The 52,137-nt window shown below is 42.5% G+C and overlaps 1 protein-coding gene across 1 annotated transcript; it reads right to left on the reverse strand.

The window, feature by feature from the left end:
* Positions 1-9,779: 9,779 nt before the first annotated feature.
* On the reverse strand, positions 9,780-21,740 carry dynlt3 (dynein light chain Tctex-type 3). The gene is made up of 5 exons (XM_072585106.1): positions 21,611-21,740; positions 16,153-16,194; positions 15,192-15,315; positions 13,158-13,235; positions 9,780-12,552 (listed from the first exon to the last, which is right to left on the reverse strand). The coding sequence occupies exons 1-5, from the start codon at positions 21,635-21,637 to the stop codon at positions 12,476-12,478; spliced, it is 348 nt and encodes a 115-aa protein (XP_072441207.1). The 5' UTR covers positions 21,638-21,740; the 3' UTR covers positions 9,780-12,475.
* Between the last annotated feature and the right edge of the window lie 30,397 nt (positions 21,741-52,137).

Genomic DNA, 52,137 nt, shown 5'->3' on the forward strand with positions numbered 1-52,137 from the left:
TGGTGAGAGAATTCCAATTCCCTTATCTTCCCTTTTTCCTTCTGTGAAGGTAACCATACACACTCACACTGGAGTCATGACATCAGTGACTTAAATGTTGAATGGCAGAGACTTGGTGTTGAGGGGGTTCTGAATGGAAGGTGGTTCAATGTCAAAGAGCTACAGTGATAATAAAAAAAAGTATTTTATGATGTGCATGCCCTGCTGTACTCGTGAAATGCTCAGTCCACAGCCACTGTGTTCTTGAGTCATGCAAGTCCTTGGTGAAAAGTTGTCAAATCTGTATGTTCTTCAGGTAGTGAAGAATGGTCATTGTAGCTCCTTTTATGTTTTCAGTGTAAATGTCTCCGTGGGAATTGGAATTGAAGTGACAAACTTTGATTGCAAGTTATATTTGATGAAGATGCTCAATCTCTTGAGTCTCAGTCTTCTGAAATGGCAATGTTACAATGCTAAATGACATGCATAGGGCCATGAAGCATTGAGTAGACAACTTTCAAGTGACCCTTTTGAGGCATCACTAAAACTTGGTGCTACTCTGCCTGGTCTATAATATCTCTGGGGTGGGTGGAGGTGATAAGCAAATTGACGCTCCTGGGCTAAAGAGAATGCAGTGCAGTCCAGATAAACATGTACCAAGAACGTGATACCCAAAAGCAGAACATCCTGCCAATTTGGCCTTTAGCCCACACAAGGCACAGAATGAACTGAGAAGAACTTCAACACACAAGGAACCTCACCCTAATCCCAAGATGAAGTTCCTCATGCTTTCGGACTGCCTCAACGATTAGGCTGAAAAATCAAGATTCCACCCTTTGTTTTGGTTAGTTGTATGAAAAGCCTTCTAAATCGGAGACATTCCAGACACTCAAACATGAATCTATCTTTTCCTTGATCACTTAATATTATATATCCATTTGTTGTGCATTTTCACTATTTTTTGTTTTACTTGAAAGTAATATGCAAAATATGCTCACCTGCATCGCTGCGGTACACTTCAACAGGGTATCAAATATCAGCAGTTGGTAAGCAGCCAAATCAGAATATGGGGAGAAATTGCAAACCACAGGAGTATCAGTGTGAAAGAGCATATTGAAAAAAATGAAAACTTCCTTTCCCAGAATGTATTGTTTTTTTTCAAAAGAATTCATTTAGCCATTTGCCATTATTTAGTAGCATTAAATTGGAATTCATCACCCATGAACTTAATGAAATCTCTCCCTGGATTTAATTATCTCAAATTATTAGTGTGTGCCTTTGAATGACTCTCAAGCTGCAATTTTGAACAAAGCTTTGTTAGTTTGGGTGTAATCATTCTGTAAACATTATCAGCTTTAAAGACACGCTCCACAATTAGCCAAAGAAACAATTAATTATGTTATCAAGCTGCAATGAATTTAATCTGAAATAGTTTGTACTGTTAGGAAGTTGTGATATATTTGCAAAACACCTATAAATACTATATGTCAAGTTTAATGTAGCTAAAAAAAGTATATAGTCTACTCCCACTAAACAAATGGTTTCTTTATTTCAATTAATACATACCCCAAAAAGAAACCATAAAATGTACAACAATGCAAATATGCTAATCAAAATTGGGGGCAAACTTCCAGCTTCATCACAAGGACACTACAATGCCAGTGAATTGCCCTAAAATAAAATCTCTATGAATTCAGTGGTGAAGAAGGCAATTCACTGTTTCATTATTTTTGTCAAAAGTCCTTAAAAGAAATAGATATAATTAAGAATGAATGGGAAGAAATTAGCTTTTAAAGCATGATATACATTTACTTGGGATATCTGTTTGGCATGGACAGGTTGGACCGAAGGGTCTATTTCCATGCTGTACATCTCTAGGACTCTATGACTCTATAAGTGCAGATATTTTGAAGAGTTTGTATGACCAGAAGTTACAAGGTGAGAAGCAGCTGTGGAAAGAATTTGAAAAACAAAGATGAGAATTTTAAAAATCTAATTATTTCTTAACAGAGAACCAATATTGTTCAATAGGATAATGGGTGAATGGGGCTTGACTGCCTTAAGATTTGGAAAGTGAAGATGGGAGGCCAGTCAAAAATGTGCTGGAATAATAGGACAGCATGGTGGCTCAGTGGTTAGCACTGCTGTCTCACAGCGACAGGGACCTGCGTTTGATTCCAACCTCGGGCGACTGTCTGTGTGGAGTTTGCACATTCTCCCCAAGTCTGCGTAGGTTTCCTCCCACAATCTAAAAGTGTGCAGATTAGGTGAATTGGCTATGCTAAATTGCCGAGGAGAAAGTGAGGACTGCAGATGCTGGAGATCAGAGCTGAAAATGTGTTGCTGGAAAAGCGCAGCAGGTCAGGCAGCATCCAAGGAACAGGAGAATCGATGTTTCAGGCATAAGCCCTTCTTCAGGAAAGGGCTTATGCCCGAAACGTCGATTCTCCTGTTCCTTGGATGCTGCCTGACCTGCTGCGCTTTTCCAGCAACATATTTTCAGCTCATGCTAAATTGCCCACAGTGTTCGGGGATGTGTAGGTTAGGTGCATTAATCAGGAGTAAATGTAGGATAATAGGGTAATGTGGGTAAATCTTCAGAGGGTCAGTGTGGACTTGTTGGTCCTAATCGCCTGTTTCCACACTGTAGGGAGTCTATGATAATCAAGTTCAAAGTTAACAAAGCATGGATGAGGTTTTTAGCAATAAATGAGCTAGCGTCGGGCTGGAGGAAAACAATTTTATGAAAATGAAAACAAGCAGATGTTGTAATGGTGTAGATGTGTGATTGTGAGCTTACTTTGGGTTCAGTATGACAACAATGTTGCCAAATGGTATTATTGCTGAACTCACAACCCAGATAATGAATCAGATTCAAAATCCACCACAGTAGATGGTGAAATTAAAGATCTAACGGTGACCAAGAAACTATTTTTGCTGTAAAAACCCATCTGTTCATTAGTGTCCTTTAGGGAGGCAAATCTGTAATCCTTATCTGGTCTGGTATACAAGTGACTCCAAGACCACAGGAATATAGTTGACTCATAACTGTCCTGTGAAACAGCCTAGCTGGCTACTCAATTATATCAAACTGCTAAATATTCTCAAAGAAATTAAGCAGAGGACCACCTGGCACTGACCCAGGCCCTTGAAACTATAACAGTAAACTCAGCCCTATCCAGCTTACATTGAGGACATTATCCAGCTAAAGGAGATAATTTCAAACAGATCTAGCCATTCAAGACTAGGCATCAAGAAGGAAATAGGATCAAGGTAGCTGCATATTTGAGTTCAGATAAATCATGTTGCATCAGGCAGATAAGAAGGAAGCAATAGATGAGTATTTGATTTTCTAGAAAAAGGTAGCACATGAAAGGTTATTACACAAGGTGAGAGCTTGTTATGTTGGGGGTGATATACTAACATAGATAAGAAATTGGACAACTAACAGGAAAGAGAGAAGGATATTCCAAACTGGAATCATTGAGATGCCATAGGGATAAGTGCTGTGGTCTCTACTGCCTACAATCATATTAATGACTAAAATAAATTATCCAGTATATTCAAGTCAAACACAAGCTCTAAGGAGGATACAAAACATTTGCAAAGGTATACCAATCAGTTAAACAAAGGGGCAAAATGTTGACAGATAGAATATGATATGGGAAAATGTGATGTCCATTTTGATTGGGGGGGGGAAGAAGGAGAACAGAAAAGCATATTATTATTAAAATAAAGAAAGACTGCAGAATTCTATGGTAGGAAAGGATGTTGATGTTTCATACATGAATCACAAAGGTGAGCATGTAGGAGGAAGCAAGTTCATTGGGAAGGCAAATGTAATTTAGGTTTCATTACAATTATACAGGGTAACATTAAGACCACAGCAAGAGAACTCTATACAGTTCTGGTCTCGTTATATAAAGAGGCAGTTCAGAGAAATTGCACTCAATCAATTTGGGATGAAAGGGTTGAGCGAGTTATGCATGCCGACACTGGGGGGGAAGATCATATCAAAATATTTCTGAGGGGACTTGACAGTCAAGCTGAGAGAAAGCTTTCTTTATGATTACAGAAGATGGATCTGTTCATATCAACTCCCTAAAGTGAACTTTAACATGTTTCTTGAAGTATCCTTTGCCAGTTAATCCATGCTTAATTTGCACTTATTTTGACATAAATCTAAATCAAAGTCACACCAATGAAATCTTGCTAGCAATTTATCTTTGAGGGTTATTTGTAAATCTTGGTTCCGATTCCCTAAAGGAGATTATAACAATGTTATTAATGATGCAGGCTCCAATTCTAAAAGTTATCACTGCAAAACTGCCCCCTGGTGGGACTACCTTTTTTTTTGTTCCTAATGTTTTCTCAAAACTTGCATATGGAGTAATGTATATGCTGTGTATACAGTTATTAAATAGTCTCTTTTAACATTTGAAACACAAACAACCTTACAATGTACTGGAAGAGAAACATTAAATCATTAACAATATTATGATCAATCCAAATTCAAACTTTGAAAATAGCTTATTAACAAGAGGGGCACAATTTCTCTCAGATAGTATCTCATGAAGCTCAGGAAACTTAAATGGACATCACAGTGAACACCAGTACCTGTAGGACCCAAGCACACACATTCAAGGTTACCAAAACATAAGGAATCTGCTAATGAAGACTTCTCAACAGTTCTGCACACCAGGTGGATGGTTCAAAGTCTCATGTATCACTCACAACAGAATAAATTTTATAACATTTCTGCATGTCCCTATTTCAGCACAGGGCACTTTCAGACTACAACTTACATTTAGAAACATTGCCCTCATATCTGTTATTTCAAAGCACTCAATTGCAAACAATCACTTCTTTACATCCAAGGTAAGTTTCAGGTTGGCCTTCATTGACTGGTTACAATTTGAGACAGACATTATTATTTTGTGATATTAAGCAGCTGTCATTCAGTGGGACTGGAGGTATGTACGTTAGTATTGTGCATTGTTATCTGAATACTAGGTACCCAACAATCCACCCTCAAAAAAAGTGCAAGTCACATTATAGCATTTTCTAGCTGTTTCTTGTATTCTTTGATGGTAATGTACAAAGACATAGAGCTATACAGTATAGAAATAGACCCTTCAGTCCACCTTGTCTATGCTGACCTGAGATCCGAAATTAATCTGATCATATTTGCCAGCATTGGCCTATATCCCTCTAAACATTTCCTATTCATATACCCATCAAGGTGCCTTTTAAATGTTGTAATTCTACCAGCCTCCATCACTTCCTCTTGCAGCTCATTCGATACATGCACCACCCCCTCTGTGTGCAAGTTGCCTCTTAGATCCTTTTTAAATCTTTTCCCTCCCACCTTAAACCTATGCCCTCTAGTTTGGACTCCCCCTACCCTTAGACCTTGGCCAGTCACCTTATCCATTCCCCTCATGATTTTATAAACCTCGAGAGGGTCACCCCTCAGCCTCTGACACTCCAGGAAACATAGCCCCAGCATATTCATCCTGTCCCTGTAGCACAAAACCTGCAATCCCAACATTCTTTTAAATCTCTTCTGAACCCTTTCATGTTTAACAATATCTTTCCTATAGCAAGGAGAGCAGAATTGAATGCAGTATTCCAAAAGTGGCCTGATCGATGTCCTATTCAGTTGCAACACGACATCCTAAGTCCTGTACTCAATGCATTGACCAATGCCGCCATCATTACGCTGTCTACCTGTGACTCAACCCTCAAGAAACTGGACCCCAGGGTCTCTTTGTTTAGCAACATTCCCTAGGACTCTACCATTTAAGTCCTGCCCTGATTTGTCTTTCCAAAATACAACACCTCCTAATTATCTAAATTAAACTCCATCTTCCACTCCTCAACCCATCCGCCCATCTATTCAAGGTCCCATTGTACTGAGGCCAACTTCTTCACTAACTACTACACCACCAATTTTGGTGTCATCTGCAAACTAACTAACCATTCCTCCTATATTCACATCCAAATCATTTATATGAATGGTAAAAAGCAGTGGACCCAGCACCAATCCTTGCAGCACATCACTGCGCACAGGCCTCCAGTCTAAATCCAACCCTCCACTACCACCCTCTGTCTCCTACCTTCAAGCCAATTTGAATCCAAATGGCTAGCTGTCTCTGTATTCCATGTGATCTAACCTTGCTAACCAGTCTACCATGTAGAACCTTGTCGAAAACCTTGCTGAAGTCCATATAGACAATATCTACCACTCTGCCTTCATCAATGTTCGTTGTTACTTCTTCACAAAACTTAGTCAAGTTACTGAGACACAATTTCCCACACACAAAACCATGTTGACTATCTCCAATTATCCTTGTTTTTCAAAATACATGTAAATCCTGACACTCAGAACCCCTTCCAACAACTTTCCCACCACTGACATCAGACTCACCAGTCTTTAACTCCCTTGCTTTTCCTTATCACCCTTTCTCAAATAACAGATATTAAGTGACATTAGCCACCCTTCAGTCTTCTGGCACCTCACCCGCGGCTATCAATGATACAAATATCTCTGAAAGGGACCCAGCAATCACTTCCCTAGGTTTCCACAGTTCTAGGGTACACCTGATTAGGTTTTAAGGTATTTATCCACTTTATATGTCTTAATGAACCACCTCCTCTGTAGTACCTTGAAAAATGTCTGTATCACTACTTATTTCTCCAAGTCATCTGGTTTCCATCTCTTTCTCCACAGTAAATACTGACGCAAAATACTAATTTAGTATCTCACCCCGCTCCTGTGGTTTCATAAATAGATGGCCTTGTTGATCTTCAAGGAGGCTCTGTTCTCTCCCTAGTTACTCTGATACTTTTAATGTATTTGTAGAATCTCTTTAGATTCTCTTTAACCTTATTTGCCAAAGCTATTTCATGTCCCCCTTTTGCCCTCCTGCTTTCCCTTGAGTAGACTCCCAAAGTCCATATACTTGTTGAGGGATACACTCGATCTCACCTGTCTATACTTGACATATGCCTTCTTTTTCTTGACCAGAGCCTCAATGTCTCTAGTCATCCAGCATTCCCTACACTTACTATCCTTGTCCTTCAGACTAACAGCAATATACTGTCTCTGGACTGTCGTTATCTGATTTTTGAAGGCCTCCCACTTTCCAACTGTTCCTTTACCTCATTCCAATCAACTTTGAAAAGTTCTTGCCTAATACCACCAAAATTGGGCTTAGTCCAAGTTCAAACTTTAACTTGCAGATCAAGCCTATTCTTTTCCATAACTATTTTAAAACTAATTGAATTATGATCACTGGCCCCAAAGTGCTTCCCCACTGTTACCTCAGTCACTTGCCCGATTTCCTAAAAGGAAAAGTTTTGTTCCTTTTCTAGTAGGTACATCCACATACTTAATAAGAAAATTTCCTTGTATACACTTAATATTTTCCTCCCCATCCAAGTCCTTAACACTATGGCAGCCCCAGTCTATGTTTGGAAAGTTCAAACCCCCTACCATTTAAAACTTCTCATTCTTAAAGACATCAGATTTCCTTACAATTTTGCTTCTCAATTTCCCATTGACTATTGGGGTGGTGGTGGGAGGCCTATAAATCCCAATAAGGTGACCATCCCCTCCTTATTTCTCAGTTCCACCCAAATAACATTACTGGGCGCACTAACAGGAATATGCTTCCTAAGTGCAGCTGTATCCCTCACCAGAAATGCCACTCCCTCTCCTCCGTTTCTATCCTTCCTATAGCATCTATAACCTGGAACATTAAACTGCCTTTTCCTGACCCACATTTCTGTAATAACTATATCCCAATCCCATGCTCCCAACATCCCTTGAGTTCATCTGCCTTACCTGTCAGGCTCTTGCATTGAAATAAGTGCAGTTTAATTTATGAGTCTTACATCGTCCTCTACCTTACTCTTGCCTTCCTTGTCTAGTTGACTTGCTCCTCTTCTCAACTGTATCATCATCAATACAGAACAATGTTTTGGGAAAAAACATCAACATTTATTAAAAATAGTTAACCTAGCCAACACTGTCCACCTTTTTTGGGAAAAAAGAATGTCTACGTTAGAAACATAGGAGTAGTATGCCATTCAACATTTCTATCTGCCTCTGGCATTGAGAATTCTAAAGATTCATTACCCTAATGAAACAATTAGTCATCTCATTGCTAAATGGATTGCCTTTATTCGCTGTCCCTTGATTCCAAATATCCAAGGCAAGGGAAAACTGCAACTACATCTAGCCCCTTACAAATTTTTAGCATTTCAATAAGATCACCTTCATGCATCTAAACTCTTCAGCATACAGGTCCAGTTTCTTCAATCTCTCCTCTAAGGACATTCCTCAACTTTTACAACACTGCCTCAATGGAAAATATATTCCCCCTTAGTTCAGAGGACAAAGATTCCTCACACTCACCCTATGCACTGTCTCACTCTATATGGTAGTGACACATATTTACTCCTGTAATCATTAAGTAGGAAAATCAGACAAAGCTTATTGTAGTTTTGAACAAATATTCCAATCATTGAGAGGTCAAAATTATTTTTGAAGTTGCAAGTTAAACTGGGCTGCTCATAAATAAGTTTCCATTCAGATTTGTGGGCATAATATTACAAGAATACAAATCCTCCTTGAGCACATAAGAGGCCCTTTGGGCCATCAAGTCTCTATCACCATTCAAATGTCTTCACAAGCAGGCAATATTAAGGAAAGCTCAAATACAAGTTTGCTGTCAAAACAGCAAAAAATGACATCTAGACCCAATTCTTTTGCCATTTCACATTTTTTGCCATTGGTGGCACAATTAGTTAGCACACAAATGGACAGAATCCAGAAGTGGAAAGATGCTGAATTAACTTCTGTACTTTCATTTAACCAAAATCCATTTCTGCTCTCACAAAGTATCAGACATCCATTGATGACACCTGTTAGGTGAAGAAGTGAAATATTGGAGGTACAGTTGTCGAACTGCTCTTGCATGTTTAACTTAGCTAAGATGTACTATTAGCGAGGAACTGCAGACTGTTAGCCACGTTCCAGAGGTGCATATTCCTAAAAGAAGTTTAACAGAAGCAAAACCAGGAAGAGTATAATAGCAACAAGAAATGCTTCTTTGTTATCAATCTAAATCAGAGTAAGGTGTTGCCACCTAATCATTTAACTGTTCAGAATAAGGCTAACATTTTAACATCCAATTAAAGGGCTTGCTTTAGTAAAGGTTATTTTTGTTTAGGAATACAACAAATCCTGTCGCCAAAGTTTCCTGCTTAAGAAATGAGTTATAGGACAATTATGGTCTTTTATATAAATAACAGAAACAACTTCTAGCAAGGGGTACCATGAAACTTAGGTTTCAAAGAATACCATGAAACCTGAAAGCAAATCATAACTTTTAACCTATTCCTAACATCTACTCCTCAGCATCATTATCATTCACTACCTGTATGAGGCAGCATGACGATCCTCAGCAGCCTTATATAAAATTCATTTGAATGGAACAAGAAAGAGCCTAAGTGTCCATTTTTTAGTTCTCAGAAATATTTCAATATGTTCATAGCATCTTATAATCTATGGTACGTTCCTAAGATCCCTGAAAAGTTTTTTTGTTTGAAATAGGGTGCAGGAATTCTTTGCTGCCTGAAGGAAACAAGTGGTGCATTTAAAGTAAACAACATGCCAAAAAAAATCATTGAGACATTGAAGTCTGTACCATTTCATGTAGTTAGAAGAGAAATATATGATGTTCAATTATCTGCACAAAATAAAATAAATAACAACACATGGACACAAATCCTAAGTTTATACAGAACATTGTAGTTTAATCAGAAAACATGTAAAGAAGGAAAAGGAAAATAGTCAACTGATGTCAGTGATTGGAGGTAACCATTTAATAAAATTATCTGGATAATCAAGGAAACATTATTCTTTACTGATCTGCATTGAGAAGTAATTTTCCAGGCCTTCTCAACAACTTAATATACCTGAAATTGAAATAGACTTTACATTTCAGTGCTTCACCGGTGTACTATAGGCCTTGATACTCATTTTGTTATTGCCTGAGTTCCAGGCACTACCACAAGTTTCTACCAGTAATTGAGAGTAAAAGGTTCTAAAGGTTTCTGGTGGGATAAAAGAATACTTAAGTAAAAACACAGGTCGGCTAAGAAAGACTAATGGAATCAAGGACATTAAAAACTGCAAAGTAAACAAGTATAATTTTATTATTTCCACAACAGATCACTTCACTTATCCTGTAAGAATCAAAATTATCGTTCTTTCAGAATTCATATGTCTGCCGTGCTAATAGTGGACACAAATGTTTTAAGTTTTAGCCTTTAGCCTGTAACAGTGGTTGAGTTCTAAATAAAAATAACCAAACGGCATAAAGCCCAGTCAACTACGACACAATTGGTATAACTCAGTTGAGTCAGTTGCTTGAGAGTTCGAGGATCATTTCAAAGACTGCCCATAAAATTCTGAGTAGACATTTCCACATTGAGGGACTGCTGCACTGTTTGAGGTGCAGTCTTTTGAATGAGAAATTAAAGCAAGGCACCATCTTCCCTTTAAAGTGGTAGTAAACGATCCCATGCTACTATTTCTGGTGTTATGTGCAATTTTTATTCTCAATCAACATTACCAAAAAAACATTAGCTGGTCACTATTAAAAGTGTTGGTTCTGAGACCCTGTTGTGAGCAAGTTGCTGCTGCATTTCCTACATTACAACAATGTAACACTTCAGAAAGTACTTCATTAACAGTATAAGGATTTGGCAATTCCAGAAACCATGAAAGGTGATATTTAAATGCAAGTTTTTCCTTTCTATTCGACCACCATGAAAATTACTATTTATGTTTTTGTAGTTATCAGCATTTGATCAGTTTAATTAAAATAAACAAATTCAAGATCCAATCATTAGCCACATTTTGTTTTCAACACAATTCTTCGCTTAAAATTGTTTACATGTAAATCAAAATACAATAACTTTTGGATTAATTTTTTCACCACTGAAATATCTTCCTATGTACACATAGTCTTTCACACAATTCAAATGTTTACAAAATTAGTCACAGCAAAATATTTTCATTTGGAATATAAAATATTACTTCTCCCCCCACCCAGATTTAATCTGATTGACTTGATTGTAGTTATGTTCCTGTTTACAGTAAACATACATTTATTCAATGCCACTATTATTACTGAATAAAGGAAAAACCCCATCAGTCTTTTTCAAACAGCAAAAGAATTTCTGCACCCAAAAGAGAACTATAGCTCAAATGCAATAGTTTCCTCTAAAAAGACTTCATACTTTTACATCAGAGGATAATTTCATTTACAACTTTAATGCAGGAAATTACTGAACATAAAAACAATGTTTTAATGTCTATATTGTATTTCACATTGCTTAAGTGAAAATGACAACTTTACTTGATAATTTGTGACGTATATGTAGTGCTAAGCATTTTCAATTCATAACAGAACTGTAAAAAGTGTTTAAACTGAAAATGGTTTTTAAAAATGCAATATCCTGCTTCAGTGGAGGGTGCGCAGGTCTCTCAAAATCCAAGTTAGTCAGTTACTAATTAAGAAAGAAGCTACAACATCAAAGATGCAACTATCACATCATGAAGCAGTTATAATGGTCCAATTCATTTATGGGGATAATTCAATTGACATTTAAATATGATTCAGACTCTGCATTTAACCCCAAAAGCACATCTTTCGATAGCTAATCAACTCTAGCTACCATGTTTCATATTGTCAACATACTCCATATTCAGAACTTTGATCTACTACACTGCAAACATTGTTAAGCAAACATATATTAATCATTAATTTTTAAATTTACATTATACACAAGATAATCTCTCAAACTTCAAAAAGAAATGGATTATTTTATCCAATCAAGTTCTTTTTCTAGAATCTCTTTCAAATCAAAAATACATGATTTGAAAATTAAAAATTGAATAAAATAAGGAAATGTGAATTTTGCATTACTAATTTCACTGTAGTTTTTATATGATCTAGGAACCAGCTTGTTTGATTCAGTCAACTGCACACTGCAGCAAAGGGTCGACAGTTCGCTGATTAAATAGCATGTACGACAAGTTATTTGAACTAACCTACATCAGTTGTCTACTACAACACAATAATGTAACAATTAAATCCAATCTCCAAAATGGCAAAGACTGGTGAAAATTAGCTGTTATTTCTGCTGATAAAATATCTGTAGTGGACACTTAGTCCACAGCTTGGATATAGAGTGGTGAAATAGTTTAGTGGATGTTTAAATTGGTCAGGAATAAACAAGATGTAGCCTTCTAAGGAATGGATTTTTGCTTTGTAACTCTTGATCAAATGTACACTATTATGCCTCACCCACAAACAATGCATGCTAACCCTAACTCACAAATAAATGGTCTCTCTTATGTACATATTTTAAGAGTTGGTGTTTAGAGATAGCAATGCACACAAGCACATCTTGCACATCACAGCATAATGCTAACGGCAAAAACACTGATGACACAATACATGGTCCTGTTTTCCCATCTCACGGTACAGCTTCCTGCAAAAGCAAAACACGTATTAATCTATATAACTTTATGCAGGGTTCTAAAATATCACAGCTTATGATACCATAAACTTTATAAGCCAATTACACCACTTTATACTTTGAGTTCATGAATGGAAAAGATACATGGTAAACTCTTGCTTTCAAAATACAGTAGACAATTCAGTTGGATGAGGGTGAAAGGGCTGTATATTTTTAAAGCGATGATCTGCTAGGGACACATGCCAAAGGTCGATCCTTGACTTATTGTGTCTAATCAATTACAACTTACGAATGACAATTGTTTTCTCATTTTAGCAACATATTCAACTCTCAAGAAACAGAAAAACTGAATTTCACACTGAAGCAAAATGTCACCAGATTGAAACTGATGAACGTCAGAACAATCAGTGGCCTGAATTAACTATCTTCTACTTTCATGCATAATGTTATAATGTGGTATTCAAACCAACGCATCAGACATGTTCTATCATTTAATGGAATCATTAGACTTTGCTATGAAACATATTACTTTCAATTAAGGCACCAATTTTTAAATAGATACTCTACTTTTAAATGCGTTTGTAAAAAATTCTAAATATTAAAGAGGAAAGACTTACCATCAGTGTTGCTATCCCAGTAACATGAACTTGCTGTGTGGAGACCAGCTCCACTTTTCTGCATTATCGCACAAGTCACTAGAATTATCAATATATAATTCAGTGAGAATGCTTTTTCAGAGTAACAAACATATAAATTAGAGAATGCTGCTTTTATCTAAACGCTAGGTTTCTGTCCTAATTTGGAACGTTGGCACCCTGACAAGCTGTGTATTTATTGCCGTCCTTGGTGGCCTTGTAAATTTTTTTGTGCATTTTATTCCTGAACAACTGGCACTGATTTGATATAACCGAGTGGTTTGTTAGATCACAAGAGTCAATCATCTTGGCAAAAGAGCTATTATAAAATATGGAGGTCACAGTATAGATGTCCTTCCTGATTGATTTTTCAGTAATATCCTATAATTTCACAGTCACTTTTACCAATTTTTTTCTGCAGTTCTGTTGATCAGAATTCAAAATTCTCAAACTACCACAGTGGGATTGCAAAAAGCAGCCTCTGGATTACTATTTAGAAACATAATTACAAAACCTATTTCTTTCAAAGCAACTCAAAAATGGGAAAACATCTCAAAGTGTTCAACAACGTGCAGGGAATTTATAGAAGCACAGTTTATTTTAATAAGACGTTTGCAGTTGTAATGTTGAGAGTAACCAATGAAGGTCACAGTTGACATGAGGATTAGAAAACCTCGAGCACTATTTGTTGGCGAGACATAACCAAGCACTGAAATCCAAGGCCCAGATCTTACATCAAATTGAATCTCTCAAAAAACAGTACTGCAAGTCGCAGAATTATCTTTCCATACAGGATAAGCAATGGGTCTTAAAAGTAAAACAACTGGAAGTTTATTGAATCATTAGAGACTAGGGAAAGCTCTCCAATTTCAGTCTTTCATGAAGCAATCCTTTAAAATATAACTTCAAGCAGTTTCAATACTAAACAAACACCAGTTTTCCTTTATTTATCTCATTCAGGTCAGAAATTCAAGAAGATTAATAAAGCACCAAGGTAAATTCACATTTATTCCATACCAATATGACCAAAGTACCCTGAATGATGATTTGGAGATGCCAGTGTTGGACTGGGATGTACAAAGTTGAAAATCACACAGCACCAGCTTATAGTCCAATAAGTTAAACTGGAAGCACTAGCTTTCAGAGCGCTGCTCCTTCATCAGGAGCAAGTTGTGGAGGACACAATTATAAGTCAGAATTCATAGCAAAAGTTTACAACGTGATGTAACTGAAATTATACATTGAAAAATACCTTGATCATTTGTTAAGTCTCTCATCTGTTAGAATACCATGATAGTTTCACTTCTTTCATATGTAAATCACAAAACGTTTTTTAAAAATTAAAGCTAACCTGAGAATGTAACTTTTAAGAAAGGTTTTGTGATTTACATATGAAAGAAGTGAAACCAACATGGTCATTCTAGCAGATCAGAGACTTAACAAACCAACCAAGGTATTTTTCAATGTATAATTTCAGTTACATCACACTGTAAACTTTTGCTATAAATTCTGTGTCTTACAATTATGTCCTCCACAACCACCTGAAGGAGCAGTGCTCTGAAAGCTAGTGCTTCCAATTAAACCTGTTGGACTATAACCTGGTGTTGTGTGATTTTTAACTTTGTACACCCTGAATGATTACACCCTAGTACTGTACATAAAGTGTAACTGAAAATTAGCTACCAAATCAAAGGTAACTATCAAACGAACGACTATGTACAAATATTACAAAATTGATTTAATGCTCATCTCAATTCGGTCTCATCTTTCTTCAACAGACAGCCATTAAAAAATCGTGAATGTCAAACCAGGAATAGTAGCAGGAAAGAAAATACGAGTAAATTTCTTTTCAGAGTTTGAGCCTCACACAGTACTAAGACATTCTTATCCTGAATCCTTCCTTCTACTTCAAGGTGATTCTACTTCAAGGTGATGTAGCAAAGTAAACAAACCTTATCAGCTTAACAACAATTTGTGCCTCTGAAATTATTTTTTACTTTATTACAGAATACTCACCAATGTATTTAAACGGTTTTCCCATTTTAACCAAATGCATCAGGGATTGTTCAACTACAGCTGCAGTCCACTGATTGATCTTGCTGTGATTATAATCAACCCCTCCAATAATATTGTCAACGCACTGAAAATAAATCACAAATTAACTGCATATTTATGGCTTAAACATTTCTGCTAGTATGCTTTATGTTTTTTGCAGGTTTTAATTCAACACAGAATAGTAACACTCTGTTCAGACTAAGATTCCATTTCAAGGACAAAGGGGTAAATTAGGTTGACTGACAAAACTACACAGTATTATTAAATAGCCACAATAAGAAAGGCTACCAAGGAAGTTCTACATCAGCTACTGAGGAAGGCATTGCATCACCCCAAACACACCAATGTTCCTTACAATTATTCCAGTTTTTCAAACCTTCACTAACATATCAAGAAATACATCTACCTGTTCGCGAGAGACAATGATCAAAACCTACTAACCAAATACCAGATTTAAAAGTCACTGATTCAAGCCCATTCCATCTGGTTGGCATGGTTTAATCTGCAGTAATTTCCTAATTATAAATGTCATTTAAAAGGACACTGAGGTCTCCAAAAATCATTATTTTCCTCAACAGAATTTGAAGACTTTTAAATATGCTAACTCAAAATCCCTCAGGTACACAATGAAATTAGGAATACCCCTTGAAGGATCAGTTACATCTTATTCAACCAATGTCCCACTGTTGATCCAGGAGACTGAAGTTCAAGTTCCACCCGCTCCAACAGGCAGATTAGAAAAATCTAGAATGCTAAGCCAAGTACAGATTGCCTTATCAAACAGAGCATTATTTACAGACAGCTTTCATTTTCAGAAGGGTAGCTACATCTCAGGCCAGCAACACAGACACCCAATATTATTTTATTTCTAAATTCACCTACTCTATTTTAATACAGCCATTTGCAGTGAATATAACCTTACCTCTTTGACAATATTGCTGGTTTCATCTGCATTGAAGGAAATCTGCAAACAAACATTTCACTGGTAAATGTGACGTCAGAAAAGTTACACGTTACTCGCAACCTCAATTACCTAAAAGCGATCACAGAGAATTTGGGAGCACTACCAGGACATGCTGGGGAGGAGGGGGACATGAAGTCATGTCGGGGTAATGAGATTGTACCACAGGGAGAGTGGGGGAGAGACTGTTGAGGGTTGGAGGGATTTTTTTAAAAGATTACTTACAGTGTGGAAACAGGCCCTTCGGCCCAACAAGTCTACACTGACCTTCCAAACAGCAATGCACCCATACCCATTCCTCTACATTTACCCCTTCACCTAACACTACGGGAAACTTAGCATGGCCAAATCACCGAACCTGCACATTTTTGGACCATGGAGGAAACCGTAGCACCCGGAGGGAACCCACGCAGACATGAGGAGAATGAGCAAACTTCACACAGACAGCTGCCTGAGGTGGGAATTGAACCCAGGTCCCTGGATCTGTGAGGCAACAGTGCTAACCACCCTAATATTCTTGAAGTGCTTTTTAGCTTTGTCTGCTTGTGGTTGAATGTAGAATTAAAGGGAGTTAACTTTTAGATTCCTTACAGTGTGGAAACAGTCCAAAGAGTAACCCACCCGGGAGGGGGGGAGTGGGGAGGAGGAGGGGGGAGGAGGGAGGGGGGAGTGGGGGAGGAGGGGGGGGTGGGGGGGAGGGGGGGAGGGGGGGAGGGGGGGTGGGGGGGAGGGGGGGTGGGGGGGAGGGGGGGTGGGGGAGAGAGGGGAGGGGGGAGAGGGGAAGAGAGGGGAGAGAGGGGGGGGAGGGGGGGGGGAAGAGGGGGGGGGAGGGAAGGGGGGGGGGGGAAGAGGGGGGGGGGGAAGAGGGGGGGGGGAAGAGGGGGGGGGGGAAGAGGGGGGCGGGGAGAGGGGGGCGGGGAGAGGGGGGCGGGGAGAGGGGGGCGGGGAGAGGGGGGCGGGGAGAGGGGGGCGGGGAGAGGGGGGCGGGGAGAGGGGGGCGGGGAGAGGGGGGCGGGGAGAGGGGGGCGGGGAGAGGGGGGCGGGGAGAGGGGGGCGGGGAGAGGGGGGCGGGGAGAGGGGGGCGGGGAGAGGGGGGCGGGGAGAGGGGGGCGGGGAGAGGGGGGCGGGGAGAGGGGGGCGGGGAGAGGGGGGCGGGGAGAGGGGGGCGGGGGAGGGGGGCGGGGGAGGGGGGCGAGGGGGGGGGGAGAGGGGGGAGGGGGGGGAGAGGGGGGAGAGGGGGGAGGGAGGGGAGGGAGGGGCGGGGGGACGGAGGGGCGGGGGGAGGGAGGGGCGGAGGGAGGGGCGGGGGGAGGGAGGGGCGGAGGGAGGGGCGGGGGGAGGGAGGGGCGGGGGGAGGGAGGGGCGGGAGGGGCGGGGGGAGGGAGGGGAGGGAGGGGAGGGGGGGGAGGGAGGGGAGGGGGGGGAGGGAGGGGAGGGGGGGGAGGGGGGGGAGGGAGGGGAGGGAGGGGAGGGGGGGGAGGGAGGGGAGGGGGGGGAAGGAGGGGCGGGGGGGGAGGGGGGGGAGGGGGGGGAGGGGGGGGGAGGGAGGGGAGGGGCGGGGGAGGGAGGGGAGGGGCGGGGGAGCGGGGGGAGAGGGGGTGTGTTGGGGGGTTGTGGGGTGGGGAAGTGTTGGGGTGTGGGGTGTGGGGGAATATTGGTGTGGGGTGTTGGGGTGTGGGGGAGTGGGGGGAATATTGGTGTGAGGTGGGGGAATATTGGTGTGAGGTGGGGGGGTGGGAGGGGTGTGAGGTGGGGGGGTGGGAGGGGTGTGAGGTGGGGGGGTGGGAGGGGTGTGAGGTGGGGGGGTGGGAGGGGTGTGAGGTGGGGGGGTGGGAGGGGTGTGAGGTGGGGGGGTGGGAGGGGTGTGAGGTGGGGGGGTGGGAGGAGTGTGAGGTGGGGGGGTGGGAGGAGTGTGAGGTGGGGGGGTGGGAGGAGTGTGAGGTGGGGGGGTGGGAGGAGTGTGAGGTGGGGGGCTGGGAGGAGTGTGAGGTGGGGGGGTGGGAGGAGTGTGAGGTGGGGGGGTGGGAGGAGTGTGGGGTGGGGGGGAGTGTTGGTGGGGTGGGTAGTGTTGTTGGTGGGGTGGGTAGTGTTGGTGGGTGGGGTGGGTAGTGTTGGTGGGTGGGGTGGGTAGTGTTGGTGGGGTGGGTGGGTAGTGTTGGTGGGGTGGTGGGTAGTGTTGGTGGGGTGGTGGGTAGTGTTGGTGGGGTGGTGGGTAGTGTTGGTGGGGTGGTGGGTAGTGTTGGTGGGGTGGTGGGTAGTGTTGGTGGGGGGGGGTGTTGGTGAGGGGGGTGTTGGTGGGGGGGGGTGTTGGTGGGGGGGGGTGTTGGTGGGGGGGGGTGTTGGTGGGGGGGGGTGTTGGCGGGGGGGGGTGTTGGCGGGGGGGGGTGTTGGCGGGGGGGGGTGTTGGCGGGGGGGGGTGTTGGCGGGGGGGGGTGTTGGCGGGGGGGGGTGTTGGCGGGGGGGGGGTGTTGGCGGGGGGGGGGGTGTTGGCGGGGGGGGGTGTTGGCGGGGGGGGGTGTTGGCGGGGGGGGTGTTGGAGGGGGGGGGTGTTGGAGGGGGGGGGTGTTGGTGGGGGGGGTGTTGGTGGGGGGGGGTGTTGGTGGGGGGGGGTGTTGGTGGGGGGGGGTGTTGGTGGGGGGGGGGTGTTGGTGGGGGGGGGTGTTGGTGGGGGGGGGTGTTGGTGGGGGGGGGTGTTGGTGGGGGGGGGTGTTGGTGGGGGGGGTGTTGGTGGGGGGGGTGTTGGTGGGGGGGGGTGTTGGTGGGGGGGGGTGTTGGTGGGGGGGGGTGTTGGTGGGGGGGGGTGTTGGTGGGGGGGGGTGTTGGTGGGGGGGGTGTTGGTGGGGGGGGGTGTTGGTGGGGGGGGGGTGTTGGTGGGGGGGGGGTGTTGGTGGGGGGGGGGTGTTGGTGGGGGGGGGGTGTTGGTGGGGGGGGGTGTTGGTGGGGGGGGGGGTTGGTGGGGGGGGGGTGTTGGTGGGGGGGGGTGTTGGTGGGGGGGGGGTGTTGGTGGGGGGGGGTGTTGGTGGGGGGGGGGTGTTGGTGGGGGGGGGGTGTTGGTGGGGGGGGGGTGTTGGTGGGGGGGGGTGTTGGTGGGGGGGGTGTGGGTGGGGGGGGGTGTGGGTGGGGGGGGGTGTGGGTGGGGGGGGGTGTGGGTGGGGGGGGTGTGGGTGGGGGGGGGTGTGGGTGGGGGGGGGTGTGGGTGGGGGGGGTGTGGGTGGGGGGGGTGTGGGTGGGGGGGGTGTGGGTGGGGGGGGTGTGGGTGGGGGGGGTGTGGGTGGGGGGGGTGTGGGTGGGGGGGGTGTGGGTGGGGGGGGTGTGGGTGGGGGGGGTGTGGGTGGGGGGGTGTGGGTGGGGGGGGTGTGGGTGGGGGGGTGTGGGTGGGGGGGTGTGGGTGGGGGGGTGTGTGTTGGTGGAGGGGGGTGTGGGTGGGGGGGGTGTGGGTGGGGGGGGTGTGGGTGGGGGGGTGTGGGTGGGGGGGTGTGGGTGGGGGGGTGTGGGTGGGGGGGGTGTGGGTGGGGGGGTGTGGGTGGGGGGGTGTGGGTGGGGGGGTGTGGGTGGGGGGGTGTGTGTTGGTGGAGGGGGGTGTTGGTGGGGGGGGGTGTTGGTGGGGGGGGGGTGTTGGTGGGGGGGGTGTTGGTGGGGGGAGTTTTGGTGGGGGATGGGGTGGGAGTGTTGGTGGGAGTTGGGGGGGGGGGGGGAGTGTTGGTGGGGGGGTGGGGTGGGAGTGTTGGTGGGGGGGTGGGGTGGGAGTGTTGGTGGGGGGGTGGGGTGGGAGTGTTGGTGGGAGTGTTGGTGGGAGTGTTGGTGGGAGTGTTGGTGGGAGTGTTGGTGGGAGTGTTGGTGGGAGTGTTGGTGGGAGTGTTGGTGGGAGTGTTGGTGGGAGTGTTGGTGGGAGTGTTGGTGGGAGTGTTGGTGGGAGTGTTGGTGGGAGTGTTGGTGGGAGTGTTGGTGGGAGTGTTGGTGGGAGTGTTGGTGGGAGTGTTGGTGGGAGTGTTGGTGGGAGTGTTGGTGGGAGTGTTGGTGGGAGTGTTGGTGGGAGTGTTGGTGGGAGTGTTGGTGGGAGTTGGGGGGGGGGGGGGGGGAGTGTTGGTGGGGGGGTGGGGTGGGAGTGTTGGGGGGAGTGTTGGGGGGAGTGTTGGGGGGAGTGTTGGGGGGAGTGTTGGGGGGAGTGTTGGGGGGAGTGTTGGGGGGAGTGTTGGGGGGAGTGTTGGGGGGAGTGTTGGGGGGAGTGTTGGGGGGAGTGTTGGGGGGAGTGTTGGGGGGAGTGTTGGGGGGAGTGTTGGGGGGAGTGTTGGGGGGAGTGTTGGGGGGAGTGTTGGGGGGAGTGTTGGGGGGAGTGGGAGTGTTGGGGGGAGTTGGGTGGGGGGGGGAGTGTTGGTGGGGGGGTGGGGTGGGAGTGTTGGTGGGGGGGTGGGGTGGGAGTGTTGGTGGGTGTTGGGGGGGGGGGGGGGGAGTGTTGGTGGGTGTTGGGGGGGGGGGGGGGGAGTGTTGGTGGGAGTTGGGGGGGGGGGAGTGTTGGTGGGGGGGTGGGGTGGGAGTGTTGGTGGGAGTGTTGGTGGGTGTTGGGGGGGGGGGGGGGGGAGTGTTGGTGGGAGTTGGGGGGGGGGGAGTGTTGGTGGGAGTTGGGGGGGGGGGGGGAGTGTTGGTGGGAGTTGGGGGGGGGGGGGGAGTGTTGGTGGGAGTTGGGGGGGGGGGAGTGTTGGTGGGAGTTGGGGGGGGAGTGTTGGTGGGAGTTGGGGGGGGGGGGGGGAGTGTTGGTGTGGAGAGGGGGGGGGGAGTGTTGGTGGGAGTTGGGGGGGGGGGGGGGGAGTGTTGGTGGGAGTTGGGGGGGGGGGGGGGGAGTGTTGGTGGGAGTTGGGGGGGGGGGAGTGTTGGTGGGAGTTGGGGGGGGGGGGAGTGTTGGTGGGAGTTGGGGGGGGGGGGGAGTGTTGGTGGGAGTTGGGGGGGGGGGAGTGTTGGTGGTGGGAGTTGGGGGGGGGGGGGGAGTGTTGGTGGGAGTTGGGGGGGGGGGGGAGTGTTGGTGGGAGTTGGGGGGGGGGGGGGAGTGTTGGTGGGAGTTGGGGGGGGGGGGGGAGTGTTGGTGGGAGTTGGGGGGGGGGGGGAGTGTTGGTGGGAGTTGGGGGGGGGGGGGGGGAGTGTTGGTGGGAGTTGGGGGGGGGGGGGAGTGTTGGTGGGAGTTGGGGGGGGGGGGGGGGAGTGTTGGTGGGAGTTGGGGGGGGGGGGGGGAGTGTTGGTGGGGTGGGGGGGGGCTTTGTACGAGAGGTGGTGAGACAAGAGATTGTCAGGGGCCGACATTTTCGTGGTGATGATGATGACAGCCACCGCCCTAAGCGACGTCGACCTCGGCTTCAAGTGACTCTCAGCTACTCCGCGGCTTCACTGAGACGTCACCGAGCTGGCCATCAGCGCGATTGCAGCTCACCTCCTCCCCGGCCGGATACTCCTCCATCCTCAGGATCACTGTGTGCCCCCGGAGCCGCTGCCTCTCCCTGTCACCGCCACCTGACGTCGGCCTGCAACATAGATTGATGACGTAAGGCCCATCTGGAGGACCGCTCACTGCGCCCCCTGGAGCCCGGGAGGATCTCTCACTCCCGCCCCCTGGAGCCCGGGAGGATCTCTCACTCCCGCCCCCTGGAGCTTGGGATGACCGCTCACTCCCGCCCCCTGGAGCTTGGGATGACCGCTCACTCCCGCCCCCTGGAGCTTGGGATGACCGCTCACTGCGCCCTCTGGAGCCCGGGAGGATCTCTCACTCCCGCCCCCTGGAGCCCGGGAGGATCTCTCACTCCCGCCCCCTGGAGCTTGGGATGACCGCTCACTCCCGCCCCCTGGAGCTTGGGATGACCGCTCACCGCCTCCTGGAGCCCAGGAGGATCTCTCACTCCCGCCCCCTGGAGCCCGGGAGGATCTCTCACTCCCGCCCCCTGGAGCTTGGGATGACCGCTCACTGCGCCCCCTGGAGCCCAGAAGGATCTCTCGCTCCCGTTCCCTGGAGACTGGGAGTACCGCTGACTGCGCCTCCTGGAGATTGGGAGGACTGCTCAGTTACTGAGCTGGAAGTTTATCTCTCCACGCTTCACTCTCACTGCCTTTATTCCTGATGAAGGGCTTTTGCCCGAAACGTCGATTTCGCTGCTCGTTGGATGCTGCCTGAACTGCTGTGCTCTTCCAGCACCACTAATCCAGTATTTGGTTTTCAGCATCTGCAGTCATTGTTTTTACCTAGCCTCTGGCCTGTTCTTGTAGTCATTGTATTTATGTGGCTTGTCTAGCTCAGTTTCTTGTCAACGGTAATAACAGGATGGTGATAGTGGGGTTTCAGTGATGGTAATTTTATTAAATGTTCAAGGATGATGATTAGATTCTCTCTTATTAGAAATAGTGAGTGCCTGGCAGTTGTCATAGAGATACACAGCACAGAAGCAGACCCTTCGGTCCAACTCGTCCATGCTGGCCAGATATCCTAAGTTAATCTGGTCTCATTTGCCAGCACTTTAAATCCCATTTCCCTTTAAATCATTCTTATTCATATACCCATCAGATGCCTTTTAAATGTTTTAATTGCACCAGCCTCCACCACTTCCTCTGGCAGCTCATTCCATATATGCACAACCCTTTGGGTGAAAAAGTTGCCCCTCAGGTCCCTTTTAAGTTTTCCCCCTTCTCACCCTAAACCTATGCTGTCTAGTTCTGGACTCTCCTAACCCAGAGAAAAGACATAGAACATAGAATGTTACAACGCAGTACAGGCCCTTCGGTCCTCGAAGTTGCGCCGACCTGTGAAAATAATCTGATGCCCATCTAACCTACACCGTTCCATCATTACCCATGTGTATGTCCAATACCCATTTAAATGCCCTTAACGTCGGCGAGTCTACTACTGTTGCAGGCAGGCCGTTCCACGCCCCCTACTAGTCTATGAGTGAAGAAGCTACCCTTAATATCTGTCCTAAATCTATCACCCCTCAATTTAAAGCTATGTCCCCTTGTGTTAACCTTCACATCCAAGCAAAAAGGCTCTCACTGTCCACTCTTATCTAACCCTTTGATTATCTTATACATCTCGATTAAGTCACCTCTCAACCTTCTGCTCTCCAACAAAAACAGCCTCAGTTCCCTAAGCCTTTCCTTGTAAGACAGCCCCAGCCTGTTCAGGCTCTCCCTAGAGCTCAAACCCTCCAACCCTGGCAACATCCTTGTAAATCTTTTCTGAACCCTTTCAAGTTTCAAAACATCCTTCCTCCACGAGGAAGACCAGAATTGCATACAATATTTCAAAAGTGATCTAACCAATGTGTGGATTGAACGTTTCTTGCTCCTTGTCAGGGGAGCACAAATGGTACTGAACATGGTGTAATCATCAGTACACATCTCCACTTCTGACCTTATGATGAAGGGTATGTTATTGCATGGTTGGGCCCTCAAGAGGAGGCCAAGATGGATCATCCACTTGGCATTTCTGACCAAAGATAGATGCAAACGCTTCAGCCTTATCTTTTGCACTGAAGTTTTAGAGAGGGTACAGAGGAGATAGAGTCATAGAGATGTACAGCATGGAAACAGACCCCTTCGGTCCAACCCATCCATGCTGACCAGATATCTCAACCCAAGCTAGTCCCACCTGCCAGCACCCGGCCCATATCCCGCCAAACCCTCCCACCGTGTGGGCGGCATGGTGGCACAGTGGTTAGCACTGCTGCCTCACAGCGCCAGAGACCGGGGTTCAATTCCCGCCTCAGGCGACTGACTGTGTGGAGTTTGCACATTCTCCCCGTGTCTGTGTGGGTTTCCTCCGGGTGCTCCGGTTTCCTCCCACAGTCCAAAGATGTGCAGGTCAGGTGAATTGGCCATGCTAAATTGCCCGTAGTGTTAGGTAAGGGGTAGATGTAGGGGTATGGGTGGGTTGCGCTTCGGCGGGTCGGTGTGGACTTGTTGGGCCGAAGGGCCTGTTTCCACACTGTAAGTAATCTAATCTAATCGTATACCCATCCAAATGCCTCTTAAATGTTGTAATTGTACCAGCCTCCACCACATCCTCTGGCAGCTTATTCCATACACGTACCACCCTCTGCATGAAAAAGTTGCCCCTTATATCTCTTTTATATCTTTCCCCTCTTAGCCTAAACCTATGACTTCTAGTTCTGGACTCCCCGACCCCAGGGAAATTTATCCTATCCATGCCCCTCATCATTTTGTAAACCTCTATAAGGTCACCCCTCAGCCTCCGACGCTCCAGGGAAAACAGCCCCAGCCTGTTCGGCCTCTCCCTGTAGCTCAGATCCTCCAACCCTGGCAACATCCTTGTAAATCTTTACTGAACCCTTTCATGTTTCACAACATCTTTCCGCTAGGAAGGAAACACAGAATTGCAATATTCCAACAGTGGCCTAACCAATGTCCTGTACAGCCACAATATGACCTCCCAACTCCTGTCTCAATACTCTGACCAATAAAGGAAAGCATACCACGGGAAATGCAGGGTTATGGGGTACAGGCATGGGTGTGAGTGGGTTGCTCTTCGAAGGGTCGGTGTGGACTCGATGGGCCAAATGGCCTGCTGCCACACTGTAGGGATACAATGATTCTATAAAAAAGCAAGTGTAAAAAGGAAATGCAAATTGACTCATTCCTTTAAAGCAAGACCTATACTGTTGGAGAACTTAATACTTACACTTTGTATTTTGATGTTTTCCATCATTAATTGACTGTTTACCACATTTCAAAGAAATGAACTGGACTGGTGCGCATTTCCAGGGTAAAAATATACCACTTTCTTTCTGCAGATCCAAACTAAACTGGTCTTCAAATTAGAGAGTCAACTGAAATGGAAATGAAAAGATTTATGTTTTGCAAAACATTATCTACCACAAACTCCAGGTGTTCCCAGGTGAATCAAATTTGTCTCACAGCATATCAATTCATGGTTTCAGGCCAGTTCTATACTATAAACTGTTTATCATTTATTCTTGTATACATGGGTAGATGTGGCATAGCTTGCTTATATTCATCTTTCTAACAAATTTAAGTCTCCAGTGAATAGCCTGTTAACATCCATTAGTTCAAATCAAATCATACACTATCGTACAGTGTATTCTGGACTGGTGATTCAAAAATTGATTACTGTATTTAAAAATGTAACCTTACGTAATTTCTTAAAGGGTGCCAAATGACAATTGACTGCATGGTAATAATGTGTTGAAGAGTCATAGGGCTTCAGTCCAACCAGTCCATGCTGAACATAATCCCAAACTAAACTAGTCCCACATTCCTGATCCTGGCCCATATCCCTCCTAATATTTCCTATTCATGTACTTTTCTAAATGCCTTTTAAACATTGCAATTTTAAACACATCCACCACTTCCTCAGGAAGATCATTCCACATTCGGATCACCCTCAGGGTACATTTGCCCCTCATGTCTTTTTTAAATCTCTCCTCTCACCTTAAAAATGTATCCCCTAGTCTTGAAATCCCCATCCTAAGGAAAAGACAATTACCATTAACTTTATCTACATCCCTCATTATTTTATAAACTTTATAAGATCGCTCCTCAACCTCCTACACTCCAGTGAAAAAAGTCGCAGCCTTTCTTTATAATTCAGACCTTTCAGACCCAGCAACACCTTGGTAAATCTCTTTTGAATCTCCTCTGGCTTAATATCTTTCCTATAACTGGGCGACCAAAACTGGACACAGTATTCCAGAAAGAGTCTCACTAATGTCCTGTACAATCTTAACATGACTTCCCAACTCCTATACTCAAAGGACTGAGCAATGAAGGCAAGTGTGCCAAATGCCTTTTTAACCACCCCACCTATATGTGATGCAAACGTCAAAGAATTATTTACCTGAACCCTCTGTTCTACAACATTACAAATCATCTATCTTAATTTATTTTCGAAATGTCAGGATCTTCTCCTTAGTTTCAATGGGAATCAATAGCTTTAACCAGCATTTTCTGAACATACTGGTCTTATATTTAATCATGGTATACAAACAAAACTGAAGCTATCTTTATATCATAGGTAGATCTGTAAGATTGCATGCATTTAGAATTTAGATTGCATGAATTTAGAATCTGTAAGATCCCATCCATTTAGAATTTCTTGTACCCATTTAGTTTCATTACAAATCCATCACTTATCTAACCAGGCCTTTTATAACCACTGTGCAATGGTGATGGGAATAAATGTTTGAAGTAGTGAATAGAAAGTTGATAGATTATAGAGAATCTGGAGGAGAGTTATTTGTCACAGAATCCCAGCCTCTGACCTATTATAGCTACAGAATTGAAAATAACTTTTTTGTTGAATTAGTTAACTCATTCTGCAATCATTTCTTTGACAATAATGAAAGCATTTACAAAGCTGTCAAATTGCCTCTTGACATCTGAAATAGAGTTCATCAAATTCATTCAGAGTTATTTGGTTAAGGCATCATCGCATGAATCTATTTTCGATCAGATTTGAGAGTTTCAGTTTCAGAAACTTCCCTCCAAAACAAAACATCTTCCTTTCGACCTACTGAATTTGATGTTTCTCATTCTTTTTTTTTTGGGCAGTTTGTGCATTACTAACATGTGATAATTGGATGACGAGATTATTAAAATCATCAAGCAAGGTTCATCCACTCTTTGGTCTTATCTCTGTCAACTATCCAACCATTCTATTCTGTATGATCATGATCCTTGAAATGGCTTACTGAGATACACATCTAAAGATTGAATTACAAATGTTAAATACCTGTTACAACTGTAACTTAGGTAAGTTTTCTCCATGACTGTCTCTTAATTTCATTAGTATTTGGGGTCTTAATATGTCTCACACTAACAATGTTATGTTCATAGGCCACCAGGTGATTAATTATACCCATTATCAATCCACAACTTCACTTCACCCTCACCATCCATCAATTGTTATGCTACTATGGATATGGACAAAAGATCCTGTAGGGATTTTTGGCATGGTTTTATTTTTAAAAATCACCACAGGTTTTGATTTTATCCATCAGCACAGGCTATAGTAATAGATTAGCATGGGTTTCGCCTACATAAGCAAATACATTTAAATTTGTGATCTCTTTTTATTCAACTGGGCAGAAACGTACCACTGAATCCCTGTGCACTTGATATCACGTCTATTTCAGGCAAAGTACTGTAATCATCTCTGATTCCTTAAAATAATTTCCAGAGTGTACTGGGAGCCCAGACCTCCTCACAATCCCCAGCCAACTAGGAATTTACTCTCTAGAATGGAAAATGATCTCTTAACGTGGTTATGTTGCTCTCAAAAGTTGCCTTGTGTTAGTGTTTTTAAGCAAAATATAAGACATGGAGCAGTGACATGAAATAAAGGAGGTGGTGGAGGTCATTCTGCCTATTAAAACTGTGTGACATGTTGTAACTTCTTTATTGTTTATATGCTGAAGATTTTTAAAAAACAATTTTCCAGTATTTGTTCATGTAAACCAAATATCCGGGATTGCTGGATATTGGTGACTATAAAAGATGGTAAGTCAGAAGACATAGTAATGTTGAGATAGGCATATTTCACTCAATTCGCAATTATTTTCTGTCTTTTTTTGCCAGGAGTTATGTTTCTATAAGTGTAAACATTAGTTGTTCTGATTTTTACCCTCGGGACCATTTGTCACATCAGTTGGTTTTCCAATTGGAAATCCATCAATATAAGTATTCAGAAGCATAAAACGAGTACAAAATGGTTGCAAAGGATTAAGAAGTGCTGAATGCCTTGGACCATTGTGCCTGTGGTACTCTGAAAGTTACCTGCTCTGATTTCCAGGTCAAGAATTTTCGACGTAAATCTTATTTGTCTTGTTCAGTAAGATAGGCAGCTGAATACTAAATGAGACAGTACGCAGCATCAATACGGCCTTTAACAAGCTATAATCCCCTTGATTCATGACTTGTTGCTGCCCAGCAAAATACTTGCAAAGCCCAAAAATTGCAATGAATTGCTTCAGATGTCAAGCTACACCTTGCTGGACTTCTTGCGTGATTCTGTCATAGACTACACCATAGTCATGTTTCTCAGGCTCCTAAAGGTTCCTCCCTAGGGTTTAATGGTAACTTTGCTGCAGCATCCTGTGACAAAGGTCATGAATGTGATTTCTCCAAAGAAAGACTCACAGAGGGACTCACTAAATTGTTGGTTGTCGCTACACTGATTAAAGTCTTCATGAAAGATTTTCTGGGTGATGAAAAGTACTATGCCATTGTTACATTGCTTGAGGATGGAGAGAAGTGTGAAACCATAGTGACAGGCCAGCAATTAAATGCTTTAGCACAACCAACACTATTACTGCTGTTAGTAAAGTTAATCTGACCAACAAGATTTGTAACCAATGTAGTTTGTCACACCATTCAGTAGCAGTCCAGGTTTGCTGCACATCTGCTAATCATGTGGCACTGAAGAACATTGATTTTGATTTGATTTATTATTGTCACATATACCAAGATACCGTGAAAAGTATTATATTGCAAGCTTACCAGAAATCATACCTTACATAAGTAATAGAACAAAATGCAGAGTACAGTGTTACAGCTGCAGAAAAGGTGAAGAGAAAGGTCAACTCTAATATATGAGAGGTCCATTCATAAGTCTGATAACAGTGGGGAAGAAGCTGTTCTTAAATCTGTTGGTACATGTTTTCAAAATCTTGTATCTTCTGCCCAATGGAAGAGGGTGGAAGAGAATATAACTTGGGTGTGGAGTGTCATTGATTATATTGGCTGCTTTCCTGAGGCAATGGACAGAAGGCTAGTCTTTATGATGGACTGGGCTGCATTCACAAACACTCTGTAATTTCTTGCCATCTTGGGCAGACCAGTTGCCATACCAAGCTGTGACCTGAATAGTATGCTTTTGTGGTGTAGCTATAAAAATCAGTAAGAGTCATTGTGGACATGCAAAATGTCTGTAGCCTTTTGTAACATCAAGGTGGATGGACCAGGATAGATCATTGGTAATATTTATTCCTTTTGAGTTGTGTACAGAATGTGCTTCCAAAGGACAAGCCAAACCCCAGAACAGAACACAGGTAATGGGACAGTGCGTCATGGCGGTTCAGTGGTTAGCACTACTGCCTCACAAAATGCCAGGGATCTGGATTTGATTCCCCTCTTGTGCAACTATCTGTGTGGAGTTTGTACATTTTCCCCGTGTCTGCTTGGGTTTCCTCCAGGTACTTCAATTTCCAACTTCTTCCAAAGATATGCAAGGTTAGGTGGATTAGCCATGCTAAATTGCCCATAGTGCCCACGGATGTATAGGTGTATCAGTCATTGGAAATGCAGGATTACGGGAATAAAATTACGGGGATGGGCCTGAGTGGGATAGTCTTCACAGGGTTAGTGCAGACTCGATGGGCTGAATGGACTGATTTTACACTGTAGGGATTCTGTGATTCTATTCAAGATTAGAGTGGTGCTGGAAAAGCACAGCAGGTCAGGCAGCATCCGAGGAGCAGGAAAATCGATGTTTCGGACAAAAGCCCTTCATCAGGAATGATTCTATGACTGAAAAGGCAGTATTTCACCACAACACTGGGAGCAAGGGACCTATTAAAAACGTGCATAAATGCAAACATAATGAACCAAATGAAAGATACATTTCGAAAGATGATCAAGCTTGCTGTATCTTTTACATTTTATAGGTTTTGAATCTTACATATCATGTTGATGCTATATGGCAATCATAAATTCTTAAGACCATTCACATCACATGTCCTGAAAAGGCAGATTGATGTAACTTAAAAACTAAAATCAACACAGGACCTATTATCAACATATTACCAACATACCTCCTGAAAGATATGTACCTCTGCATGTGATACTGCCTGGGACAACCTACAAGTGACGGTTTATAACAGATCCCCAATTCTGTGAGTTGGTAGAATCATACTGCATGCTCATTTTGGTTTACTGAAATCTTCCACCTAATAGAAACCATCAATCAAACCATGGCCCAACTACTAGTATGTACAGATTTCAGTACCTTCATAGTTCATGAGATTCAAATTACTCCAACTGTGATGGAACAGACAACATGTTACTCAATTGAATAAGCTGAGGTTGATTACATTCTTAAAATGATGTATTACACTTTGACCAGACTCAATGTGAACAGTGCAATTGCCAACAGCTGAAGATGAGCAACTACAAGTGTTGTGAAAGACCATTATCCAGGGATGGCTTGACAATATTAAATAAGTTCCAGAGAATATTCATAAATTTTGGCCATACATAGATGAACTTCATATACCAAGGAAACTAATTTTCATGGGCAAGAAAGACCTAAAACCAAGATATCATGACCAGATTACACCGGGGACACATAGATACTGAACACAGGACCTGGCACAAGGGGGAGCAACGTCAACACTCAATAATCGGTGCTACACAGGTAACAGGCTTGGGACAGTGATTTTTCTCACTGTGAATGCGAATCTGTGTACTGGCCAGGGATGAATCAAGGTATAGAACCTGAAGGCATGTGAATCATGGCAAAAGCGAACAAACTAGCAGCAGAGAGAATCTCTATTTCTACACAATGTTCTTCACACTCCTTAGAAAAAAAAAGGCCGACAATGTTCACAGTGCATAAGGATGATTACATCCTGCTGATGGATCACTTCTCCAAACTTCCTATTATTCAATACCTTAGCATTCATTGTACTGTTTTCATTTCATTCAATGAACTAGAAATGATAATTTCTGACAATGGACTGTAGTTCTTGAAATGGTTTGACAATATCAGATCACAATCAGCTCACTGTCCTCACTCAAAACTGTTGAGTCCACTATATAGGGTATACTACCAAAGTAATGATCAAAGTAATAATACATCCTGAAAGATATGTACCTCTGCATGTGATACTGCCTGGGACAACCTACAAGTGACAAAACAAGATTTTTGCGCTTTATTGATGCATTTTCATGCAAATAATGGGGAAGGAATTACCATCCCAAGCATGCCTTATGTTTGGAGGGTAAGTATCATTCAATGAAAGTCTAGATTAAAGTGGTGCTGGAAAAGCACAGCAGGTCAGGCAGCATCTGAGGAGCAGGAAAAATCAACATTTCGGGCAAAAGCCCTTCATTAGGAATGAGACAGGGAGCCTTGATCATAAAAACCACATGCTATAATAAATTGCTCTTATTTCTTTCAGTGCTACATCACCCACATATATTTCTTATGCTGTGTGAGGTAACATAATGTAAAAACTGCATCCTTTCATTTTCTTCATTTTTTGTTTGTGAATTAAATAGAAAAGGGCTATTTTTAAAACCAAAGACTAGGGAAAGAATTAGTGCACTTTTGAAAACACATGACTAAACTTTTTACACTGTTGCTTTACAAGCAGTGGGGGAGCTGAGATCAGAAAGTAAGGCACCGCAGTAAGTGTGCAGAGAAAGATTCGTCTAGTAATGGGTAGCTGATTGGTTTCTGCAAATGTACCCAGTTGTGAATGCTGGAAGTTATCAGCCTGACAACAGCTCTCTGGCTGACTTCTGGGCAGTTAAACAGCTTGAGGATATACAGAAGCCCTCTAACTGCTGAAGGTGAGGTTCTCAGTCTCTGTATGTTGTCAAAGTACCTGAAACCTGAAGAAAGCTGGTTATTTTCTCCCACCACTTGCTGGAAGCTGTTGCCTTTAACCAATAATTAAGCAAATTTCTGTTTGGGTACCAATCACCCTTCACCTCCTGTGGAATGAAATAAACTGGAGAAAGGGATTGAAGAACAAAACATCTTGGGAAGCAAAAGCAGTATTGGATCCTGTGGACTGGATTACATTTATTGAATGGCATCTTATAGCACCTTTGAGTTATTGAAGTTGTGTGAGTAAAAGTACATATTAAAGCAGATTGTGAAAATGTCATACAATGATGATTTCTAACTGAAACCACCAGAGGGCAACAAATACTATTTTGAACAAACTTTAAAATATTCCATGAAATGTTTTTCATTACATTAAAATTTACCAGAGATTGACATATTTCCTATATTTCCACAAGCAACTTACAATCATAGAAATGCCTTTTATCCACTTGACTGCTTGACCATGCTTGACATAGGCTGAGAAGTGGCAGATGGAGTTTAATTTAGATAAATGCGAGGTGCTGCATTTTGGGAAAGCAAATCTTAGCAGGACTTGTACACTTAATGGTAAGGTGCTAGGGAGTGTTGTTGAACAAAGAGACCTTGGAGTACAGGTTCATAGCTCCTTGAAAGTGGAGTCGCAGGTAGATAGGGTAGTAAAGAAAACGTTTAGTATGCTTTCCTTTATTGGTCAGAGTATTGGGAGGTCATGTTGCAGCTGTACAGGACATTGGTTAGGTCCTTGTTGGAATATTGTGTGCAATTCTGGTCTCCTTCCTATCGGAAAGATGTTGTGAAACTTGAAAGGGTTCAGAAAAGATTTACAAGGATGTTGCCAGGGTTGGAAGACTTTAGCTATAAGGAGAGGTCGAATAGGCTAGGGCTGTTTTCCCTGAAGCGTTGGAGGGTGAGGGGTGACCTTATAGAGGTTTATAAAATCATGAGGAGCATGGATAGGATAAATAGACAAAGTCTTTTCCCTGAAGTGGGGGAGTCTAAAACTAGAAGGCACGGGTTTAGGGTGAGAGGGCAAAGATACTCTTTCACGCAACATTTTCACGCAGAGGGTGATATGCATATAGAATGAGCTGCCAGAGAAAGTGGTGGAAGCTAGTACAATTGCAACATTTAAAAGGCATCTGGATAGGTATATGAATAGGAAGAATTTAGAGGGGTATGGGCCGGGCACTGTCAGGTGGGACTAGATTGGATTGGGATATCTGGTCTGCATGGACAAGTTGGACAGAAGGGTCTGTTCCCGTGCTGTACATCTCTATGACTCTATGCTGAGTAAGTTTGCAAATTCCCATTCCCAGACAAAATGCTGCAGGTCACTTTTCACAAGCTGACCAAAATAAAATATCAGCATTCAACTCCATAATTCCCTTTCTTCTAGCTCTGTTTGAAATGTGCAATTAAATGGGAAAAAAATAATGGATGTAGGTATTCCACTTTTCAAGTATTGCACATATGACATTGCTTTGCTCAAGTCACTGAAATGGGAAATTGTGTACACTGCATTATCCCATGCTGCCAATTCATCATGCTTAATAATGATTCTTAGTTTGTACTTTGTTTACAAGTCTTATGTTGATGGATACATTATAATTGGGCTGAATTTTGCCAGTTGTAATTGAGTTTAACAGTGACTCGTTCACCGCAGCCTAGGGCGAATTTTCTCATGGTTTTCACCTCATTAATTGTGCACTGAGCTGTTAGGTGCAATTCTCAGAGAATTACATGGCAGAGGTACTTGCCGCTGGTGAGACTTTCTGGATTACATACCTGTGACACCATATTTAAAGCCCAACCGCACTCAGTTCAGATGCTGCAAAGCCAGGAACTTCTCACAAAGTGCTGTGCTCAATCCTAATGTTTAAAGTTGTCACAGAGGAAAACTATGCCCGCTCCCTACTTCCAGTTGAGAAAGCTGGAGGTGCTGGTAGATGGGCTGGTTGAGAAGAGGCCAGTCCTTTTTCTACTGACTTCCAAAGGAGGCAACACCAACTAGTCCAGACTATTTTGACACAAAGAGCTGCACAGGCCACTGCTGTGTTTAAAATCGGAAGGGATGCCCAAAAGTGCAGGAAGAAGCTGAATGATCTACTGTGCTAAGTAAGGGTAACTACTACTATCTTCTCTCTGCAAGCTCACACTCACAGGGCCAGATCTCACACCAACTCTGCCACTGCACACATACCTCATCAAAGGTCATAGACTATAACACTCATTATTGCATACATCATTTCCACTCAATGGCTTTCACCTACTTCATCCTCCCAAACTACTAACAATTCCTGCCCTACTTGCTGACTGGGGCACTTCACCACCTCTCTTGCTCATGACCACTAACTGCTATTCCATTCATTTCCATCACAATCAATCCCTCTCTTTGTCTCACCACAAGTAAAGACAGTTCATTAACCAGGTCGACATTTTCAGAATTGGTGGGTGGGTGGGGGTGGTAATGGACATCAGGGTCTTTAATCCCTCCAAGGAGAAATTTCTGCATTTGGCCAGAGGAGAATAGGACCACTCGTAGAGACAGAGACACACCCAATGGGCAATCAACCCAATAGCTTCATTGTGCCGTGCCATGCTGCTTTTCCATTACTATCAGTGCTAACTCATTCTTAATATGCTTAAGCTTTCATACATCTGCTACAACAAACTCTCTGTCTTCTCTTACACAGACATTAGCAGCACCAAGCGAAACTCTGCAAAGAGACAAGACCAGAGCCCCTTAGCTCCACATCCACCTCTGAGGAGGAAGCTACTGAATCCTCACAGGATGAATAAGCAATGCTTTTACTAGTACCCTCTACCAACTCAAAGATTATCTAGATGCAGGAGCATGATCTGCATAATTTCTTCATATGGACAACACTGAGGCAAATATTTCCACACTTAGACCCACCTCATGAGAGAGTGTCTGGAATCAGTGATAACTTCACACATCTATGGAGGCAAAGGTTTATTCTATGTACCAGCTTTTCAATGGAGCATACTGCCATTTAAAGATGGATGATATAAAATGGATAGTTCAGGTAGCTACTCTCCCCATAGGGTGAAAAGCTACACCATGCACTTCTTCTCCCGGGTTTTAAGCTTTGCTAGAGAATGCTCAAGCATTTCAGGGTAACCTCGTGAAGTATTGAAGGGTTACCAAAAATGGAAGAGTCAAAGGTAGTTTCCTCAGAATTCTTTTTTTTTCTTTTTCACTCCTGGTGTTTTTTTTTCTTTTTTTTATTTTCCCCAGCACCCATGGTGTGTGTGTGCAGATGTGAGACACTGTGAAAGACACAAGGTGCATGATTCTTTATTCAAATTTCCACCACCAGGAAGATAGGAAAATACCGGAGTGGCCAGTATCGAGCACTGAGTCACATCAAAGGGCAATGCTGTGTGACTCAGGATTCTTCTCAACTTGGTTGCTATTATGGGACATTTCTCTACACAACGCATGGATGACATTTTCTGATTGATGCCTTAAAAGCTGTTTAACATTAGCACCTTGCAGTGCTGACACGCTGTCTTACTGCTGCTTTTCCCTAGAACCTTTTATGTGTGGATATTTTAAAGTAGAGTTACTTGAAGACATCATCATGGGTGCAATCATATAGATAATGAAACATTTAGAGTCATAGAGATATATAGCACAGAAACAGACCCTTCGGTCCAACTTGGCCATGCTGACCAGATATCCTAAATTAATCTATTGCCATTTGCCAGCACTTAGAGTAGAGTAGCTTTATTTGTTGTGTCTACCATATACAGCTGGTACAATAAAAACAAGGCAGTGTTCCTCCAGGACCTCGGTGCTATATGAACACAGAGACTACACAAGAGTACAGTCACACACAGGGCAGCATGAAGTGCATAGAAAAGTGCAAACCATGCAAGGCAGAAGAGTAATTCCTGACAAGACAAGACAAGACAATAGGCACAGTGGTGGACAAATTACAATGTAACAATGAATGACCATTAATAAAACATTGTTTTAGCAGCAATTCAAAAAGTCATCCGCAAATTGCAAATGGAATAGAGTGCGATTCGGGGAAGAAACTATAGTACAGTCTGGGCGTAAGAATCTGAATGCTCCGGTATCTTCTGCTAGATGGCAGGAGCAAGAAGAATTCACATGACGGATGTATGGGTCATCCACAATGCTATTAGCGTTGTGGAGTAAATGTCTGTAATGGAGGGAAGAGAGACCCTGATGGTCTTCTCAGCTTTCCTCACTAGCCGTTGTAGGGTCTCACAATCTGAGACAGTGCAATCCCCAAGTGAAGCAGTGATGCAACTGCTCAGGGTACTCTCAATTAGCCCTCTGCAGAATGTGGTGAGGATGGGGGGGGACGTTGGTGGGAGGTGGACTTTCCTCAACCGATGCAAAAAGTAGAGATTCTGCTGGGCTTTCTTGGTTATGGAAATGACGTTGAGGGACCAGGAGAGATTCTCCACCAGGTGAAAGCCAAGTAATTTAGTGCTATTCATGATCTCCACTAGGGATCCAATGTTAGGTGAAAATGATCGCTCCGTGGCCTCCTGAAGTCAACAACCATCTCTTCACTTTGTCCATGTTCAGAGACAGGTTGTTTGCTCTGCACCAGTATGTTAGTTGCTGCACCTCCTCTCTATACGCTGACTCATTGTTCCTGCTAATGAAACCTACTACTATGCGTCATTAGAGAACTTAATAATATGATTTAAGCTGTATATCGCTGCACAGTCGTGTGTTAGCAGGGTGAACAGCAATGGGCTGAACACACAGCCCTTGGGAGTTTGGGAGGGGGCGTGTTCAGTGTGATGGTGTTGAAGATGCTGTTCTCAGTCCGGACTGACTGAGGTCTCCCAGTCAAAAAGTCCAGGATCCAGTTACAGGGGGAGGTATACAAGCCCAGCAGACTCAGCTTTCCAATCAGATGCTGGGGAATGATAACATTAAATACAGAACTGAAATCGATGAACAGTAATCTGACCTTGCTGTCCTTTTTATCCGGGTGGGTGAGGGCCAGATTGAGGGTGGTGGCGATGGCATCATCTGTTGAGCAGTTGGCCCATATCCCTCTAAATCTTTTCTATTAATATACACTTCCAGATGCCTTTAAATGTCTCAACCTCTTCCTCTGGCAGCTCATTCCATACACGTACCACCCTCTCCATGCAACGTTGCCCCTTAGATCCCATTTAAATCTTTCCCCTCTCATCCTAAACCTATGGTCTCAAATTCTGGACTCCCCCACCCCAGGGAAAGGACTTTGTCTATTTATACTATTCATGCCCCTCATAATTTTATAAACCTCTATAAGGTCACCACTCAGCCTCCAACGCTCCAAGGAAAACAGCCCAGCCTATTCAGCCTCTCCCTATATCTCAAATCCTCCAACCCTGGCAATATCCTTGTAAATCTTTTCTGAATCCTTTCAAGTTTCACAACGTCCTTCCTATACGAGGGACACCAGAATTGCATACAATATTCCAACAGTGGCCTAACCAATGTCCTGTACAGCTGCAACATGTCCTCCCAACTCCTATACTCAATGCTCTGACCAACAAAGGAAAGCATACCAAATACCTTCTTCACTATCCTATCTACCTGCGACTCCACTTTCAGGGAATTATGAACCTGCAGTCCAAGGTCTCTTTGTTCAGCAACACTCCCAGACCTTCCCATTAAGTATATAAATCCTGCCCTGATTTGCCTTGCCAAAATGCAGCACCTCACATTTATCTAAATTAAACTCCATCTGCCAACCCCATTGGCCCATCTGATCAATATCCCATTGTACTCTGAGGTAACCTTCTTCGCTGTTCACTACACCTCCAGTTTTGGTGTCTTCTGCAAACCTACTAACTATAACTCCTATGATCACATCCAAATCATTTATATAAATGATGAAAAGCAGTGGACCCAGCACCGATCCTTGTGGCACACCACTGGTCATAGGCCTCCAGTCTGAAAAGCGACCCTCCACCAGTACTCTCTAACTTCTACCTTTGAGTCGGTTCTGCAACCACATGGCTAGTTCTCCTTAATTCCGTGTGATCTAAGCTTACTAATGAGTGTCCCATGGGGAACCCTGTCGCATGCCTTACTGAGGTCCATTTGGATCACGTCCACTGCTCTGCCTTCATCAATCCTCTTTGTTACTTCTTCAAAAAACTCAATCAAGTTAATGATTCTGGCATGCTGTTGGTCCAGTCTTCTGGCACCTCACCTGTGACTATCGCTGATGCAAGTGTCTCAGCAAGAGGCCCAGCAATCACTTCTCTAGTTTCCCACAGAGTCTTTGGGTACACCTAATCAGATCCTGGGGATTTATCAACTTTTATGCATTTTAAGACATCCAGCACCTCCTCTTCTTTAATAAGGACATTTTTCAAAATGTCACCAACTATTTCCCCACATTGTATATCTTCCTTGTCCTTCTCACTGATGCAAAATACTTGCTTTCTATTTCCCCTATCTCTTGCAGTTCCACATATTGGCTGTGTTGCTGATCTTTGAGGGGTCCTATTCTCTCCCTAGTTACCCTTTTGGCCTTAATGTATTTATAAGCTCCCTTTAGATTCTCCTTTACGCTATTTGTCAAAGCTATCTCCCTTTTTGCACTCCTGATTTATCTCTTAAGTACTGTATATTCCTACTGCCTTTATACTGTTCTAAGGACTCGCTCGATCTCTGTCTGTACCTGACGTATGCTTCCTTTTTCTTAACCGAAACTTCAAATTCTCTAGTCATCCAGCATTCCCTACACCTACCAGCCTTGCCTTTCACCCTAACAGGAAAATTATGTCTGTGGACTTTCGTTATCTCACTTCTGAAGGCTTCATATTTTCCAGCAATCTCTTTACCTGCGACCATCGACCCCAATCAACTTTTGAAAGTTCTCACCTAATACCATCAAAATTGGCCTTCCTCCAATTTAGAATTTTAATTTTTAGATCCAGTCTATCCTTTTCCATCACTATTTAAAAATTAATATAATTCTGGTCCTGGCCCCAAAGCTCTCCTCCACTGACATCTTGGTCACTTTGGCCTTATTTCCCAAGCGTAGGTCAAGTTTTGCACCTTCTGTCATAGGTGCATCGTACTTAGCAACACAAAAGAAGAAGGACTGCAGAAATAAGTCATCCGCATAAATAATTTCCCCATGTCCTTTGTTTTTAGCAGACGCTTTTTGTTAGACTAGTAACAGAATCGCAAATATCTAAACAAAATCAAATCCAGATCATTCATCCTGGAAGCGAGTAGCTATTATGTTGTTTCTGGTCTCTTAGGCTTCATGATACATTGCCCTGACACACTACCTCAGACAAACATTCTGATGAATGCTCTATTTAGCAGCAAAATCTTCATTCTCATTGTTGATTCCCCATTCCCTCTGCATCTTGGACATTGCCTCTGTGCTGGCTCTGATTGTGAAGAGCACAGCATGTCAGATTGATGCAGCACATTTTTTCTGGCGCAAGCCCTGATGGAGTGGTCCAGGCATCAAAACCTCATTCTCAGGTGAGAAATGGTCTGTTTCATTATTATGGCCTTAGTGGAATCATGAGCAGTGTTGTATCTTCATCTTGCATCATAAAGGTGACATGAATTTGGCACTAATACTCATATATGCTTTGAACATTTGTGGAGAAAAGGTTTTTTCAGTTGGTAAAGTCTGCCAGTTACTGATGGGGCACTCTCAAAGCAATAAGGGTACCACCAGAAAGAAGAGCCAGCAATGGAGGAGAATCCCACAGTCCGGTCTGCTTGACACTCATTGCCACAAGGGAAGAATGTGAAGTGCTGCATTCTGGACAGAAAGGTATCAGTAACATCCCAGATTTATTTATGAGTTGAGCATAAGGGATGCCACACTGCATCCCAGGTGCCCCTTGAAAATAAGCATCTGACATAAAGTTCAGATCAGCTGTGACTTTGATAGCTTGGATGGGAATGCAATCAGTCTTTTTGAGAGCAAGTCCTGCCCTCACAGATAACACAGTCTGGTTATGATGGTCTAGCACAGCCTTAATCAGTCCTGTGCTGCCTTTCAGATAATTGAAGGGAATGACAGTGAGATCTGTAGATCCAAGTTCTCATCATTCTCATGCACCTCTTTGAGGGATCTTGACCTGTTCTTTCCCTCTCTGGAAGTTGTGAAGTTGCTGATGGGTGGTGGTGTTCTTGCTGGACTTGCTGACAATGTCCTAATCACTGTCTCTTTCTGCATTATCTCTGTGGAAACAGAAAGGCTACAATGACAGTGGTGGCATTATCCATGTGATCACTGGCATCTGATCTTATAAGTGTGCACAGTGCATCCAACTGTCAAAGCAAGCTTCTTAACTGCTGTTTATTATTTAAACATTAGCTTTTTTGAAGACCTAACATGATTTATCAGAATATAAGTAACACTAAAGATTATTGATTCAAGGTGGGAGTATTCATGCCTTTGAGCCATGAAGCCTCGAGTCAAGTCCCACCTCCTTCACAAGTTTATTGTAGCGCATCTGAACTGGTTAATTTAGAAATCTACATATTTATAAATATATATAGCCCCCAAAGCAATCTTAAATTCCTTTTCAATCTTGTAAACAAATTGCTCAATGTCCCCATAGAAAATCATCAACATGCATCATACCAACGCCTGAGAGTTTCCCTTCACAGAAACAGTAGTAGAACATTGCTGTCTATGTAAAGAAATGCTTGTTAACATCATTCCTGATCAACAGTTATGTCCCGTTCATCTGCACTCTGCCACCAGAGAAGGTACATCCTCTCTTTCTACAAAACTTATCTATGCAGACTGTCCTTATAAATTAATGCTCTTAACTCCTGCTTAATTCTGATTAATCTGAACTGCATCTCTGAAATGCCAAAATATCCTCCCTGAGGCGTGGTGTTCAAAATTAACTTTGTACTTTAATTGGGATCAAGGCAGAGCTTTGTATAACTATGATATTACTTCTACTGCTTTCCAGAAATCTTAAAATAACAATTTACAAACCATTTAAATTGTGTTTATTAGTTTATAGAATGGGAGCATTGCTGGCAAGACCAGCATTTGTTGTCCATCACCAATTACCCTTGAAATGAGTGATTTGTAATTATTGATGATTTCTGTACTTGGACCCCTATATCTTTCTGTTTATCCACATTCCTAATTTCTGTCCATTTTTAAACAATACTTTGGTCCATCTTACATCCCAATCTCACATTTTCACACATTAAATACCATCTTTCCTGGTTTTGCCCACATCTTAGTTTATCAGTGCCCTTTTGTAACTTCTCTACTCCTATTTATTGTGAGTTTGCTTTAACAGAAAATAATTTCTAAACTTAAATTGAATTTGATGTCAAGATTCTAATTTTAGTGTGTTGCTTCCAACAAAAGAAGACAAGCTAAAATCAAGAAAAAAGGAACAGGGCTGTCTGAGTTTTCAATAATAATAGTGCTTTAAAACATTTAGCAAATAGCCTCTCATCTATCTGTTAGCCATGTTACATCCAAGAGTCACAAGGACACAAGAAATAGAAGCAGGACTAGACCAAATAACCCATCAAGATCTTTCCATTATTCAATTTGATCATGACTGTTCTTAAGTTTCAACTTCACTTTCCCACCTTTTCCTAATTACCCTTGTTTCTGGAGAAATCAACAATTTGTCAGTCCCAACTTTAAATCTAGCCAATGTTGGAACATCCACATCTCTCTGTGATAGAGAATTCCAAAGATTCACAAATCTTGAAGTGAATGATTTTCTTTGCTCCCAGACCAAAATGATCATTCTGTTATCCTGAAGCTGTGCCTCTGTGTTTTAACTTACCCTGCCAGCATAAACAATTCTGAGTGGGCCTTGATGGGGTGAACATTGAGATTCTCATTCTTCTAACCCAACCAGAAAGCAAAGACTCAATTCAACTTTTCATCATGGGAGAGGCTTCTAATCCCAGGGACCAGTCTAGCTATCCTCTGCTGTACTGCTTCCAGTGCATGTATTTTCCTCTTTAAAAATGGAGACCAAAACAGTGCACAGTAGTCCAGTTGTGATTCTCAAAGTTCTGTATAATTGTTGCAAGACGTCTTTACTCTTATTCTCAAACCCAATGCAAAAAGACCTAAAGCTACTTACCTTCACAATTGCTTATTGAACCTGCATACTAACTTTGTGTTCTTGTATTAATATGTAAATGCAAATAGCAGCAAGTCTGAAAATCAATTGATAATCAATTGATCATCAAGACTGATTATCAATTGATAATTCTGCTTTTATATTTTGCAAACAAAGTGAATAACCACACCATACTCCATTTCCTTGCTCAATCACTTAGTTTGTTTTTATTTTTTGAAATCTCTATGTTCTCTGCACAGGTTGCATTTCCACGAGCTTTTTATTGTTTATGCACTTAGATAAACTACTTTCTGTCTCTTTGTGTAAGTTATGATTGTAAATAACTATGGTGTCCACAACGATCCTCACAGATCTTCACTAGTAACAGCTTGTTAAACTGAAAATGCTTGCTTTATACCTATTAGAGTCATAGAGCTGTGCAGAACGGAAACAGACCCTTCGGTCCAACTCTTCCATGTCGACCAGATATCCTAACCTAATCTTGTCCCATTTGCCAGCACTTGGCCCATAGTCCTCTAAACATTTCCTATTCATACACCCATCCAAATGCCTTTTAAATGTTGTAATTATATTGGCCTCCATCACTTCCTCTGACAGTTCATTCCATACACGCACCACCCTCTGTGTGAAAAAGTTGCCCTTAAGGTCCCTTTTTATCTTTCCCCTCTCACCCTAAATCTATGTCCTCTACTTCTGGACTACTCCATCCCAAGGAAAAGACTTTTGTCTATTTACCCTAACCATGCCGCTCATGATTTTATAAATATTTATAAGGTCACCCCTCAGCCTCCAATGCTCCAGGGAAAACAGTTCCAGACTATTCAGCCTCTCCCTATAGCTCAATTCCTCCAGCCCTGGCAACATCCTTGTAAATCTTTTCTCAACCCTTCCAAGCTTTACAACATCCTTCCGATAGGAAGGAGTCCAGAATTACACGCAATATTCCAAAAGTGGCCTAATCAACGTCCTGTACAGCTGCAACATGACCTCCCAACTTCTATACTCAAAACCCTGACCAATAAAGGAAAGCATACCAAACACCTTCTTCACTATCCTATCTAGCTGCGCCTCTACTTTCAAGGACCTATGAACCTGTACTCCAAGGTCTCTTTGTTCAGCAACTCCCTAGAACCTTCCCATTAAGTGTATAAGTCTGTTTTGCCTTTCCAAAATACAGTACCTCACATTTATCTTAATTAAACTCCAACTGTCACTCCTCAGCCCATTGGCCTATCTGATCAAGATTCCATTGTAATCTGAGGTAACCTTCTTCGCTGTCCACTACACCTTCAATTTTGGTGTCATCTGCAAACTTACTAACTATACCTCCTATGTTCACATCTAAACCATTTATATAAATGATGAAAAATAGTGGACCCAGCTCCGATCCACCAGTCACAGGCCTCCAGTCTGAAAAGCAACACTCCCACCACCATTATCTGTCTTCTACCTTTGAGCCAGTTCTGTATCCAGATAGCTATTTCTCCCTGTATTCCGTGATATCTAACCTTGCTAACCAGTCTGCCATGGGGAACTTTGTCAAACGCCTTACTGATTGATGACATCTACTGCTCTGCCCTCATCAATCCTCTTTGTTATTTCTTCATCACGAATCAAGTTCGTGAGACATGATTTCCCATACACAAAGCCATGTTGACTATCCCTAGTCAGTCCTTGCCTTTCCAAATACGTGTAAATCCTATCCCTCAGGATTCCCTCCAACACCTTGGACCACCGACGTCAGGCTCACCGGTCTATAGTTCCCTGGCTTGTCCTTACCACCTGACTTTTGTTTACTTCAAGTACATAACCGCATATCCACAATCCATGAGCCCCTATTACATGTTCTAATTTTCTGTGCGACACCTCATCAAAAAAGCTTTTAGAAATCCAAATACACTCCATCAATTTGTTTCCCTTTATCTACCTCACTAATTGCATCCTCAAAGACCTGGATAAATTTGCCAAACACAAATTCCCTTTTATGTAGCCAGGTTAACTTTGTTAGATGATACTGTGATCTTCTAAATACATTAAGATTTACTTAAATATAGATTCAAGTACTTACCTGACAACTGATGTCAGGGTGACTATCCTGCTGTTTTGTTCTTTTCTCTGTCCTTTCTTGAATAGCAGCACTATGTTTATGGTAAATACATCCATTAACAGGTCCAAGGGATTTGTTGGATGTTAGTACCTTATATTCTCAGTACTTTCATTTTCCTGATACAAATATCTTAATTTCCTTTCTTTATCTAGGTTGCCTTCTATATTTGTGTTTGCACCTGTGTTTGTTATTATTAAGACAGACACATGGCATTTGTTGAATGCTTCTATCATTTAGATTATTCGTAAAAGAATTTATTCTATCTCTGCTTCTAAGTATCCATTGTTTATCTTAATTTGTCTTTGTTTTTATATATTTGGAAAAACTGGTACAATCTGATTTTACATTCTTGTTGATGTAATTGCACATGCATTTTTCCCTCTTTTTACCAATTTTTGGTGGTACTTTATTGGGGGCTAAAATACTTGGGCTCTGATGAAGAGTCACAAAGACTCAAAACGTTAGCTTGCATTCTCTCCACAGATCCTGCCTGACAGCTGTGATTTCCAGCATTTTTATTTTCAATTCTCAGACTTGTTACTAATCTTTGCAAATTTATAAACCTTGTCTTTTAATCTAGTACTGCCTTTAACTTACTGATTTTGCCACAGATGCATTCCTCTTCCTCGGCTTTTGTTTTTCAATGGAATGTGTTTTTGTTAACAATTTGAATTGTTTCTTGAAACTAATTCTTATTATTTATTGACTGCCATACTTCTTAATCTATTTTCCCTATCAATCTTAGCCAGTGCTCCCCTCACACATTTGTCATTGTCTTTGTTTAAGATTCTTGTTTATGATTGAACTATGTCACTGTTAAACTTAACACAGAATTCAGCTGTATTATGTTCCCAGCAAACAGTTCATTATAGTATTATTAATTAGGAGTATCTCATTATACAATACTGGTTTACGCCCCAATTCATTATACAATGAAATGGTATAGAAACTGTTATGAAAACATTCCACCAATTCATCTCCTTCACTCTTACCAATTTTATTGGTTCAGTTTCTCTGAATCTCTCCAGTTTCTCATAATTGTTATATTTCTTTTGTTGCATGCTCCAATAATCTCTTGTTTAATGGCCTGTTCAGAGCCCATAAACTATTCCCAACAGTATTTTCTGATTCATGATATTTCTAATCTCAATTTACACCAATGCTACCTCTACACTATGAGCCAAAAACTTTCCTCACTTATGTCCTTATGAAATACTTTACGATCAAACGACTCTTTACCTTTGACATTCTGTCTTTTAAAAGTATTGTGTACATTGCAGAATTTATTTTCCAACTTCCTTCACCATGTAAACTTCTATAATGAAGACTAGATCTAAACAGTCACTATTCACGAATCCAATTGTGGATGCTTCACATATTCAGATAAATAATCTTTAATTTCATTATTTACTACTTTTCCCTGCATCGACCTTACTCATTGATGTTAGGTTACTCTTCTGTCCAATTCTTTTTCTTTACCTGACATGACACTGTTCTGTTGCCAAAACCTCTCTCTTTGGATTTGTAAACTTCCCTGTGCCCGAAACTCTCCCCATTACTGTTCATTTAAAGCCCTGTTCACAGCCCTGGTTGCACAACTCACCAAGACATTGTTTGCAGCCAGTTTTAAGCAGAGTCCATCCCAATGAATCATACCCCTCACACCATTCTTTCAGCCATGTATTTAATTGTCTATTTTTCAAGTAACAATCCAGATATGATTACCTTTGATGTTCTGCACTTTAATTTAAACCCTAACTCCTCAAACTCTCTCAGCTGAACATCATTCTGAGTTCTACATGTCACAAAAACAGATATTGCTGGAGAGACACAGCAGATCTGGCAGCATCTCTGGAGGGAAACACAGTGTTGATGTTTTCAATCTGCTATGTCTCTTTAGCACATCAAGAACTCCCATACCTGCCTGACTCATAAGTCTCAAGCTCCTGCTTTTGACCTTTGATTAATTCTAAAGGTCTGTCTTATGAAGAATGTGACTGTCTCCTGGAACAAAGTGTCCATATAACTCTCTCCGATGTTCCACAATGTCTGTAACTCAGCAAATCTAGAATGTAGAACATAAAACATTACATGCCCTTTGAACTCGATGTTGCACCAACCTGTGAAACCAAACTAAAGCCCATCTAACCTACACTATTCCATTATTATCCATATGTGTATCCAATGATCATTTAAAGGCCCTTAATGTTGGCAAGTCCATTACTGTTGCAGGCAGGGCATTCCATGTCCTCACAAATCTCTGAGTAAAGAACCTACCTCTGACATCTGTCTTATATCTATCACCCCCTCAATTGAAAGCTCGTGCTAGCCATCATCACCTGAGGAAAACCATCTCTCACAATCCACCCTATCTAATCCTCTGATCATCTTATACGCCTCTATTAAGTCACCTCTTAACCTTCTTCGCTCTACTGAAAACAGCCTCAAGTCCCTCAGCCTTTCCTCATAAGACCTTCTCTCCATACCAGTCAACATCCTGGTAAATCTCCTCTGCACCCTTTCCAATGCTTCCACATCCTTCATACAATGACCAGAACTGTATGCAATACCCCAAGTGCGGCCGCGCCAGAGTTTTGTACAGATGCAATATGATCTCATGGCTCTGAAACTCAATCTTTCTACCAATAGAAGCTAACACACTGTAGGCCTTCTTAAAAACCCTGTCAACTTGGGTGGCAACTTTCAGGGATCTATGCACATGGACACTGAGATCTCTCTGCTCATTCACACTACCAAGAACCTTACCATAAGCACAGTACTCTCTATTTCTATTACTCTTTCCAAAGTAAATCACCTCACACTTTTGCGCATTAAACTTAATTTTCCACCTCTCAGCCCAGCTCTGCAGCTTATCTATGTCCCCTGAATGTAGTGTCATCCGCAAATTAACTAACCTATCCTTCTACACACTCATCCCCCGGGTCATTTATAAAAATGACAAACAGCAATGGCCCCAGAACAGATCCTGTAGTACACCACTAGTAACTGAACTCTAAGAATGACACTTCTCATTAACCTCTTCGTACAGCTAGCCAATTTGTGATCCAAACGACTAAACCACCCTCAATCCCTTGCTTCCGTATTTTCTGCAATAGCCTACCATGGGGAACCTTACCAAACACTTTATTGAAATCCATTTACACCACACATCAACTGCTTTACCCGCATCCACCTGTTTGGTCACCTTCTCAAAGAACTCAATAAAGTTTATGAGGCATGACCTACCCTTCACATAACTGTGTTGACTATCCCGAATCAAATTATTCCTTTCTAGATGATTATAATTCCTATCTCTTTCCAAAACTTTGCCCACAACAAAAGCAAGGCTCACTGGTCTATAATTGCCAGGGTTGTCTCTACTCCCCGTCTTGAACAAGGGGACAACATTTGCTATCCTCCAGTCTTCTGGCACTATTCCTGTAGACAATGACGAATTCAAGATCAAAGCCAAAGGCTCTGCAATCTCCTCCCTACCTTCCCAGATGATTGTAGGATCAATCCTATCTGGCCCAGGGGATTTATCTATTTTTACAAATCTGAACCAAAATTGCTCAATCTGAAGACAACTACTGCAGATATGGCTATGCAGGACTGGAAGGGCTCTTGTGGCACAGAGGTTATGTTCCTGTCTCTGACCTAGTAAAAACCCCAGTTAAAATCCTACCTGCAATGGAGGTGTATACTAAGATCTCAGAATAGTTTGATGCTTTAAAAAACTAAATGAGAACAGAAAATTGCAAAGGGATTCCGGATAGATTAATTGCAGACAAAACTGTGGTAGATCAAATTCACTAGAAGAAGTGTGAGGTAATCACTTTGCATGTCTGAACGATAGTTCAAAATAGTTTCTACATTCCACAGATTCCTACATGTCGCAGCCATGGTATACATTTATGTCTGGCTAACCATATTTATTTAATTGGTCAATTAGCTATTCATTTACATGCAGTGCTGCTAGTAACAGCAAGTAAAAGTCTCTTAACTTGGAGACAAAAACAATACAAGGCTGATTAAAGGGGACAACATTTGCTATCTGGCATTATTCCTGTAGACAATGGCAACAGAAAGATCAAAGCCAAAAGCTCTGCAATCTCCTCCCTAGCTTTCCAAAGGATCCTAGAATAAATCTCTCAGCACTGAAATTTCAATTTAACACTCAGTCTTCAGCAAGCTCACTTGGGGTTGGTTAGTTTAGTTGGCTGGATGGTCAGCTTGTGATGCAGAGTGATGCTAACAGCATCGGTTCATTTCCTAAACTACGATGAATGACTTTTCTCCTCAATCATTCCCCTCACCCATGGCGTAGTAAATCTCAGGTTAATACTACCACTAGTCGTATCTTTCCCTCTCTCACTAATGACAGAGAAGCCCTATGATCTGGTAGTGAAATGATGACTTTATCTTTCCTTACTTTCACTGCATTGGAAGATTCTCAATAGATTTGTTACCTATCACAGAGTTGAATGTGGAAAGAAAATAGTTTATTTAGGTTCAGAGTAATAGATCTTGGCTTTAGATCTGCAAATGAATTACTTGTCTGACTTCCAAATATTCATCTACACAGAAACTGGCACTTTTGGTCTATGTCAGCCTTCATGCTATAAACAAACCTCATCCTATGTCCTCTTTATCTAATCCTATCATTAGTGAAGATAAACAATTCAAACTTGTATTCTGACTAGATGTAGCATTAATGAGACCACTCTCTGAAAGACCTCCTTAAGGAGGAAGACAGTGTTAGAGACCAAAGTGGATAAACCAGGCATAAATGTATGCTTCTTCAAAACTTTGTGTTATATATTTTACTAAATACTTCAGGAAAAAAGTAAAGTAACAATTCAAGAAACAGAAACAAAATCATTTCTTTTTAGAGTAACTTTTCCATATTGTTTCACTTATTCCATTTTATTCCTCCAGATGGTGGTTTTCCTTGGGATGTAGTTCTGAGCATCAACTCAAGTCAGTAATTTTAATTTACCAATAAGGGGCAAAGTGGAATCTGTTCTCAACTGCCATTCACAAACATGTTCTGTTCCAGGAAAGGCATTGAGCAGTTTTAGGAAGCAGGGATACTGATTAAAATTTTTTTTGGTTTCCAAACAGATAACGGTGAAGCCTGGTGTAATATACCCACTGTTAACTAAGGGAACTTTTCTGTTAGCAAACTGTTTTACATGTTATATCATCATTATTGATGATTTTTGCAAATAAATGTTTAATGCATTTGTATCCAAATGTAAACCCATTTATTTTAAATAGATTAATAACACTTTCAGAAACAGTGAACTAACAAATAATTGAAATGCATGAAATTTTTGTTCAGGCTTCTTGCTAAATACAATTTCTAAACTAAACTATCTTATAGGTACAGATGATGTTTTATTTTTTATTTAAATTTATTGGCTAGCTGGTTTTCAACATGATGTGCACATGTGGAGACTTGTAGTTAGTAAACATCTGCTGCTTCAGAAATATGAAAAAAAGTCATGCATTGAATAATGTCCTAAAAGAGGCTTGTAGATATTTTCTGAACAACCTGTTCAGATATTAGCATTACACATTGCTGGACAGGTGGGACTAGAACCTAAATCTCTTAATCCAGAGATTATAGTAGCACCACTGCACCACAAGAGCCCCTAAAATAGGATTACATACTTGTCGCAGTGTTGGTGTATTTTTTTTTGGCAGGTTTCAAATACTAATGTCACCAAATAATTCTGTCTGTCTCCTGTAACATATGCAATTTTCACTCCTGATTATCACATCACTAGTACATGTCCTCAGCACAACACTATTAAATACCAGTGGTTTGACAAAACCAATACAGAAATGCAAACACTCATAAATTATAGGGTAGGACTTTTTTTCCCTGGAGTGGAGGAGACTGAAGGATACCTTATAGAGGTCTACAAAGTCATGAGAGGTGTAGGTGAGATAGACAGCTAACAACTTTTCCCCATGATAGGGGAGTCTAAAACTAGAGGGCATATGTTTAAGCTGAGAAGGGAGAAATACAAAAGGGTCCAGAGGAGCACATTCTTTACATAGTCAGTGGTGAGTGTCTGGAATGGGCTACTGGAAGCAGTGGTGGAAGCGAGTACAATTTTGTCACCTAAGAAATATTTGGACAAGTACATGCATGGGATAGGTATGGAGGGACATGGATCATACACAGGCAAATAGGGCTAGATTTAATTGTAAAAACTGAGCGGCATAGACAGTTGGGCCAAAGGTCGTGTTTCCATTCTGTAAACCTCCAAGATCCTATAAACAGAAGGTGTTCTAAACTTGACCAAATGATCCAAATGCCACAAAAAATGTCACTACCAGACAACCAAATTTGAAGTTCAAAGAAAAACACATGATTTGAAAAACAAATTGAGAACATAGAAAATACTCCAACTTCTCGCTTACATGGATGGCACATGTGACTTTTTCAATGCAAACAAAGAGTTCTAAAATCATGGGACAGAATCAGTAAGATCCAAAGATGGCAAGAAATGGACAGTACCAATGCCTGCTAGAAAACCCCCCCACAGAACCACCAGTTAGGACTCAATAATAGACAAGCATTATATACAATTATAAGTGAGCTAGATATTAACAACGCTCAACAAAATTGGAAATGGTAAACCAGTTGGAGCATTTTTCAGGTTCAGGCAATGTCTGCTAGGGAGCCTTGTCTGAGATGAACTGTCACTGGCCCTTGGTAAGTACTTTTCAGTTGCTACACATTTCTTAGACATTTGCTACTCAATGATCCATTGCTTGATGACGTACTAACTGCTGCCAACAAGATAAAAAACAATAAAGTTTCTAGTCCTGACACTATCACTGTGGAAGTCTTGATGTTTGAATGAGATATACTGATCACATTGACACTGCTGTTTTTATGAAGCTATGGTGGACTGAAGAAATTTAAAATGTTATGTGATAATCTTCAAGAAGGGGATTAAATCTAATTGTAACAACTATTGGGACATAAAATTGTTCTTCACTTTTGGTAGAGTCCTAGTTATGTAACTTCTTAAACATTTTTTGTCAATTTGTGGAGTCCAGTTTAGCCTCTGGTCTGCCAGAGTTAACCAACACCTTCACACCATGCGAAGGTGCAGAAATTTAGGAGAAGCAGAATATCCTTTTGTAGATGGCTTTCTTCAATCAATAAAAAGCTTTTGACTTGGTAAAATGAATTGCCCTTTGAAGGTTCTACAGCGATATGGATGGCCAGCTAAGTTCACAAATGTCACCCATCTCCTAAATGACAACATACAAATACAGGTATTACACAATGGCTCCAACAGAGACTCATTCCCTTTAAAACATAGGTGTACAATCACTATGTATCATTGCACCAAAAGTATTCTTATTGTTTATTGGAACAACACTGCACCTTATTACTGACAGCTTCCCTCCAGATGTGATTATAACTTATCACTGTTAGTAAGCTCTTAAACTTCAACTAGTCAATGGCTAAAATCAAGTTAACAAGCACTTCTATAACTTTGTATGAGCTAGTGCTCACACTGAAGTAGAACAAAATCAGACTATTGATATGTTCATTGACATCTATGAGAGCATGGGATGTGCCTTGAACACAAAACAAACCAAAATCCACTACCAGTCTACACCAGATATATCAAAGCTAATGCCTTCAATTGAGATTAATGCTAGAGCATTGGAAATGTTCCTTCACTTACCATACCTTGCAGCAATCTATCTCCAATAGTTGGCACTGCTGATGAGGCACACTACTGAATTGAATGTTCCAGCTCAGCTTGTGGTAAATTACATACTTGAGTTTTTGACATCAGTGCATCAGACCTGACACAAAACTCAAAGTTTATTGAGCAGGCATGCTTCCTTACAGTCTAAAGCTTGAACAAATTATAGATTTTCAACTTTGGAACTCTCCGGTTGACAAAGTGGTGAAAGTAGGGTGTTTATATATTTGAATGGCAGAGGTAAATACATCCTTGTTAGGCTCTTTCTGCTATTTTATACATTTGTACAGCATATTAAGGTCCAAGAACATCATCAATATGGCCCTAAATAATCCCAAATCAAA

This window comes from Chiloscyllium punctatum, chromosome 15, assembly GCF_047496795.1.
Source record: "Chiloscyllium punctatum isolate Juve2018m chromosome 15, sChiPun1.3, whole genome shotgun sequence".
NCBI lineage: Eukaryota > Metazoa > Chordata > Chondrichthyes > Orectolobiformes > Hemiscylliidae > Chiloscyllium > Chiloscyllium punctatum.

What these genes read in the sequence shown, in the direction of transcription:
- dynlt3 (XM_072585106.1), bottom strand. Translation starts at nt 21,637, where the DNA reads ATGGAGGAGTATCCGGCCGGGGAGGAG. An exon ending in AAAACCGTTTAAATACATTG is followed by an intron (nt 13,236 to 15,191) that starts GTGAGTATTCTG and finishes TGATAATTCTAG; the next exon opens with TGACTTGTGCGATAATGCAG. An exon ending in CTGGGATAGCAACACTGATG is followed by an intron (nt 12,553 to 13,157) that starts GTAAGTCTTTCC and finishes TTGCTTTTGCAG; the next exon opens with GAAGCTGTACCGTGAGATGG.